The following is a 59,338-nucleotide window of genomic DNA, read 5'->3' as shown; positions in this document are numbered from 1 at the left end:
GCCTCACCAGTGCCTTGTACAGTTGCAGCAAGACCTCCCTGCTTTTATATTCTACCCCCCTCGCGATAAAGGCCAACATTCCATTCGCCGCCTTGATCACCTGCAGACTGAGTTTTTGCAATTCGTGCACAACGACCCCAGGTCCCTCTGCACAGGAGCATGATGTAATTTTTCTCCATTTAAATAATATTCCAATTTACTATTATTTCTTCCAAAGTGGATAACCTCACATTTGCCAACGTTATATTCCATCTGCCAGATCCTCGCCCACTCGCTCAGCCTATCCAAATCTCTCTGCAGACTTTCTGCGTCCTCCACGCAATTCGCTTTCCAACTCATCTTCGTGTCATCAGCAAACTTTGATACCCTACACTCGATCCCCTCCTCCAGATCATCTATGTAAATGGTAAACAGTTGAGGCCCCAGCACCGATCCCTGCGGCATGCCACTGGTCACCAACTGCCAACCAGAAAAGCACCCATTTATTCCAACTCTCTGCTTCCTGTTAGCCAATCCACGTCAACACCTTACCCCCAACTCTGTGTACCCCAATCTTCTGCACCAACCTTTTGTGAGGCACATTATCGAATGCCTTCTGGAAATCTAAAAACACCACATCCACCGGTTCCCCTCTGTCAACCGCACTAGTCACATCTTCATAAAAATCCAGTAAAGTCGTCAAACACGCCTTTCCCTTCATGAATCCATGCTGCGTCTGCTTGATCGAACCATTCTTATCCAGGTGCTCTGCTATTTCCTCTTTAATGATGGACTCCAGCATCTTCCCAACTACGGACGTTAAGCTAACCGGCCTGTAGTTACCCGCCTTTGGTCTACTTCCTTTTTTAAACAGCGGCGTAACAGTAGCTGTTTCCCAATCAGCCGGCACTACCCCAGAGTCCAGCGAATTTTGATAAATAACTACTGACACATCTGCTATTACCTCAGCCATTTCTTACAGTACCCTGGGATGCATTCCATCCGGGCCCGAGGACTTGTCTACCTTCAGTCCCATTAGTCTACCAAGCACTACCTCTTTAGTAACAGTAATTGTATTAAGGACCTCACCTCCCACCAACTCTCGATCTCTAATATTTGGTAAACTATTTGTGTCTTCCACCGTGAAGACCGACACAAAGAATTTATTTAAAGTCTCAGCCATTTCCTCGTTTTCCACTATTAAATCCCCCCTCTCGTCCTCCAAGGGTCCACCATTCACTCTAGCCACTCTATTCCTTTTTATATATTTGTAAAACCTTTTACTATCATTTTTTATATTTTGAGCTAGTTTAGTTTCATAATCTATCTTTCTTAATCGCTTTCTTAGTCGTTCTTTGTTGTTTTTTAAAGCTTTCCCAATCCACTAATTCTCCACTATTTTTGGCCACTCGGTACGCATCCGTTTTTATTTTAATACTCTCCTTTATTTCCTTCATCATCCACGTTTGGTTATCCCTTTTCTCAGTAAGAAGTTTAACAACACCAGGTTAAAGTCCAACAGGTTTATTTGGTAGCAAAAGCCACACAAGCTTTCGGAGCTCCAAGCCCCTTCTTCAGGTGAGTGGGAATTCTGTTCACAAACAGAGCATATAAAGACACAAACTCAATTTACATGAATAATGGTTGGAATGCGACTACTTACAACTAATCAAGTCTTTAAGAAACAAAACAATGTGAGTGGAGAGAGCATCAAGACAGGCTAAAAAGATGTGTATTGTCTCCAGACAAGACAGCCAGTGAAACTCTGCAGGTCTAGGCAACTGTGGGGGTTACAAATAGTGTGACATGAACCCAATATCCCGATGTCACATTTGCACTGAGCCAGGCCACAGCTCCAATGTTCAGCTCCGCATTAACGGCCGCCATCTTAATTGGATGCGATATGCAGCGGTGCACACGCGCAGTGGCCATCTATCGTGGGGCCATGTGCAGCAGTGCGCATATGTGGCTGCCATCTTTGTCCTCCTTTTTGGAAATGGCCACCCTACTCGAGGGGCCAGATGGCCTACTCCTGCTCCTAGTTCTTATGTTAACGTAATCTCCCTCTAGCAATGAAGGACAAAATTTCATTTGCCTTCTTAATTATCTGCAGCACCTGCAAACCAACATCTTGTGATTCATGCACAAGGACGCCCAACTTCCCCTGCATGCTGCAATTTTTTACCATTTAAATAATAGTCCATTTTGCTGTTATTCCTACCAAAATGGATGACCTCACATTTATCAACATTGTACTCCTTCTGGGCCAGTCCCTTGCCCACTCACTTAGATTATCTATATCTTTTGGCAGGCTTTGTGGCCTCTGCTCACTTTGCTCTACCATTCATCCTCATGTCATAGAATGCTACAGTGCCCATCGAGTCTCCACAGACCACAATCCCACCCAGGCCCTATCACTATAACACCATGAATTTACCCTAGCTAGTACCCCTGACACTAAGGGACAATTTAACATAGCCTATCCACCTAACCCGCACATCTTTGGACTGTGGGAGGAAACCAGGGTACCCGGAGGAAACCCACGGAGAATGTGCAAACTCCACACAGACAATGACCCAAGCCGGAATCGAACCCGGTTTCCTGGCACTGTGAGGCAGCAGTGCTAGCCACTGTGCCATCATCTGCGAACTTTGACAAACTACACTTGGTCCCCAACTCCAAATCATCAATGTAAATTATAAACAATTGCGGTCCCAACACTGATCCCGGAGGCACACCACTGGTCACTGATCGCCAGCCAGAAAAACACCCATAATATCCCCACTCTTTGCTTTCTGTTAGTTAACCAATCCTCTACCAATGCTAATACATTTACCTGTAATGCCATGCACCTTTATCTTATGCAGTCGCCTTTTGTGCGGCACCTTGTCAAATGCCTTCTGGAAATCCAGATACACCATGATGGGGGGTAGTATAGAATTCGTTCTGAATGCAGCATGATGGCACAGTGGTAGACCAAATTCTGTTAATACAATGGAACACAGAAAAACAGCTTCTGTTATCTGTTTTTGGATATGCGAAAGGCAAGTTTAAACATGGGCCTGGTATGTAAGGGATATCTAACACTCAGTGCTGCCGTTTTCTTGAGTCAAGTTTCTGTTGCCACCACAATATCATTTTTTCACAGTGCAATCTGTTCCTGTAACTTACCAGTCTTATTTACTATGTGCATTCACATACATTCACTATAACCATGATTTAGATTTCACCCGTCAACATCAATGGTGATGAAGTGGAAATGGTCAACAGTTTCAAGTTTCTAGGTCTCCAGATCACCAACAACCTGACCTGGTCCCTCTATGCTATAGTTAAGAAAGCCCACCAATGCCTCTACTCTCCCAGGAGGCTAAGGAAATTTGGTATTTTCGCTTAGACTTTTAATTTTTACAAATGCACCACAGAAAGCATCCTTTCTAGATGTATCACAGCTTGGTGTAGCTCCTGCTCTGCCCAAGACCACAGGAAACTACAAAGGGTTGTGAACATAGCCCAGTCCATCACGCAAACCAGCCTCCCACCCATCAACTACATTTACACTTCCCGCTGCTTTGGAAAAGCAGCCAGCATAATCGAGGACCCAATGCACCCCACACATGCTGTCTTCCACCTTCTTCCATCAGGAAAAAGATACAAAAGTCTGAGATCACATACCGACTCAAGAACAGCTTCTTCCCTGCTGCCATTAAGACTTTTGAATGGACCTACCTCATATTAAGTTGATCTTTGTCTACACCCTATTAGTGGCTGTAACACTATATTTTGCTTCCTCTCCTTTCCTACTCCCCTATGTACTCTATGAACAATGTTTTGTCTGTGGAGTGTGCAAGTAGTAATACTTTTCACTGTATCCCAATACATGTGACAAATCAAATCATTGCAGGACCTCATTCCCTGTATTACCCAAGTCATTGGTCCCAATGTGGACCATGACCTCAGGCTGTTCACCCTCTCCCAGAAGGATGTCCTGCAGCCACACTGTGGCATCCTGGACCCTGACACCAGGAAGGTAACATACCATCCTGGAGTCACGTCAACAGCCACAGAAATACCTGCCAGTTCCACTAAATAATCCACCATCACTATTGTTTTCTTTATTCCTCTCCTCCTGTACAGCTAAGCTGCTTGTGGTGCCACAAACTGTCTTTGCAGACATAAGTTTATTAGTCACAAGTAGGCTTACATTAAACTGCAATGAAGTTACTGTGAAAATCCCCTAGTTACCACACTCCATCACGGAGAATTTAGCATAGCCAATTCATCTTACGTGCACATCTTTGGACCGTGGGAGGAAACCCACCCATACATGGGGAGAATGCACACTTCAGACAGTGACCCAAGCTGGGAATCAAATCCGGGTCCCTGGTGCTGTGAGGCAGCTGTGCTAACCACTGTGCCACCTGCAGAACATGTATAGAAATTGTGCCATGTTTCATCTGAACAAAATGATAGCCTATTGCTAGTTCATTCCTCAAGGCATTGCTGTGACCAATTTGCTGCATTAACACTTGGCAGTTAACTGTCACCATCAATTAGTACATTCTCCATGGCAACATCTCTATCTATCAGTCCATTTGACAATAAGCACTCCTTTCATTCAATATTAGTTTTTCCCCCCAACCCTGATATGCTTGTGAATTATCCTGATGAGTGCAAAATGAAAAGTTTTTTTAAGCAAGATTAAAAATAGGGAGAAAAATTAAACAATTGTTAGTATGCATTTCAAGCAAACAGTAGAGATAAAATAGTGAAGATATGAAGATAATTCAAACAAATGTGCAAGAAACAAACAAGGTAATATTTACCCATCAATGATCCCAAGATTGACTGAAGGTAATGCAAGTGATCAAAGCAGGGTATAAAAATTTTGTATACAGCTAGGACTTCTTTCTACATTAGTATATTTAGAGTAAAGTACATGAAAAAGGGTGTTTTGGAGGTCTACAATGGATAAATGAATGAAATACAAGGGTAGAGAAAGGGTTTTTGTAAGTACACCTTTCTAACAAAATATCTTTGCAATGATAGTAGAGACAAAGGCATGAATGCATCATGGAATACTTTGCATTGGTTTTTATAATTGAGCTGGAAAACAATGTATGTGCGTGGAAAGAGAATATCAACAATTGAGTTAATTGTATAAAAAGAACAGTTTATTTAAAAAATTGTCAAGCACAAGATAAATAAGCCTTTATTGCATGCATCCTAGGGCTTTTGAAATAAGTCAGTGGCGATAGTAGAAACTTTGGCCATAGATCTTCAATCCTCAAATTACACAAATTATGCCATGGTGACAATATGAAGACAGTAATGTGGAGGTTCAACAAATGGGAAAACAAGACATACAAGGAAAAGATAATGCAGCATTATTCCCTGATATGCAATTACACTGAAGCCCACATTTTAAAGCACACCTTTTCCTGGACAGTCAATCGTGTTATTCCATAATGGATGACAGACACTGTACTCAACAGGATGGATGACTGACTGAAAAGAGAGCAAAGATACAGGCATCATCTTACATATTGAGCTGACAATATTGCAGCTCAAAATATTCTTAGATTTTGCGAGAAAGGTGATAAAGTTGTGGTTATGTCTTCCAAATGTTACAGGGTAATTAGAGAATAGAAGAACCAGGTGGTCTAAATGAATCTGTACACCTCCTCCAACTAAATGAGAAGCTCATGTACCTAGACAACTGGGTGAAGAGAAGTTGTGTGAGATTGATTCATTGAAGAGTGAAGGCCCACCATACAAATCTAATTAAAACTCGGGTATTTTAGCTGATGCTTAGGAGTAAATTTTTAAGACAAGAAGCCAGAACAAAACCATTGAGGTCTCAACAGGATAAATAATCAGTGCCAGACTTCATTACATCCTTTGTCCAAACATTGACATGAGCTTAATTCCAGAGATGAGATGAGGATAGACCAGCTACATAAATACTTTGGTTGCAAGGGAACAGAGGTTTGGACCACAATAAACGTTATGACTTCACAAAATCCATATTCCCCACTTGCCTGAATGAGTGAATATCCATCAACAAGTGAAGCTTGACATTAGCACAAAACAGCTTGCCTAATGGGTTCCCTGTTCACCTTAAACTCCCTCCACCACTAGTACAATATGCTGTAATATGTATCATCTGCACAATGCACTGTAAGCAATTTGCTAAACTCTCAACAGCATGTTCCAATGACATCTATCTCATCTCTGGTTAAATAGGTTACCCTCTCTGAATGATATAATTATGGGAGAAGCTGACATATGCAAACATTTCCCCAAGACTTTAACCCTTTAATTTGTCCAGACAACAGAATCTTATTGCAGAATTTAACTGGAGGCATTACTCATTATTGATCACTATTTGGGGTGTTTCCCCATTGGACAGTTTAGCTCTGTACCATCCATTTACTCAATTTGCCTCATCCTTGTAATAATGCTAGCAGAGAGCACATAATGAATGCACGATGGCTGCTGCTGGATATCGCAGATTCATCTGCATTTCCCAAGAACTATGACCAATTGAATTTTCCAAAATGCTTTGCAGCCAGAGGTCACAAACAGGTGCTGTATAAATGAAAGTATTTTTAATTGGTGATTCTGGATTGTGCTTTCACTTATGTTTGTCAATTTAGAATTTAACTGCTGAAATAAATTTACAATATTAGAGAGTATAAACTTAATATGAATCCTGAGAAGAAAACAAAATTAAAAAGGTTCATTTTTTAATGAAAAATATCACAGCTCAGTCTTTGCACAATTTCATTTTGTAACATGCATATCCAACATGTTGTAGGCAAGTCTTATCAAAAATAAAGAAAATGCAGCATATAATCAGAACTGTGACTCAGCAACAGAGGGATGAAGTTTTATATTCAAGCTAAAATATTTGCTGCAGTAATAGAATAGCATACAAAAAGCTTCAATCAATTACAGTCTTGTAAAAACTGTGACCCCGGTAAACCTCATCACAGCTCCAGACAGTGTAAAACCACTACCTCTTAAATATTTTAAACATTCCATATTTTAATAATTTAAAAACAAAGTTGTACCAAAATGGAATGAGTCAGACATTATTAGATTCTTGGTATATTTATTATCTTTCTCCCTCCACAATAAAGCTTAGCAACTGTACAAATCAGAGAACTGTACAAGTTTTACAGAAAGGACTGCAAGGAAACTTGAGTACTTATTCAAAAAAAATTCTCAATTCTATGTAGAAATCTGGCAAAAATATAGAATGTATTTTGAGCCCAGATAGTCAGAAGAACTTACATATATATATTAATATATATATTAATATATATAGATATATATAAAAAAGACATCACTGATGTCAATGACCAAATTTGTACAAACCAACCCAATTATCAATCAGGTTTCTTTTTTAAAAAAATGCCATTAAGACCAAAACTGGGTTATTACAAATTCTTCAGATTTGTGAAGCATCCAATTCAACAGACATATGGTGCCTCGATGAGTCAGTCAGAACAGCCAAATTCTCAGTGTCTTCAGATTTCAGGTGCAGGCTTGCTTCTGAAATGTTTATACTGTTCTGCTCATTTCCAGAGTCATTATCAGTTTTTGGTCTCTTAGCTGGTCTTTCACACTTTGATCCAGACTCGTCATTATCATTCTGTACATTTAGCAGTTTGACATCACACAAATCATCTTTCTCACAGCCATTGGTGTTCATTTTTGCATGCCCAGAAACTGCAGAATTGACAGGTCCATTGTAGTTCAATCCCTTGATTTCGTCATAATCATGCCACTGATCTGATGTTTCAACTGGACCATTAGCATTTGTCCCTGCATCAGATACAACAAAAAGATTTCAGTTGGCTCTTCAGTCTATTACCTGCAGATATTTTCCAAAAAACAAAACAAAAATTGTTTTAACATTAAATCTCATTGAAACATACAATGTTTCTCAACAGACCATCAATTACATAAACATCACAGATTTATACACTAATTGCCCTGGTTAGACATGAACATCCACATTTATGGGCTAAATCATTTCCCCTTTTCTAAGCATCACTCTCCAGTTCCTACTTCCTCTGAAAACATACTAATAAAGGGGCAGGGACAGAATCATTCATGAAATTCTAAATTTGCTACAAGTTCTGATAAGGTATGAACCTGCCTGTATTTATTTTTCTGATACTACTGGGAGAAATCAGTTTTAAAATATACAACTAAAATAATTAACTGCCTAAAAAAGGTAAAAAAAAGTTTAACAGAATGGAGATAAAACACAATGAAAATGAACTAAATGCCAGAAATCGAACTTTCTTGGAGACAGAGCTCGTTTGCTGACTACACCACCTCAAAAGAAAATAAAATTCACCTTCAATTCCTGCATCATTCCACCTGCAAGGTGATGGTGGCAAACAGCTTTCTTAAACCGCTGTAGTCCATTTGGTGTAGGTACACCTACAGTGCAGTTAGGGAGGGAGTTCCAGTATTTTGACCCAGCGATGGTGAAGGAATGGCAACATACTTCCAAGTCAGGTTGGTAAGTCGCTTGGAGGGAAGCTACCTGGTGGTGGTGTTCCCAAGTATCTGTTGCTGTTGTCCTTCTAGGTCATGGTTGTGGGTTTGAAAGTGCTGTTTAAGGACCCTTGCTGAGTTCTTGCAGTGCATCCTATAGATGGGTACACACTGCTGTGAGTGTGTGTTGGTGGTGGAGGGAGTGAATGTTTGTGGAAGGGACGCCAATAAAACAGTCTGCTTTGTGTCAAGTAGATGGTGGACAGGTATTGAGTTGTCGGGGGTGGGGGGCAAAAGAGTTACTCTCTGCAAAATTCTCAGTTTCTGACCTGCTCTTGTATCCACAGTATTCATATTGCTAGTGTTTCTGGTCAATGACAATCCCCGGCATGTTGATTGTTGGGGATTCAGGATGTAGATACAGAATTTGGGTAGAGAGAGACGATGAGGTTCTTTAGTTTGAAGTAGGGAGAGAGGGATATTGGAGGTATAGGCAAACTTTAAAAAGTAGCTAAATCCCGAGGTCTGGATGATTTGTATCCCAGGCTGCTGTGGGAGACAAGGGAGGAAATTACAGAGGCTCTCACCCAATTTTTTAAATTCTTCTCTGGCCACGGGGAAGTGCCAGAGGATTGGAGGACAGCTAATAAGGTTTCATTTTCAAGAAGGGTGGTAGAGATCACCCACGGAATTTCAGACCAGCGAGTCTCACATCAGTGGTAGGGAAACAATTGGAGAAAATTCTGAAGGCATGGCTTTGTCAGGAGGAGTTTATGACTAACAAATTTGATTTGAGTTTCTCGAGGTGGCGATCTGGTATGTAGATGAGGATAGTGTAGTTGATGTAGCTTGTATGGATTTCAGCAAAGCCTTTGACAAGATCCCACATGGGAAACTAATAACGAATGTAAAAGCACATGGGATCCACTGTAACTTGGCAAGATGGATCCAGAACTGGCTTAGTGTAGGAGACAGTGTGGTGGTAGAAGGCTGTATGTGTGCCACACAACATGATGGAGGATATCCTCAATGTAAAGATGGGACTTTGTCTCCTTAAGGACTAGACTGTGGTCACTCCCACTGATAGTCACGAACAGATGCACCTGCAGCAGGCAGCTTCGTGAGGATGAAGCCAAGTATGTTTTCCCCTCACGACCTGCCACACAAAGTCAGGTCTCAACCAGCTCGGTCAGTAGTGGTGTTATTGAGCTACTCTCGGTGATGGACATTGAAGATTCTCACCCACAGTACATTCTGCACCCATGCCACCCTTAATGCTTCTTCCAAGTGCTGTTCAACATGGAGGAGTACTGATCCATCAGCTGGCAGGAGGGACAGTATGTGGCAATCAGCAGGAAGCTTCCTTATCTATATTTGACCTGATGCCATGAAACTTCATGGGCCCAAATTCAATATTAAGGACTCCTAGAAAAGTTCCCTCCTGGCTGCATCCACTGTGCCGCCACACCTTTGCTGGTCTATCTTGCAGGTGGGACAGGACATACCCAGGGACATTGCAAAGTATGATTCCGTCAGCACAACAGTATCAGGCTGTTGTTTGATATGTCTATGAAACAGCTCTCCAATTTTGGCTCAAACCCCCAGATGTTAGTGAGGACTTGAGTAGACAGGGTTTTTCACCTGCTGATGTCATTTCCAGGGTCTCGATCGATTTTTTATCAACTTCGTAGTAGTTTCATATAACTGAGTGGCTCGTAAGGCCATTTCAGAGGGCAATTAAAAGTCAGCCACATTTCTGTGGGTCTGGAGTCAGACCAGGCTTCCTTTCCTATAGGACATTAGTGAACCAGATGCGTTTTATGACATTCAGAATGGTTTCATGATAATCCATACATTTTATTTAATCCAAATTCCACCACCTGCTGTGAATAGATTCAAACCTGGGTCCAGAACATTACCCTGGGTCTCTAGATTACGAATGCAGCAACATTACTGCGCCACCAGCTTTTGGCATCTTTCTAGGTCGAAGCTTTCAAGGTTGAATATTTATCTTAAAGACTTTAATAGATAAATGAGAGTACTTTGAACAGAAAGGTAGTAGTGCTGCAAACCTTTCATTCTTCTTTACCTACTTTTAATTATATCTGAACAGAATTTTACATAAATGCTCTAGAACTCGGAGGGAAAGGCTGTAAAATCAATTTTTTTTGCAAACACACTGACCAATGAACGTGCATTTAATGTAATCAGTTTTACTCGAACAAATTGTGACAAATTCTGTGACACAGTCAGAAGATCATGCTTTGTGTATAAATTAATTTGTGTTGAATAAATTGAAAAGAGAGGCTGGGGAATGTCATAGATGATGTCTAGTTCTGGTATGTCAAGGTAATGAAGTATATGTTAATCGATCCAAGCCGATAGAACATCCTTCTTCACAACATCATTTAACTTGGAAATGGGATTCAGATGAACTATTACGTAATTGCGTCTATAAAATCAATATACAGCATGTCTAGCTGGAAGCTAACATATATGCTTAAAGGACATTTTAGTCCGTTTGGGGTTGGGTGGGGAAAGAGAAGAAAGAGGCGAGTGTTTGATTGGGTTCCAATTTAGCAAAGGGTCTGACTACATTCGCTGCCGAATAGATCATACATTTAAAAGATTAAACACTTTATTGCTGTCATTGTACATAATCTGTGTTTTTTGGTATACATGGTTAATAAGAGTGCGCTGGAATTAAAGTGCAATAGGCACTAGCACTATGATTGAGAGTATCCTGCAAGGTAGAGCAGAATGGATTCATTTGGGGGGGGGGGGAAAGAGAGAGAGAGAGAGAGAGAGAGAGAGAGAGGGAGGGAGAGAGAGAAAGAGAAAAAGAAAAAGAGAAAGAACAGCAAGGGAAGAGCAGGTAAATGGTCCACTTAGAATTGTGGTGAGATGACTAGAAGATGAAATAATTCCTTAACACAGTCCAAATTACATTCTCAACGAAAGTGACTTGTCCGACAATTCTAGTGAGGGAATAAAAGTTTAATACACTATGCACCAAGGATACTGATCCTCAGGGTACTGCTGTAACATAAAACTAAGACTGCTCCCACACATGATAAAATGTATGCACCTCATCAAACCATCGACTGAAACCAAGTTAATATTTTGCAAAATCATTATTTTCTCATCAAGAATATATAAAATTTCACTACTTGATGTTTACAAAGCTTTAGGTTACTTACCTGATTTAAGAAAAATAACAAAATCCCCAGGATCAAAAGAAAATTCTATCAGACTTCCCTTAACCCATAGAGATCCAGAGCAAGACAGCAAGGACCTTGGTATGCAGGAGCAGCAACAGATTCAGGCAAGAAAGGACAGCACATTGATCGAATAAGCCATCTGTTATCTTCTTTTGTTCATTTACACAATGGTAATTTTTATTAAAGCATTGCACTTTTGAGGATGAGTCAGCTTGCAGGAAAAGCCAAAAAATGCTGTTAAATTAAATATAGGTGATACTAACAGCATGCATAGAGCAATATTTAATGAAAGTTACAAGATTCTAATGAATTTTAAATGGCTGATTACCAAGTTAAAACTGCTGCAAGTTAAAACAACATTTAGTTATCTGTTATGTTCCAATTATTAATAGCTGTCAGGCAAACATATGCACTGATATGCTCTGCCATGTCAAAAAGGTTAGTTTTAAAAATTTTTGCATGTTTAACTGATGATATTTTGTTATTCCTTCCCACTGCATAGTTCTGAGCAGAGACATATATGTGTTAATGGATCCAATCAGTAAACACCCAAATCAATATATACACAGATTCCTCAAAGTCAAATCAGTGCTGCAGACACAGGACCCACACCTCAACCAACCAGGCCTACACCTTGTGCATCCTTTTACTACTGACAAATATCAGGAATCTATCAGTGAGCCAGAGCTCAGGTTTCTCACTGGTTTTACTTTAGACAAAAGAGCTGAGAATATTACACACAAACTGATAAGATATTTAAGATTCTGGAGGTTTTGATGGACTGGTCAGTAAGATGGTAACGAGAGGGCACAAACTAAAGATAATTGCAAAAAGGATTAAATAGGACATTGCCAAGTATTTCTTGGCAGAGTGTGATTAAAATTATGCATACTCTGTCAAGAGTTTTGAAGCGATCCTTTCTAAAAAAATATATAATTAGATACTTGATTGGAAAGAGCTAAGAGATGCAAGCGGGAGAATGGGTTGAGATTAGGCCGCTCCTGTAAAAAACATTAGTATAATCTTGATGGACTGAATATACTGGTTATTGTTGAATTTTCCCTTGATTTTAACATCACAACTAAATGTGATAAAATATATTGCAACCCAGTTGGATGATTTAGGACTGTGACATTCATTCAAATATTTAGAAATAAAAGTACTACATTGGAGTATTATTTAAAAATCAAGATTAAAATTACAACTATATCAATACTATTAGACAATTTGCACTTTTAAATTGCACAAAAGTGAACATCACCACTACTACTAAAACCACTGTTGGTTTTACAAAACAATGAAGATAACATTAGAATATTTCATGTCACTAGACATAAAGCCTGTGTGACTTGCTATTACATCAATGTTATCCCTTAACTGATGTTATGATTTTAATTTGTGGAAACAATATCTTATTTTAGGTCTTAACAGTTAGAATATCTTGAAGCTAGCAAGACAATATAATTCCTGAAAATAGTACCTTAAATCAAAGCAGTAGGGACTTTGGGCTGCACTCAATTTATTTTGTCTACTTTTGACATTTGGTGGAGGAGATCTTTAATATCTCCTCTCAGAAAAACCAACAACTGCCGAGAATATTAGTGTCTAGAGATAAATATCTGAAACTAAATTTTAGTACTGATTTCTACTCAATTTTGTATGCATGCTGTTAAGATTAATATTTTCAAAAGAACTTAAGCACATTCAACCAACTTCACACTGTAGGCCTCAAAACAGTTCACATTTTCTGGTCAATTTATCAAGAGTGGTCTCTTAGGTATCAACACAAATGCAGGTACACTCCAAATCAGAAAAAGATTTTTTTTGGGGTGGCATGGTGGCACAGTGGTTAGCACTGCTGCCTCTCAGCGCCAGGGACCCGGGTTCGATTCCTGGCTTGGGTCAGTGTGTGGAGTCTGCATGTTCTCCTGTGCTTGCATGGGCTTCCTCTGGCTGCTCTGGTTTTCCTCCCACAGTCCAAAGGTGTGCACATTAGGTGGATTGGCCATGCTAAATTCTCCCTCAGTGTACCCAAAGAGGTGCCAGAATGTGGCAACTAGGGGATTTTCACAGTGGCTTCATTGCAGTGTTGGTGTAAGTCTACTTGTGACTAATAAACTTTACAATTAACTTTACTTTAGTAAGGAAGGTAAAACAAAGATAGCTCTTCATCTAGTAATTTTCCAGTCTAGGGAAAGGAGCCCAGAAAATATCAAGTAGCTTGAGACAAACTAAATAAATTAAGATGCACGCTCGGTAAAGGACAATATTGCATATTTTCTCCTACTTGGCTACTGTTGTATAGTATACATACTGAAAATAACAACGAGGCATACTAAAGAGACAGATCCCTTTAAACTTGAGAGCAGTGAAGGGAATAAACATAACAAATGCAAGCAAAACATAACTGATAGTTGTTTTAGTATGCAAGTGTTTTATGATGACAAAGTTAACAGTAAAAGCAATGTATAGCATCTTTATATCCCAATACACAAGCAGAAAGGATAGAGTATTAAAATCAAGATGAGACAAAAAGTTGATTCACAACTCACCATTCATATTACTTCCTATTGCAGCAGTATCTTCCCTCTCTGTCTGGCTACTGCTACTGTTCGAGGTGGTTGGAGGTGGTGAAGGTGCACAACTGGAAGCTGTGCTCTCAGTTTCATCCAGTAGACGGTCCATATAATCCCTAAAACCAAATTTTACATTTATTATACAAATACCTGACTGGCCATTTCAAATTGGCTGCACTTCTGACTTGGTCCACCAGAAATGTAATGTTAAAAGAAACTTTTTTTTGTGCCATGAATTTATTTTTCTGACATACACAGCCCCAATCCCTTTCCTGCCTTGTGAACCCTATCTGCAAAACCTCTTTGCTAGCCACAATAACATTTCTACATAACCAAGCTAAAGCTGATTTATGATTCACTTGGACTCCATGCTCTGCAAGGATGGGGTACTGAATATCCACCATGAGTAGAAACAAACAATGAAATTAAGGATCTTGGCTATAAGTATATTGCTCAGGTCTCCTATTGAAATTATAGTCCTAGAATATTATTTCATTGCAAAGCCTAGGTTTTTCTGCTCTGACTCCTTGTCAGTTTGAGAATGGAATTCAGAACAGATGGGTTTTCAATACTGCTACTCTGCTGGTGGATTATCCACCGGAGAGATTATCTCTGCGTTGATATTACTTACGCAGTGGCAGAGTGTTTAGCACTGCTGCCTCACAGCACCAGGGACCCAAGTTTGATTCTGACTTTGTGGAGTTTGCACATTCTCCCTGTGTCTGCGTGGATTTCCTCCCACAATCCAAAAATGTGCAGATTAAGAGATCTGACCACACTAAATTGCCCCTTAGTATGCAAAGATGTGTAGGTTAGTTGGATTAGCTATGGTAAATGTGCAGGCCTTCAGGGATAGGGCTGAGAAGGGGGGCTAGGTGGGATGCTCTTTCAGAGAGTCGGTGCAGACTTGATGGGCCAAATGGCCTCTTTCTGCACTGCAGGGATTCTATAGCACAATACTGGCCTCCAAATTCAGACAAAGACACAGAAAGTAAATAGTGCTGAATGCCTGACCCCCGTCAGAGAATAAAACAGCAGCAGACCAATATTAAATAATGAGCGGGGCTACTATGCCATTTGTCCTGGGAATATCAGGTCAGTTTTAACAGTACTGGAATAACTACAGAAGGAGCTTAGAAAACCAGCAGCAGGTGAATACAATCGAGCTGAAAAATTATACCTAATATACTACAGCTCCACTTTGTATCCATTTTTCTCTTGAACCAGATTAGAACAAAACCTTTGCTACATTATGCCTACCTTGTATTTAAACTGTTTTATACAGCACGACTGGACTATGGAAGGGGAAAGGGGCATGGCAGTTTAAAACACACACACTGCTGGCCTTTCACAATATATCAATGTAGAACACACTTGCTAATGCAATGCTAGAAAATAAATTGCCACATTATACTGGATAAAAGCAAATTACTGCGGATGCTGGAATCCGAAACCAAAAGAGAAAATGCTGGAAAATCTCAGCAGGTCTGGCAGGATCTGTAAGGAGAGAAAAGAGCTGACGTTTCGAGTCCAGATGACCCTCTGTCAAAGCTCTTTTGGTGCCATATTATACAACTGGGGGCTGGGAGCAGTTAGATAAATGGTTGGTGTGTGGATCAGATTAATGCCAATTGATGGAGTTTGATCTGTTCTGGCTGTGGCGTAGATTCGGGGCCTGCCTTCTCATCCCACCCATGGTAAAAGAACATGGCATTTCCCCACAGTTTGTCGATTAATTGCCAAGGACCTGCCTTCCAGCACAGAACCAAAGATGATTATACAACTACTTACTGTCAGTAATTCAAAAACACTTACGTAACACCTGGATGAAGATTGTATTTCTTTTTTCCGAATCTAGTCTGCTGTGCAAAAAAATCATAACGCTCAGACTTCTTCCACATGTAATAAAATGCTACACAATCCCCTACTGACCGTGTTCTCACCTGAAACACAAAAAAATAATCAGTAATAATTTACCACCTTAAGAAAGTACATAAAAGTTACTTCCTGCAAGGCAAACTTTGTTTGTTTCTGTATTTTACTCCAAATTATTTTGCTGTTTAACTATTAGATATAAAATGTTTTAGTTTATGTATAACTAGATTTATCTTGCACATGAATTGTCTTTATACCATGTCTTCTAATGGACTTTTAAAATATTTTGGTTCAAGACCTGAACATGCCTCATAAGCTAGGCATCAATGAAAACATACACAAGGAAAATGTTGCAGAATCTCTAACCATATTTGCATAGTCTGGGAACATGCAATTTTCAAGAGTTTCCCAGCATGAAGTACTAGGTTGATTTGAAGCAGCTGCATTGCATTTTCATATCCTGGAAAATTTATCTCCTTTTGCTAAATGGCTTTCGAACAAAAACTAGAGACCAAATTCAATATTTAGGCATGGTAAATGTGTGGTGTTATGGACATAAGGCAGGTGGGGTGCTGAGTAACCTTGTTGTATAGTAACTCTAGAAATCATGTTTGCAACTTCCCCAGTGCCACTTTACTTTGAGGAAAACTGTGAAACTATCTTTCAAAGCGAGTTTGGACATGACACAACATGCTAGCTGTATTATGATATAAAATGGGGCCTGCTAATTAGCATTTCAAATTCTGATAACATTTTATATTCAGAATTTTCCAATAAAAGCAAAATTTAATCCGAGAAGTTGAGTTCAGGATTGTAAACGTGGATGAGATTTTATATACCTTGTTAGCCTGGATCAGATGGAAATCTTTTCCATATGCCTTAAGTCCCTGTTCAAAATTCCTACATTCTTCTTCACTCCAAATTGAGAGTTCTTCTACAGTAAATGGGGGGGGAAAAAAGAGCAAATATAGTACACACCTCAGCACAACACAGGTATTAAGTATACAGGTACTGTAATTCAAAGAGTTGAGTAATATTTGCAACAGTGCTTATATATAGCACTTGGCTATTGACAGATAAAAGTCCTAGAAAATTCACCAAATGCGTGATTTTTATTGACAGATTTTGCCAAGTTATGAATTATGAGAATGGTACTTATGATAAATATAACTTTGCACCCTATTTTGGCTTTACAATGCCAGTTTTGACATTATGCGCCATCCATCTTGTATATTTTTGGGTGGCTGACTCTGAATGGGCCCATGGAAGTAGAGAAACCTCCCTCTGATTTTCTGGTTAAACTGTGATCTTACAGCAGAGGTATGGGGACAGAGACAGGCAGGATTATAGATGAACATGGAGTAGTGGAGTGGGAAAGGCAGAGACAATGCTACTGTCTTGGAGGGGTCTGCTTACTTTAGGCAGAAATTACCACCAAGAGCTTGAGAGCACAGTAAATATGCCAACACAGTACTAGGCTCATCTCCTAGCGTGTGTGTGCTTTAATCTATAATTACTTGTTGGCTGACAAATAGCTTCAGAAAAGTTGCTTACCGCAAGTAGAAATACAAAAACTCAGAGGAACTGGACATTGGTTTGTGAACACATGTCACTCATTTTTAACATTTTAAGACTTATAATTGGTTCCTGTAAACTCCATTGTGTTATAAGTCAGGGGACTTCAATTTTGGAGAAACAAGCACTCTGCAAATAGGGGTAGGTATATTATGGATGCAGAGCTTAATTTTATGACCCATAGGAACTAAAATAAAACAATGCTGAAAGATTTCAACCAACATCTTTCAAGTGGAGGAAATAAATTAACTAAAGTATCTGAAGAACAATCCTGAAGTTAGAATTTGGGGCAAAAGATAGGTACTAGGAAAAATGTATATGAAACATTTTATTCAACTAATCTTTACTACAACTAAAGTAATTATTGCAAAGCCAAGTGGAAATGGTAGTGAGTAAGCAAGGCTATAATGCTTTCATCAACTGTAAAGGAAACATCACCACCTAGTGGGAAATTAATATGCTTTTACCTCTGGCTGCCTTCACATTAAATCTCAATCTTCGCAATGCTTCCTCCGTATCAAAGTTGCACTTAACCAACTCATACAATGCCTGAAAAAGATAAAAGAAACTCCTATAGGTGTGGATTTTTCCAGATTAGTAACCAGATGTTATTTTGTAAGATCTTATTGCATGATATTTTGAAGGATTCTCACCAGAAATGATTGGTTTATCAAATTAGATTCATGATTTTTTTTTAAAGACACAATCTATGGTTATTATGGGTATTCATTTGAGTATATTTAATAATTTCAATTCAGCTAATAACATTTTCATTAGATTTGTTTAGCGTAGAGATAACAACATACAACAGGAAAACTACACTTAACATTCAATGGCATTGCCATCGCTTAAGAGAAGAGTTACATTCTCTCGTTAGAGACGTTCCTAGAACTTGTGCAGCATGGTTGTTACAGGCTGCTTATCAGCACGGTTGTTACAGGCTGCTTATCAGCACAAGACTGAATCTTGTGACTGACTACTTTAGTATCTGAGAAGTTCTGAAAGGTGAACACGGAGCAGTCATCAGCAAAGATTCCTATTTCTGACTTCATTGGTGAAGCCTAGGACACACCCTGAGGAACTCCTGCCATGATGTCCTTGGATTGAGATGATTGACATCTAACAACCTCAACCGTCATCCTTTGTCCTCAATACAATTCCAATCATGGAGAATTTTCCCTGATTCCTATCAATCCAGTTTTGCCAGGGCTCCTTGATGTCAACAGCTGTGACTCACCCCCCCGCACTTGCTTTTAGTTCTTTTCTCCATATTTGGACCAAGGCTGCATTGAGATCTGGAGTGGAGCGGCCCTGGTGGAACTCAAAGCTGAGCGTTACTGAGCAGGTTATTACTGTGCAAGTGTCACTTGACAGCATCGGTGATGCCACCTTCCATCATTTTATGATAGAGCAGTAATTGGCCAGGTGTTGGATTTGCCCTGATGCTTTTATTGGACAGGGCATACCTGGGCAACCTTCCACATTGGCGAGTAGATGCCAATGTTGTAGCTGTACTGTAACAGCTTGGCTAGGAGCGTGGTTAGTTCTGGAGCTTGTATCCAGTACAATTATCAGAATGTTGTCAGGGCCCATAGCCTTTGCAGTATCAAGTACCTTTAGCCGTTTCTTGATAACATGTGGAATAAATCAAATTAGCTGAAGACTTGGCACCTGCGATACTGGAAACCTCAGAATAAAGGTGATCATTCACTCAGCACTCCTCACTAAAGATGGTTACAAATGCTTCAGCCTCATCTTTTGCACTGATGTGTTGGGACTCCCCTATCATGGAGAGTGGGGCTATTTGTGAAGCCTCCACCTCTGCTTCACTGTTTAATTGTCCACCACCATTCATGATTGGAAGTGCAGGACTTCAGAGCTTTGACCTGATGTTTGTGAAATCGCTTAGCTCTGTGTGGCATGCTGCTTTAGATGTTTGGCATGCAAGCAGTCCTGTGTTGTATAAAGCTGACACCTCATTTTTAGGTATGCCAGGTGCTGCTCCTCACATACCCTCCTGCACTCCATTAAACCGGGGTTGTTCCTTTTGCTTTATGGTAATAGCAAAGAGGGGAATATGCTGAGCCATGAGGTTACTGATTGTGATAGTATACAGTTCAGATGCAGCTGATAGCCTACCACGCCTCACTGCTGCCCAGTTTTGAGCTGCTAGATCTGTACTGAATCTAGTCCATTTATTAAGGTGGTGGTGCCAAACCCAATGGAAGGCTTATGCTCAGTGAGAAGACACTATTTTACCTCAGCAAGGACTGTAAGGTGGTGACTTGTAGCCATACTGTCATGGACAAATGAATTTGCACAATCGAGATTGGGAAGGACAAGGTCTAATAGTTTTTTTCCCCTTCCCGTTGGTTGCTTCACCACCATCGCAGGCCCACTCTGGCAGATATTCCTCAAGACTCAGCCAGCTCAACCATTTATGTTGCTATCAAATCACTCTTTGGGATGGGCATTTTATCACCCTCAGGAATTGCATTGGTGAGAGTCATCAGGAGATCACTTGCCCATGTTTGACCTGACACCATGAAAATTCATGCGCTCTGCAGACAACATTGAGAGTTATCAAAACAACTCTTCCTGACTGAATACTACTGTGCCACTGTCTCAACAGGGTTGGTGGGGAGAGAGAGAGATAGATAAATTTTGCATCAGAAAAGTTATGTTTTCAGCTAACTACCCTCGTAAGGGATAGGATAGCCATCAGACAATATGATTAATTTGGGATCATGACACATGGGCTAGAGAAAGAGTAGATGTTATGAGAGGACCGGGACGGTGAAGTGAAGGAAAAATGGCATGCATTTATACAATATTTTTCCTGACCACTGGACATCAAAATATTTTAAAGCCAATTAAGTACTTTTGAAGTGCAGTCACAATTGTTGCAATGTAGAAAACATGGCAGCCAATTTGCATACAGCAAATTCCCGCAATGTGAAAATGAACAGAAACTGTTTTTTGTGATGCGAGGGATAAAATAGGTGAGAACAATGGAAATAATTTTTCCTGCGGTTCTTCAAAATAGTGTCACGGGATCTTTTACATCAACCCAAGCAGACAGATGGGACCCCAGTTTAACATCTCATCTGAAAGACAGCACCAAAAGTGCAGCTCTCTCTCAGTTCTGCACTGGAGTGTAGGCCTTGATTTCTTTTGTGCTCAAGCCCTGGAGTGGGGCTTGAATCAGGAACCTTGTAACTCAGGGACAAGAGTGTTAGCAACTGAGCCATAGCTAACACAAAGAGCTGTTGATATAGTAGCCATTATGGAAACATAAAATGATTTGAGATTGTCTGACATAGGAATTGAATACATTTTGAAATTGAATGGTGATTCCCCCAGAAATATTAGTAATTGATAAATGATTTTTTTTGTTTGTGCTGCTGCAATCATTTGAGAATTGAATTTGTTTCACATTTTAAATCAAAGCAAATCATACTATTTTTGAACAATAAAACACATTTTGATGGAGTACGTCTATTAGCAAGAGGAAGTGTTTCAGTAACCAAGTTTTTTAAAAATTGCACTTTCAACTAAAAAATAACATTTTAAATAGGAAATATAACCATTTATGGGATGCTATGCAAGGATGCATATAGTGATTTTACCCAAGGCAAGAGTTTGCCCACAACCTCCTTATGGTTCCATGTGATAGCATTCATTTGTTTGAAACAAACCTATTTTCCCATGCTTGACTGCATGGAGTCAAAAAGAATAGATATACTGTAGTTTGAGCATTGATTTAGAACACTACTCAAAATTCTGATTCCAGTTGCAAGTTGCTCCTCTAACAGATAAAACAGACACTTCCAATTTTAATTTGCACGACAAACCTGTTCATTGTCTTTTATGTGCGAGCCTTCTGGTATTGCATCCAATCCTTTCTCCTCACCCGTGCGCTTACTAGCATCACAAAGAAATTCCACCACTTTATTCTCAGGCAGAAAATCAGGATTCCACAACAACTGGTCTTCATTCTCATATACTAGACATAGATTTTTATAAGATCCATTAGTGCACAGCTTTATCTAGGTCACATACTTGCGTTTATGTCTTTCTTTTCAAACAAAAGGGCAGCATTTTTACAAAAGATACCAAAGATTTTTTTAATAATCTGTAAGGATTTGTCATATCTGAAGGAAACACTAGGCAGATTAAAAACAAACAAGGGAGAGTTAATTTCATTACATTTTTGTTTCCCCCAAGTGACAACTTATTATGGCATAGAATGTCTCAGGTGCTGGAAGAGCTGTGGTAGTTCACCCAAGTGACATCACTTCACGTGCATACCCAAAGAACATCAGCAGGCTATTTCATAGAAGAGGACATCAGTGCCATGTACAAAACCTTTCAACACAGTTTTCAGGAAACTGGATAATGATCAGGGCAGGAACCTACGCTGACTCCCTCCTGGCCCCAAGACACCAAAGTTTATTGTGGTATCACACCACCATCCTGGCAGAGATCAGCTAACACCACAAACCAGAGATCAAACCAAAAGGCTTCTTGGTCACGTGACACCAGGACATAGGTTTAAAACAAAGAACGCGCCCAAGCAGTGGGATTAATTTTGAATTGTGCTAGCACAAATCAAATGAAGCTAGTAGCCTGGAAAACTTTCAATTTTAGCTTTTACGGTTGTCATACATAACTTCCAAGTGTCCAAGTAAAATTTGGTTATATTCTTGCTAAAGATGTCAACTTGATGAGGAATGTATCAACATCAACTGTTATCAGAACTGACCACAGTTGTGATATCTCCACAGTAGAATAGCCTGCCAGTACTCACTATCCAAGTTTGGATAGAATATTCACGGGTTGGTGACAGCTATGGAATCTTGCCTCAGCAGCAGTCATTGGTTAAGGATAGGTGTGCACTTGAATTTTTGGAAATATGTACAAATTCTATGCAAGGTTGGGAGCTGTGTGTGGATCATCATTACAAAGCCACTATGGGCATTAAAGAATACTGATGGCATAAATGGTAGACGTTAGTTTCGTCAAAACAGATGTCACAGTACTGTGTTAATAACACATTGTTAACAATTTTGTAGAAAATAATTCTGAAAATTTTGAAGTTAATCTGAATAGGTTAGGGACTAAATGGCTAATTCAGAATGTTATGGTTCTATTGGGAAATATTTAATCCGGTCGGATCAGGGAGAACATTGCTCAAAGTATTTCAGTCCACTTCGACCAGTGTAATGAATTTCAATTCTAGACGTTATGATAGTTTACATGGTGTGAAACACACAGGGCATAGACAGCATTGTTTCCCACATCAATGCTTAGTGTGAGAAGTCAAATGCTGGGATTACAGGCATATACTTCCTTACAGAATTTAAATATAATTGGTATCCATGAAACCTGGCAAGACAATAACAAGATCTGAAGAGCAGTTGAAAAGTCACAGAAGATTATGCACAGGCTATTTCACAAAACGCAGACTTATTTTAATATCTGTTTTGTATGTGTTAAAATTAGTACAGTCTAAATGTAAAACTTTCTGCTGTCAGTAAATAATATAACTGGAACACAGTATCCAACAGACAACAGTTTCCCTCAGCCAATGCAGACTTACACATTTCATCTTTGCAGAAACAGACTTGAAAATCTTAAAGAGCTTACCTTTTTCATTTTCTTTATATTTATAAAAGCCTATAGGAACTTCAGCCTGGTATTGGGAACCCACCATAATCTCCTGAAAAGCAACAGTAGCCATTTTTATCAGTATGTGAAAACTATTATACTAAGCAATTCCTTTTAAGTTACTGTTATATTGCACTTACAAGGCTGGCAGTCGGTAAGATACAGTAAAATATGGGTCTTCCCGCCTGCTGGCCTTGGAAAATCTGACAAGTTTACTTTGATATTGTTGCTGGCTGCAGGGGACCCATGAGTCAGAAGTCGGTGGCACTAGCACTACACTAGAACAATACAAAAGCACCTGCAATTAGCTCAGAGATTTTGAAAGTCTTAATAGATCACTGATGCTAAACTCAATTTATGTAACATCTATGAACATTTTTACATTTAACTTTACATATCATTTGTGAGAGTGATAACACATTCAATTTTATTTTCCCAATATTAAAACTAAACATATATCACTGCCTCAGAGCAGAGAAGAGGGAGAACACTGACCATTAAAAAGAATCTTGCTTACTGCAAATTGCTAAAACTGTGAAAGTGACCAGGAACAGTGCAAGTTATTAGATGACATAGATTAATTAGGTTATTGAAAAATATTGCTCGTCACTTGTCAACCCAAGGCTAGAGATCATCTAGATCAGTTGAAGATTTGGTTGGACTGTGTCATGGTCAGGAGATGTGAACAGAGCACTGGAATCATCAAATTGAATCTTGGCTTGATGATAGAGGACTGGTAACTGAAGAAACAACTCAAGACAGTTGGCCTGGGATGCTCCCATGAAGCACTGCTGCAGTGACGCTCACAATCACAACCATGTTTGTGTCAGGTATGATCTTAACCAATGGATGTTCTCCCCTTTGACTAGTATTATCGATTTTGCTGAGACTCCCTCTGGTATCAAATGTTGGCTTCATGTTGAGGCCAGGTTATGAAACCTCTCAACTGAAACTCAGTTTGTGTGCCCAAGTTTTGACCAAGGCTATGAGGCAATCTGCAGCCAAGTAGTAATGACAGAACCCTGTACTCTGCTGCCAGCAAGTAGGTTATTGGCAAATAGATGTTATTGAGTAGGAACAACAATGATTTGACACATGAGAATTCGAAGTTGGTAGCAGGGATTGCAGAAGAACTTGCATCAATTTGGTCAGAAATAAATTAACTAGCCAATCTCAGGCCTTCCCTTAGGCAGAATTCCTGCTTGTCTTGTTGCTGTCAGGAACAGTGGTGACTACTGCAGGTAATGCTTGAAGGCCTTCATGTGGACCCAACTGTTGTGTATTCATATTATTTCTAGTGTTTCCTCACTAGCAGACCAAGCACATGATGTCACTAACGACATTACAGGCCATTTGGGCGGGCAAACGGCAGTCTACCGTAGCAGCCTGTAATATTAACATCCTTTCAATAAAGCTCTTTGTTTGTTTGAACCTTCAAGGCCTGCAGCCTTTTTCTTAAAACCACTAAACTGACCATGTTTCCAGCCACGACGAGCTAGATTAAACTCCACCACATATACTTCTAATCTAATCAATTTACTTGAGGCTATAGAACACCAGAAAGTAGATAAAGGTCTCATCAGTACTTGTTTTCTCAGGCACGCAGTTTCTCTTTTTAAAAAGAATATTGAATAAGATTTTAAAATCTCTCCTGATTTTCTCCAAATTGTGAAAAGCCCTTTGGCAAAAATAGCTAGAATGATTCATTCATCCAACTACACTGAAGCATCCTGGAAATTAAGGCACGCTGCACACTCAGACTCCACGATCTAAATTCAGCTCTTAGAATCAGAGCATTAGCAAAAATATTGAGTCTCTTTTGAGAGTTGCTGAACCATTCAAATCAAAAGGTACAAAAGGAATTCAATTGATTAAATTTAAATATGTTTATTGCAAAGTTATTTATTTTCACTATTTTAAAAATACTTAAATCCTTATTTTGGACATCAGAAATTGCAATTACTTAAAATAATAAAAAAGTTGAAAATATTTTCAGAAATAATTATAAACAAATTATATGAACCTGACACTCTCGGTTACTAGCTACTGCATATGATCCAGATTACTACAGTTCAATGTGACCCCTTTAACAATCAAAATGCCCACTATAGCATCACATCCAGGAATAACAGGTACTTAAAAATTTTCAATGATGTAGATGCTTCATACACCAAGTTTAATACACGATAGATAGATGTACTTTGATACCAAAAATCAATGAGTTTGAAGTCACATGCAGATGGAATGCACTACATTTTACAATGTTATCCTAGACAGAATTTAATTTGGACCTTTTGAGATTAGATATAAAATACAGCCATGTAGGAAGACCAATATACATCACATAGCATAACAATATTATTAGTGTAATGGGTGCATCAAGCAGAAACAATGCTGTTCCATGCACATTTTAATAGCCTTGCATTTAGCATTAGTGGAGGCTAGATTGATCAGTTACAGATGACGCGCTGCATAGGACAAGTGGAGAAGAAAACAATTGGGAGAATAAATTTTTATGTCATCAGAAACATACTTCCAATTTAGCAGTGTATTTAGGCCACATAGATATTGAGTATAAACTACTGAAACACAACGGTACCTTTTTCCAGTCTTCTGAGGGCACATAATCTTCATCATCTTCAGATTCCTCTTCCCCTTCATTACCTATGAATGTTAATGTTTTGCCCAGAATCAGTTATGAAATATATCAAGATCTGATTTTTGAACACGTGCTTTTTTTGACACTAGGTACAAACTCATACTTCCTACTTTGTTGCACTTATGCAGGTGCCAGTTTCAATCTACAAATGCACATCCAGGATTTTGCAATTTTAAATGCTCATACATCAGCACTGCACCATGATATATCTTGATGCACCTTGTTCAGGACAGAATTACACCACTTCTTGTGGACACAGATGGATCCTGGCATATTAACCTTTACAATTTTGACTTGATTGGTTTAAAACAAATACTGCCACAAACCAGATTTTTCGGCCAGAGACTAATCAATTTCTAAATTGTTCTGACCACCAATTAGTTTAAAATAAATACAACTTGGATTAATGGGGAAGAAAAGAGGAGTAAAAAGAATGGTTTTATTTGGGTCATTACAATATAAACAAATGGCAATAATGACAAACAGAAATCCAAAACTAGAGATGGGCATCCCAAGAGGGTTTTAGACATACACAGATGATCCCATTTAATTATGAATAATTGATGCCAGTTTATCAGAAGGCAATATAGTAGTTATTAAAGATGCATTAGGACAAAGTACAGAACTACATAGGTGCACTGTGGTTATACGAGGCAATAGCTTGTTTACAATTCAAGTTTATCTATTAACTCTGGTACAAATGCATAAAGGATTTCAAATCAATTTTAAAAACTGATAGCTTACTTGAATGCTACCAAGTTTTCAAACGTGAAAGAAAAGTCAGGGGCACTGAATTCCAAAATGGCAATGATTGCCAAATTCAACTAAATTTAATTGCAACTTTTATATTGAAAATTGTGTAGCCAAAGTGTGTTTTGTAACAATAGGTTAATTAAGCCCTTGAGACAATTGGTTTCCTGAAATAGCAATCTCATTTTCAGTCTAACATTATGGCACTGGTGGTTACAACCCAAATTCAAATGATTGCAAACCTGCTGATATCAATCGCTGAGCAACAAGTGAAAATTATATTCTCACACGCTACTGGTAGGCCAACTACTGCCCATTAATGACACTCCTTAACCAACGAGTAACATCACTTAACTTGCACTTGAGGCAAAGGGTTTATTGGAATGGTTCTCAGCTGTGAAAAAATCTTTGTTACTCCAGGAATAATGGAGACTGAAATAGCTGTTGAGAACATCTTGGATAATTGGAGTAAGTGTTGAAGTTGGCTACCGTCACATACATGCACAAAGAAGTATACCTATGTCTAAGTATTTACATCTGCGTGGACGGATCATCTCTTGTACATCTTGTGAGGTAATCAATGGTGTAAGGTCATCGTTAGAAGACAGAGTTTCATCATCTTGTCCATGTGAGTTTTTTGGTATTTCTTGCTATAGAAACCAAAAGATATCCAAAACACAGTTCAGTCAATTCAGTCTTATGGATAAAAGGAAATAAAAGTTTATAAAGTTCTTGAGCAATATAACTTTGGGCATATGTGATAGAAAAACTGAAAGGCATATGGAAGCATAATTCATTTAAAGTTAACACTGTCCTGACTATAAATGGCAACAACATTTGAAAAGGTGCATCTTATGGCTAGCAGAATTGGAGTCCACAACAGTTACTAGAAGAAAATTCACTGCTCATAAAACAGGAAATTGAACCATTCAGCTTAATTAACAACTGGATAAATAAGTTTCCAACCTGTGCAATTCCAAATTTTTAAAGTTTGATATTGCACTAAGATTTTATAAACACCCTGTATAAATCAAAGTTGAAAATCTACTTGAAAATGACCATAGTTACTCCAAAGGATGAAAGGCTTAGATTGTGGTTCTTTAAAAGAGAGGAGGAAGAAATACAAGGATATGCAACACAGTTCCGAGGAACTACAGCATGTTATCAACTACAGAAACACAAAATAATTACTCTATTTTACTTTTTAATTCTCTTCAGACATATTTCCATATACTTTCATCACTCTTTACAAACAGGCTCATAATGTTCTGCTCAGCTTCTTATTTATAAATATATTTATATAGGAACAAGCAAAGTTCATCATACAAAGGAGAGTTTATCTTTGCCAGAGATCAACTATTTCAATGAGCTTCAGTATCAGGACACCAAGTTAGGTGTAATCGATGGGATTTGAATTGAAACTAAGTTGTGGGCTGAACAGAAGGGAGAGTCTATGCTCAGCCAGAGCAATCAACCAAGATGGAGGAATGGTGCCAGTGACAGGCAAACAACATTTGGGAATAATTTTGTTATGCCCCATGTGCATTTGGAGAAAATCCTGGTCCAGCTATAAGTTATGCAGCTTTGGCAGTCTGATTGCACATTTGTCAAGGCAGGTGCTGAACAAGCAAAGTTGAATATCAATATAGACACAATAGCAGACCCAGTCACTGATGCCAATTAAGGAAAACATATACATTAAGAATGGCAATAAAGGAGCCCAGGATGGATTTTTGAGGAAGTTCAGAGATACCAAACAGAGGGTATGAGAAAATCTGTTCACTTTGATGAGCTATCACAAACAGGATTGAGCCTAAACAAGGGCAGTCCCAGAACTGGACCATGAAGACATGAGAGAATGATGTGATGATGAACATACCAAATAGGAGCAGAAATAGGCCATTTAGCCCCATAAGCCTGCTTAACCATTCAAAAAGACCATGGCTGATCGGTTTCAAATTCCAGTTTCTCATGCAGCTCCAAAACCTTGGCTTCTCTTGCCCAACAAGAATCTATCTCTACCTTAAAAATATTCAATGACCCCACCTTCTGAGGCAGTATTCCAAAGTTGCACAATCCTCAACAAAAATTCTCCTAATCTGTCCTAAAAGCCCCCTAATTTTAAACAGTACCCCTTTATTCTGGACCCACCAAGAGGAAACTTCCTTTCCATGTAAATCTCAAGACCATTCAGGAAATCATATGCTTCAATCAAGTCACCCCTCACTCTTTGAAACTCCAGTGGAAACAAGCCCAATTTGTCGAAGCTTTCCTCATATAGATACCAGGTGTGGTAACTACTACTGGATTTTGCTTATAGTTTAAAATCTATGGGATGTTGTTTGGGGAGGATTAGCCCTGAGGTTTTGAAAGTAGAGGAATTTTGAACAGGATCAACTTAAATGTATTGTGTATAGCCATTAATGTCGTTAAGTGTATGCTTTTAGGTGCTTTGTGTGTTTACTGCTAACAACATTTAATTTGTTTAATTATTAAAATAAGACTGGAACATTCTTTCTTGGTCTTCATATCTTTCCTCACATTATACCAAAATGCAAAAAAAAAAGTAGTTAGGAACCGGGATTTCATGTTTCCCTTCTGGGATTTGGAATACCCTAGCAGTTGTCAGCTAGGTTCTTAATCGTATCAATCAAGTAAAGCTCCTTTGAAACATCTCCAATACATCTATATCCTTCCTTAAGAAAGTAGACAAACTGCACACAGTATTCGAGATCAAAGCCCTATATAAATGAAGCACAATATCCTTACTTTATGTTCAATTCTAACATGCCTGCATATTAACTTTTTATGCTCATACACTACAACTTCTACATCCCTATGCACCTTGGCACTCTGCAGTTGTTTTCCATTAAAGTGATATTCTGCTTTTTAATTCTTCCCAAGTGTACAACTTCACATTTTCCCACATTATAATCCATCTGCCAGATTTCTACCGACTCAACATCCATCTGCAACCTCCTGATGTCCTCCTCATAATCTACTTTCCTATCTTTGTGTCATCTGCAAATTTAACTACACTGCCTTCACTCCCCTCATCTAAGTCATTGACATAAATTGTAAAAAGTTGAAGCCCCGACACATACCACTGCAGGACTCCACTTGTCATCTCTTGCCAATTGGTTAAATATGATTTCCCTACTACAAAACCATGCGGTCTTTTCAATTACCTTGAGTTTCTCTCTCTAAATGCCCAGCCATCTTAGTAATCAATTCTAACACTTTCCTCACAACAGACATCAAGTTAACTGGCCTATAGCTTCCTGCTTTCTGACTCCCTCCCTTCTTGAAAAAGAGGGGTTATATTTCCTACCTTCCAGTTTGACACAAACTTTCCAAAATCTAGTGAATTTTGGAAAATTAATACCAACGCATCTACTATTTATTTCACCAACTCTAAAGATCTTAAGGTAAACCAGCACAACCAGAGATTTGTCAACCTGGAGCTCTGTCAGTTTGCTCAGTACTGCTTTCCTAGTGATTGTAACTTCACTAAATTCTTCTCTTCCTTCCACTTGATTTATTTTGTATCTTCTATAGTGAAGACGGAAACAAAATACTTGTTCATCTCATTATTATCCACTATTAATTCCCCATTGATCCTCGAGAGAGATTCAATTTACTTACTCTTTTCCTTTTTAAATACCTGTAGAAATTCTATCCATTTTCACATTTCTATCCAGCTCTCTCATTCTCAAATTTATTTCTCCTGATTAATCTGTTATTCTCTGCTGTTCTTTATATTCTGACCAATCATTTGACCTGCCACTCATCTTTGCAGTTGCATGCTTTTTCCGCAAGTTTGATGCTTTCATTAACCTCTTTAGTTAATTACAGATAGTGGGTCTTCCCCTTAGAATTCTTTACAGTAGGAAGAGTATTTTGCAATATAAGTTTAAATATTTTATCAATTTATCCTCTAGCCTAGTGTCCCACTTCACTTCAGCTAGCTCAGTTTTCATGCCCATGCAGTTGCCCTTATTTAAAATATTAGTCTTAGATTCACTCTTCTCCCTTTCAAACAGGGTGAGGGCTCTCTTTACTATTAAGTCTTCAGATCTTGAGAGGTTGAAACAGACCAGATACCATACTTGGAGCATAGTTGGTGGCTGACCAAGAAGGGCACCAAATTCAAGGGGTTTGAATAAACTTAGGCAGGTTATACAGCAGATTCAAGGGCCTGAGATATGAAAGGATGAAATGAAGGATTGGCTGAGGGGTGGTGGTGTTGGGGTGAATAATTAAAGATTTAATTCCTGAACAATGCCTTCATTCCACAAATATTTCCCTGTAAGGTGATGGGATCACGGGAGGAGAAACTGGGTCTTAAAGATGAAAAGAATGGAGTGGAAGGTATAGAGGGTGTGTGGCTAGAAAGAGACGGTAAGGGAAAGAGGCACCAGATGAGACAGACATGCCAATCTCAGATAAATAAATTGATCAGATTTTCTTTTTGTTTTGCACTAGATATTAGAAATGCAAGAGGTTTAAAGCAGCAGATTGACAGATAAATTAAGTGGCCATGCTTTATGATTGATGACAACAATTATGCACAAATAACAATTTGGCACAGAGATAAATAAGGTTGCAAGTTCAAGAGCACATCATTGAACCTGTTAGGGAATAGCTTCCCCCTCATTCCCAACTTCCAGAATGCAAGCAGCTACAGAGTTGTGAGTGGCAAACAAAGTTTCAGAGAGACTATAGATTGTGGCATACATGTCAACCTCTGAAGCTTCAAAAAAAATTCTTCCTAAAGCAGGGATCAACTTGCACATTGAGTAGGAAATGTGAACTGCCCGTGTTGGTCTAGGAGCTTGCTATTTTTGAAATTTGAAAAAAAAACTGGTAATTCAAATTAAATCAATGTGATCCATTGTATTGACTGAAGTACATCTACAAAGCTTTCTTTAACCAGTCTCTAAAGACTTTAAAATCCGTCAAATTCATTGTTTTCAGCATCTGATGCAAAGTTCATCAAATTAATTGCTTCATTTTGGCTATTCTGGATCAGATCTGGCACACACAGTTTCAGGATCATTCCTAACAAATCATCTTGCATTCCATTTCACCGAATTGGATATTCTGTATTTTTTGAATGATGAGTTTGTGCACTGCTAAAATTTGAATACAAAACTACAAAGCAGGGCAACACACACATTTCCATTTATTCTGAAAGTATTTTCTTTATAAACCATCCACCTATTCGATTCAGCATAAACATAGTTCATGAATAGTTTGTTGAGGCCCATATCCAAATGGTTGAACTGTGGACCCATTTTTGTTAGTCATTTGTCACATAGGTGCTTCTTCACGTTTGTCTTAAATTCCCGTGCATATTCCTAGCAACATGGTTCATATTGCCTGCTTGATCCCATACACCAAGTTATAAGGAGAATAAAACATGCATTTCTGTGATGAAAAATTGAAGTCGACTCCTAATGCAGATATATAATTTTTAGCAGAAAACAGGATCAGCTTATATGCGGAGTGTAGGACTAAACTGACTTTTGCCTCCGGTCAGCTTGTACACCACAATCTCTCGTATCTGTAATAGTGACTGAAATAGTAAGGTCATTTGAAATAGCCATCAGAAGAGCACGTCTGGGAGCATTTGTAACAAGGATAAAGTTGAGTAATGACCAGAGCAAGGAAATCGGAGACCAGTCGTTATATTCTGACACACACAACCTAAACGTGGAAGGACAAAAATCTGGATTGACATTTCTTGCACATTTTTCACAAATGGTTGAACATTGAAATTTTTTTATCCGTCTTACTCACCATTACATTTTACTGAAGCCCCAGTAACATTGGAACCACAAGTGCTTCAAAAAAATTCCAAGCTCTAAACACCAGAGATAATTTTTAACTAACCTGATTTAGATTTAAGTCAGGTAGATCCTCAGTCTCTGGAACTTCGCTACTTCCACTATTTTCTTCATTATCTCCTTCATCCCCATCATCATCCTCCTCTGCTTCATCATCCTCATCTTCATCATCCTCATCATCTTCCTCATCTGGGAATGGAACATTTTTCCCATAGCCGTACAAATTTAATAAATCTTGGATTGGCATTTCACCTTCCTAAAAAAAAGTAAAGCACAAGATGTCCACTTAAAAGTCATACTATTTTCTAAAAGGTTGACAAAATGCAACCACTAGGTTTCATCAGACACTTCAGCAGCTGCCTACATCTAAAGATTCACTTTAGATGTAGGCAGCCGCTGGAAGCTGTTGGAGGCAAGGAAGCAGGCGTGCTTCCTTGCCTCCAACTCTCCAGCCCTTGACAAAAGTCTCATGAGTGCACTGCCCTTACTTTTCCTGCCTGGCTGTGTCAGAAGGCTGGGAGAGAGTGGAGCAGCTGGATTCCCAGATATGTTGTTACTAGGAATGGAGTGACATGGCAATCCAACTGATTTCCACGCTGCAAAGGTTCAGGCCCCTTGTGATTCCAGAACTATAGTAACATGGCCAATGTTCTACTGTCCTCTGAAATGGTTTTGCAAGCCACTATGTTTGGGGAAAATAGGGATGAGAAATAAATGCTGGCCTTGCCAGTGACACATTTGCCGTGAACAAATAAAACTCAGTCTCTGACCTGCTCGGGGCAGCATGGTGGCAGTGGTTAGCACTGCTGCCTCACAGCACCAGGGACCCGGGTTCGAGTCCCAGCTTGGGTCACTGTCCGTGTGGAGTTAGCACGTTCTCCATGTGTCTGCGTGGGTTTCCTCCGGGTGCTCTGGTTTCCTCCAACAGTCCAAAGATGTGCAGGTTAGGTGAATTTAGCTAAAATTCTCCCTCAGTGTACCTGAACAGGTGCCGGAATGTGGAGACTAGGGGATTTTCACAGTAACTTCATTGCAGTGCGAATATAAGCCTACTTGCAATAAACAAACTTTAACTTTGCTCTTGTAAGCACAGTATACACATATTTTATTCATTCATGGGATGTCAATGTCACTGGCAAGCCCAGCATTTATTGCCCTTTATCTGAGTGGCTTGCTCAGCCATTTCAGAGGGTATTGAAGAGTCAACCACAAAATTGTGGATGTCACATGGAGGCCGGACCAGGTACGGGCATTCGTGAACCAGATGGATTACAACAATCAACCATGTTTCCTGGTCATTAGGCTTTTAATTCCAGTTTTTATTGGATTTAAATTTCATTATCTGCTGTGATGGGGTTTGAACCCAGGTCCCCATAGCATTACTAGCCCAGTGATAATATTACCATGCCACCGCCTCCTCTCAAGTCTCTGGTCAATGTTGACCCCCAGAATGTTGATGGTCGGGGAAGGTGGTTAGACACTGACTGTACATTGTCAGGCATTTAATTGAACAAAAACAACAGTACAGCACAAGAACAGGCCCTTTGGCTCACCAAGTCTGCCGACAGATGTTCCTCTAATATTTTCTTGCCTCTACCTGGTCCATATCCCTCTACTCCCTGCCTATTCATGTATCTATCCAGATGCCTCTTGAATGTTGTTATAGAATCTGCTTCCACTGCCTCCTCCGGCAGCACGTTCCAGGTATTCACCACCCTGCGAGAGAAAAACTTGCCTCTTGCATCTCTCAAACTTTCCCCCTCTCACTTCCACTTATGCCCGAGTAATTGATGCTTCGACCCTGGGTAAAACTTGTCATAATCTTCTAAACCTCTATCAGGTCCCCCTCATGCTCCAATGAAAACAATCCAAGCTCATTCAACCTTTCTTCTTAGCCCACATCCTCCAAACCAGGCAACATCCTGGTAAATCTCTTCTGCACCCTTTCCAATACATCAACATCCTTCCGATAGTGTAGCGACCAGGATTGTACACAATACTGCAAATGCTGCCTAACCAAAGTCTTATACAGCGGCAACATGATTTTCCAATTCCTATACTCAATGCCCCGACCGATGACGGCCAGCATGCAATACGCCTTCTTGACCATCTGAGTTGTCATTTTCAGGAAATTGTGGATCTGCACGCCTAGATCCCTCGGTATGCTAATATTTCTAAGGGCTCTACCATTTACTGTATACTTTCCTTTTGCAGTAGACCTTCTAAATCGCATCACCTCATATTTTTCTGAGTTATATTCCATCTGCCATCTTTTGGCCCAGGTCTCCAACCGATTTATATCCTGCTGCATCATCTGACGATCCTTCTCACTCTCTGCTACTCCCACAGGTAACGGGGCATGGATGGAACTGGCAGAGGATATGAGCAGCAAGAGCATGGTTCTTCCAACTTTGATATCGTGACCGAGAGGATCCAGTACAATAGGGGGGCATGACAGGTAAATGACATAACACTTTCTGGTGACAGTCCCCAGACTATGTCTTGCTTATTATTTTCCTGCATAGCACACTACAGATCAACATGCTCTACAGCTCCACTCATAACCTTTTCCTACTGGCACCTCGCATCCCCAACTGAACAATCAGCACTCAAACTTACCTCAAGCCGTTCCCTCCTACATCCTTGCCTCTTAACAACCTCTTAAAAATGTCGCCTCTCCCTTCGCTGTGTATAGGCCATTACCATTCTTCCCTGCTTCCCTTCTGGCAGAAGAGAGCATAAAACTTGGTGGAGGTGGGATGAGGGAAGCAGGGTTCACCTCCAAGACAAGCACTTTGGCAACACACCCACAAGTTCCACGGAGGTCTTGTTCCAGCACGCTGCAGATGTCTGCAGCTGACCATTTGCCTCCGAATCAATTTTAGGTGTCTCCTCTCCTTCCAGTTGATCTTGGTGTCCATCTTATCTGCCACGTGGAGGGGCACATAGCTGAGAAGGAAGATGGCTTTGCTTCCGCTGATGCATTTGGCAGAGGTGTACCTCGTGTCCTTCACTCTTGATGTGGAGTTGCTGGCATTTGACTGGGGTAGGCACAGTAAGTAGTCTCACAACACCAGGTTAAAGTCCAACAGGTTTATTTGGTAGCACGAGCTTTCGGAGCACTGCCCCTTCATCAAGTGAGTGCAGGATTTGGTTCACAAACAGGGCATATATAGACACAAACTCAATTACAAGATAATGGTTGGAATGCGAGTCTTAACAAGTAATCAAGTCTTTACAGATGCAGACAATGTGAGTGGAGAGAGGGTTAAGCACAGGTTAAAGAGGTGTGAATTGTCTCCAGCCAGGACAGTTAGTAAGATTTTGCAAGCCCAGCCAAATGGTAGGGGTTACATGTAGTGTGATATGAACCCAAGATCCCGGTTGAGGTCGTCTTCGTGTGCGGAACTTGGCTATCAGTTTCTGCTCAGCGATTCTGTGTTGTCATATAGGCTGCCTTTGAGAACGCTTACCCGGAGATCAGAGACTGAATGCCCGTGACTGCTGAAGTGTTCCCTGACAGGAAGGGGACACTCCTGCCTGGTGATTGTCGAGCGGTGTCCATTCATCCGTTGTCGTGGATGGTCTGCATGGTCTCCCAGTATACCATGCTCCGGGACATCCTTTCCTGCAACGTATCAGGTAGACAGTGTTGGCTGAGTCACAAGAGTATATACTGTGTATCTGGCGGATGATGTTCTCACGTGAGATGGCATCCGTGTAGATGATCTGGCAAGTCTTGCAGAGGTTGCTGTGGCAGGGTTGTATGGTGTCGTGGTCACTGTTCTCCTGAAGGCTGGGTAGTTTGCTGCGTACAAATGGTCTGTTTGAGGTTGCGCAGTTGTTTGAAGGCAAGTAGTGGGGGTGTGGGGATGGCCTTGGCGAGATGGTAGTCTTCATCAATGACATGTTGAAGGCTCCGGAAAAGATGTCGTAGCTTCTCCACTCTGGACGACGAAGGGTACTCTGTCCGCCATGTCCCGTGTTTGTTTTCTGAGGAGGTTGGTACAGTTTTTCACTGTGGCGCGTCGGAACTGTCGATCAATGAGTTGAGCGCCATATCCTGTTCTTATGAGGGCGTCTTTCAGTGTCTGAAGGTGTCTGTTGCGATCCTCCTCATCTGAGCAGATCCTATGTATATGGAGGGCTTGTCCGCAGGGGATGGCTTCTTTAACATGTTTAGGGTGGAAGCTGGAGAAGTGGAGCATCGTGATTGTCTACCTGATATGTTGCAGAAAAGGATGTCCCGAGGCATGGTACATTGGCGAGACCATGTAGATGCTACGACGACGGATGAATGGACACCGCTCAACAATCACCAGGCAGGAGTGTTCCCTTCCTGTCGGGGAACACTTCAGCAGTCACGGGCATTCAGTCTCTGATCTTCGGGTAAGCATTCTCCAAGGCGGCCTTCACGACACACAACAATGCAGAATTGCTGAGCAGAAACTGATAGCCAAGTTCCGCACACGAGGACGGCCTCAACTGGGATCTTGGGTTCATGTCACACTATCTGTAACCTCCGCGACTTACAAAATCTCACTAACTGTCCTGGCTGGAGACAATTCACACCTCTTTAACCTGTGCTTAACCCTCTCTCCACTCACATTGTCTGCATCTGTAAAGACTTGATTACCTGTTAAGACTCGCATTCCAACCATTATCTTGTAATTGAGTTTGTGTCTATATATGCCCTGTTTGTGAACCAAATCCTGCACTCACCTGGTGAAGGGGCAACGCTCCGAAAGCTCGTGCTACCAAATAAACCTGTTGGACTTTAACCTGGAGTTGGGAGACTACTTACTGTGCCTTCATTCTTAGAGGTGATGGTGGAGCTACACAAGCTGCTCAGATGCCACGGTGAAGGTGTGGAGCAGGCAAGGGCAGCTGAAAGTGGGTAAAGTGATCAACAGCAGGTACCTTCCAACAAATTGGCAATTGCGAGTTGAACAGTAAAAATACTACTATTTGGAACACCAGGCTCTCATGTGATTATGGTTGGAGCTCTTCAATGTAACGGATCAAAGTCTTCCAGTTGGACAGTTTCATTCAAGAAATTCTTTTGAGGTGTGCATGCCTTCTCCAACCTTCTGAGTTGCAGAAAACAGCTTGCAACTTTCAGAACGGTTGGGAACAAGGGAATCCACGTAAAAATTATTTGCCCTTTAGTTCTTCAATTGGTTTCCCACCAGACCCACAGGCTCTGCTGCTGTCTGCCCCAGAAATTCAGAAGTGGGTAAGCTCAACTTGGGATTCTGCAATTTTCAGAACTCATGCTTTCAAACACACCTCCAATGGCCTGAGAAAATTTCATTCAAGTGTGTTTCTTGCCTATCTGGATAAGTCAGTAATTTTATTTCTACTTTTCTCATCAAGAATTAATCAGCAAGGTTACCAATTATCACTGCTGCCCCATTTTGGGGCCAACAAGAAACTATCTTCTGCTGTTGTTCAAAGGAATATGGTGATCCAGAACTAATGAGCCTTAAATGAATTACAAGTCAGAAATGCATGATCACTAGTTTTACCGGAATAATTTAATGGTTCATAGAATCTCAGGATGCAGTGTTATGCAGACTGGTTTGTTCTTTGGCTCAAATGTATATTTTCCAGCCGTCCTGGTCAGAGAATTTAGCTCCCAAGAATAAATTTTAACGGCAACAGTTTAATATAACTCACCCAAGATGATTCTTGGCAAGTGCAGCACATAGTTTGATTAAAAAGAGTAGGTATAAAACCACGGGCTCAGAATCACCGTTGTTTTAGTCCTAGACATAATTTGAATTTTACCTTTAGGTTTTGATTTTGAAATTGTCTCAAGTTATCTTTAGACATGTAGTTTATTTCCAAATTTCAGCTATATTTATTCTTACAGCCTTGTGTTGCACTCCTTTAATTTTATTGGCAATTTTAGAATTCACAACCTTCCACAAGAGTTCAAACAGTCACAACTCATTTCAATTCTCATACTTACACAAAATCCTGTGAAAAAATAAACTAGTTCAAGTGAATTTAATCTGCTTTAATCTTCACGATCTAATCCAAGTTATAGACTTGTCCCCCTACTTTTAGTCTTTTCCAGTTCAATTTAATTTTGCTAATGAAATGACAACAATTAAATCACTTATTCCCAGTGAAGATAAACAGCTCAATCTGGGTCAGTTGCAACTTGAGACATTCACCACTAGTATAAATGCAGGTCAGTACAGCTCCCATCTCTTCCAGTATGCAGTGTTTGATGAGCAAGATCATTAACTGGGAAGATAATTTGAAACTGTTTACTGGAGCCAAAGATGACCTGAAGTATACATTAACATGTGACCAAATGCATGTAAATCAACATCATCAGTGTGCAGCTTTTGTATTCTTCAGTATTAAAAGTTTGATATTTTATACATATTAGCAAACAAACTAGAGTCAAACTTTCAAAAGAACCCTATGAAAAAGTTTAATGTGGTCTGTGGACTAGAGTAACTAAAATTTCATTGAGAACTAATAATGACAAAACATTTTTTCTCCTAAGCAAAGGATCTGGACTTTAAAAATCACTGAATTAATTCTGCATCACATTTATAAAACACTTGCACAATATTAAACACATAAGAAACCCTAACTTATGTTACGGTCAACTAATGGTACAACTTAGCCATATTGCTATGTTCATTTCATGCGAGTGATAAGGTAACATCAAGGGCATTCAACAGTCAAACATCCAATGCACTGGTATTTGAAAAATGCTTCTGATCACTATAAAAAAACTCTTGCTGGAAAGTGCATGCATAAACATCAATTAAGTATCATGTTGGGTTTGGTTAAGATGCCTGGTGCTATCGATTCTCATGTTCTAGACACATTTGAGACCAAGGAGGATATCTGGCACCCATGGAACTCTCAGAATGAACATTAACATGAGTTCAATGCAACAAGTGGTTAGGACCTGTGTTTTGGCAAACGAGAGGATCACAATAAACCATGACAGGCATGGCAGTATCGTAATATTACTGAACTAGAGGCATGGAACAATTGCCTGAAGACTTATGAAAGCAAGACTTATCTTGGAGTTACCAACCACTGCTCAACTCCACGTCCCAACAGATCTCACTGTTTCTGAGCATGCACATCTCTGCATTTTTAAATTCTTTTGGCCCAACATGCTTTGCATAAAGAAAAACAGCACAAAAATGTATGTGTGACTGGGAGGAGAGCGCCATTGAAGACAAGGGTTCCAGGCAGCAGAGAGAAGTCAGTCAAGCTAAAGAAAGAGGAACAGAGAAAATAGCTTCAAGGAGGAAAAGATGTGCAGCTAGCAAACAAAGTGAAGAGGGTTCAGGAAATCCCTGAAGATCCAAGAATGCAGAAGGTTGGTCACTCCATGCTGAAGACTGTTGAGGCAGTTACCCTTTTGGAGCAGTCGTGTTCTGCTTGATGCAATCAAGAACTGAAGTTGTGCTTGTGAGTTCGTAATTCGGTGCATACTCAGGAATCTTGGGAGATGAAACCAAAACCCACGGCCATCATGGAGACCGTCCGAGTTGGAGCAACTTCAAGAAAGAATTCCCAGGCTAGATTTCCAAAGGGGTAAGACTGGAATACTTCATGAGCAAGAGGGATAGATTTCAGTAAGATTGGCTCACTATTTCCTGACATTTGGGTGGGTTGTTGAGAAATTATTAGACACATCTGCCATTTATTACACAATGTGATGTGTTCCACCACAGTTTGCCTGTTAATTCACATTGCATCTCTATCAGACTTTTGAATGGACCTACCTCGCATTAAGTTGATTTTTCTCTACACTAGCTATGACTATAACACTACATTCTACACTCTCTCGTTTCCTTCTCTATGAACTGTATGCTTTGTCTGTATAGCGTGCAAGAAACAATACTTTTCATTGTAAGTTAATACGTGTGACAATAATAAATCAAATCATATTAACCGTGAATGTCAGAAAGATAAAACAATATCTAGCTTCTACTGACCTAGTGTGGTAAAGTTTATTTTGGTTTGTTCAAAACCCATGAAATTATATAGCTTTATTCTGAAGAAGTGTCTTGAACTTTGTTTACTTCGAACAAAGTTCTTTAGCAGATCTCACCAACAACTTGGGGGTCTGGTCAAAGATCATAACACTTAGATCAAATCCCATGGCAACTGGGGAACCTAAAGCTACTAATCAAGTAAGTCTAGAATAAAAAAGTGTCAGTAATTGTGAAACTACCAAACTGTTATTTAAAAACATCTATTTCACTAACGTCCTTTGTAGAAGGAAATCTGCTGCCCTTACCAAATCTGGCTTCTTTGCAATCCCCAGCCCCACCTCAACAAGCCACTCAGTTATATCAAGCTGTTATGAAAGGTAAATGAGAATAAAACTAGTCGAACAACCTGGCATCAACCGCAGCACTTATCACAAGAAAGGTACATCCAGCTCAATCGACCATGCAAACAAAGTCCTCCTCATTGGGGACCTGATGACAATATCCTGGCATAGAAACATGCAATCACCTTTCAACCAATACCCAAACCTTTTCTATCGCCAGCCACAGTGGTACAGTTATATCCGGTCAAGCAATTGGCATCCTCGAAATTAACTTTGGATCAGTTTCACAGCATTGGATCAAACATGGGCAAGGCAAAATGCAGATTAGAACCTACTTCCATCCCTTAGCTAATGGTTCAGTGCTCCTGCATGTTAAATACTATTTGGAAGAAGTAATGAGGGTAGCAGGAGTGCAGAACATAATTTAGGCAATGAGAATCTGTAACCATGTGGCCCACCATATCCCCACTATTTTTACCATCAAGCCAAAGGATCAATCCTGGTTGTAGAAGAGGAGCAGGAGCAGCAGCAGCTGTAAAAAACAGAAAACGCTACAAACATTCAGCAGGTCTGGGAGCATTTGAGAGAGAAGCATGTTTCAAATTGCTGACCATTCATCAGAACTGTATCTAAAGCGACAACATAGGAACTGCACAATGCCAACCAGCAGAACACAGCATGCTATAGACAGGTGAGACTACAGTTCTTGCCCTTCACATCGAAACAGCATTTAACAGAGTACAGCCCTGGTAAAATTGAAGTCAACGAGAATTAGAGGGAAACTCTTCACTGTCTGAAGTCATATCTACCACAAAGGATGGCATGATCCACCACCATAAACATTTATTCCCTTCACTGCTGGCGCAGTGGTTGCAGAATACACCATCTACAAGATGAAATGCAGCAAATTGTCAAAGCTTCTCGAACAACATTTTTCAAACCTATAACCTCTACTGTCTAGAGGAGTAAGGCTAACAGAAGCATGGGAACACCACCACCTGCATGTTCCCACCAAGTCACACACATCACTGTGCCAAAATCTTGAAACTCCATCTCATTGCACTGGGAGTGAACAAAATCACACAAACTACAACTCTTCAGGAAGATGGCTTGCCACTTTACTATCTATCCCTATTTTCCCTTGAGAAATGTTGGCCATGTCAGCAACATCCGCATCTGGTGAATGAATTTAAAAAAGAAAATTGGAGAAAGAGTGTGAACAGAGATCAGGAATCAAAAAATGAATTGGTGACTATCATTGATTATGCATCTTAGAATGAACGCTGTGTATAGAATATGTATATAGGCATCCTTTGTTAAAGTGCAGAAATACAGTTTTGGTTTGTTTATCAGCATTTAAACAAACTGGTAGAGGAGTATAATAGCATATCGCATGTCCACAAAGGATATTAGCAAACTACTGTAGTATAATTAGGAAGGGGTTGACAAGATTCAACAGGACTCTGACCACTTGAATTGGTACACAGACTGAGAGTGGTCCATTAACACCAATTAAGTCACAGACAAGGGCGGGAATGCAATGCAGAATGTGCTGCAATTAAGAAAATATACAGAATTTGCATAGACCCATCAGAAAACCTGGTTCAATTACAATGCTAAACACTCCAGCAGGTAGGCCAGAGTGTGCTAATGCTGTCGCCAAGGAAAAAACTTGGCTAAACCTGTGCCAAGATGACCAAAAGAGGAAAGCTGAAGTTTTCCCTCAACTGCTGTGGAGATAGCACCATGTCCACTCAGAGGTCAGGCGACATCATAGACCCACAGGCTGACGACATCAGGCTTTTCATGGACTAGATTACGCAGCACTTCATCTACTCTTTTACAGAAAATTGGAAAGGTGTAGAAATATTGATATGCTCTCAATGACTTCTCTAGGAAGCTAGAATAAGCTTATTCACAAGTTAAGCATGAAAATCTTCAGTCCATGCACCAATGTCACACAACTTCAAGGAACCCAAATCAGAGAACCATGAAAGATAACTAACTTTAAGTGTAATAAGGCCATTTCTGTGGCACAGGCATCACTCATGCACTGATCCTATTAAAATAAGCCATATCGTTCCATGTGGATCATCAGAAATTAAAGTTAATGCATATCATGTAATTCACACAAGGGATATCTTGGAGTAGCTAGGGATTTTAAGTATATGACCAGTACCTGACAAAAGGCTAACCAATGATGCTCATTCTTTCCCAACCCAATATATGATACATTGCTTGATGAAAAAAATGCAGGTGTTCTAGTGGCTTTTGGAATTCAGAATGCAAAAGCCATCAGGCTGGAATTTGTTGCCAGTCAAATTGCCTGAGATGGTGTTTGTGTGCTGCCTCTTTCAAAGGTTACAGCTGCATGTGTCCATTTATGGTTAGGGATGAACCTATGATCCTAGCTGTGCAACCCAAGGATTATAAGTCGGGTCCTTTGGCTAGCAGCATGCACCTCTGCCAGGTTGGGAAGTTTCTTCCCATCTGCATGATGACTGAGCCTATTCATTGGCAAAGTTGCAACTGCTTTGCTTGGCCATGTTTGTATATTGCCAACATGGAAAGGATGTTCATCCCATGTCCAGATAAGGATAACTTCCATCTGGGTTTGTCAGAGGACAATTCATAGCCCCTGTTAGTACAGAATCTATCAGCAGTTGCATAGGAACACTATCCTCTGCAAGTCTCTTCCCATCCCTCCCCCCCCCCCGGAAGTCACCATCTCATAAGTGATGAGTCAGCTATGCTTATGAGATTTCTGTCTTGAAACAGGGTACAAGGGTCCTTAAAGTAATGTGACAAAATATAGGATTTTGAAACGTTACAAAGATGGAGGGCAGAGGGGCTGATGGTGGGAGTGAAATTGCATATTCATAAAACAACAGGTCTAAAATTGTCCTTTGAAAGGTCAAAAAGCATTCTAATGGGCTTCCAGTCTAAAAATAAGATCAAAACTATTTCTTGGGTAGAATCTTACGTTAACATACAGAACATATAATTCATTGTGTTTTACACCACAGGTCAAATAGGTCAATCTTTGCGTGAGATTCTCATTCTTTTTATATACCTCTTTGACAAGTAATTTCCTTTGACATTTATTCCCATTTAAAAAGGACTCACGGATTTGCCTTCAACGACAATATGTGACAGGGAATACTATATTCTAAACTTTACTTTTACTTCTTAAGCTTACCTTAAGATTGCTGGGGTTGCGGAGAGTGATGAACATTGTCAGAGAATACAGCAGGATATAGATAGGCTGGAACATTGGGCGGAGAAATGGCAGATGGAATTTAATCCAGATAAATGCGAAGTGATGCATTTTGGTAGATCTAATGTAAGGGGGAGCTATACAATAAATGGCAGGAGTATAGACACACAGAGGGACCTGGGAGTACAAGTCCACAGATCCTTAAAGGTGGCAGCACAGGTGGAGAGGGTGGTCAAGAAGGCATATGGCATGCTTGCCTTTATTGGACGGGGCATAGAATATAAAAGTTGGCATATGATGTTGCGGCTATTTAGAACGTTGGTTAGGCCACATTTGGAATACTGCGTCCAGTTCTGGTCGCCACACTACCAGAAGGACGTGGAGGCTTTGGAGAGAGTACAGAAAAGGTTTACCAGGATGTTGCCTGGTATGGAGGGTCTTAGCTATGAGGGGAGATGGGTAAACTGGGGATGTTCTCCCTGGAAAGACGGAGGATGAGGGGCGACCTCATCGAGGTGTATAAAATTATGAAGGGTATAGATAGGGTGAACAGTGGGAAGCTTTTTCCCAGGTTGGAGGTGACGAACACAAGGGGTCACAGGTTCAAGGTGAGGGGGGCAAGGTTCAACACAAATGTCAGGGGGATGTATTTTACACAGAGGGTGGTGGGTGCCTGGAATACACTCCCAAGCAAGGTGATTGAGGCGGACACGCTGGGATTGTTTAAGACTTATCTAGATAGCCACATGAACAGACTGGGAGTAGAGGGATACAAACGAATGGTCTAGTTAGGCACATGAGCGACGCAGGCTTGGAGGGCCGAAGGGCCTGTTCCTGTGCTGTATTGTTCTTTGCACCTTAAATTGTATTATGTTGACAAACTGAAATAATCTGCCACTATTTATCTGATCACAACCCTGAAGATTTCTATCAGGTCACTCTCATCCTTCTCAGCTTATGTGGAAAAAAACCCAATTTTTCAATCTCTCTTCATAACTGTAATTTTACAGCCGAATAACATCTGATGAATCAAACATAGAAAGCTGAATGAAATGTTTCAAATAATGTAATGCCCAAAATTGAAGATGTTAAACAAATCGAACATTACTTCTACTTGCTTTAATGTTCTTTGCTAATAGTTACAAAATCAAGGATCAGTTTATTTTCTATTTTAACCTGATCTACTTGTACTGCTATTTTTGATGACCTATGTACCTGCATTCATTTTTATTGCTTTGCCACCCCATTTGAAAATCATATCATTATGACCATTAACCTTTCATTTATCTAAATTACACCGCCTGCCACTTATCTATCTTCCTTGTCTCTACTTAATTTTCAGTCTTCACAGCTCAAAACAATTTACCCTAATTTGGTATACGCAGCAAATTTCAAGTTTATTTCTATGATTCTAAATACAGATGTATACACAGTAAAAGTTGCCGAATCATAGTGCCTGATGAACACTGCTCCCCTTATTCCCTCTCCTCCTACCTGCAAAACGATCTCTAATGTTTCATGCAATCACATCTCTTAATTCCATCTACCAGCAACGATGGTAATGGTGACCTTTGAGAGGTGGCTGGGAAGGTATAGCAAAAACTATGCCTGTATGTTTGACAACAAAGACTTCTGCAAGTTAACAAATGTGTGCAAAGCAGCTGTTGTCATTGTACTCCTGTACTGCAACGAGACCCAGACTATGTACCTACAACACAGGTACTAGAGAAATTCCATTAGCAATGCCTCTACCACATCCTAGTTTCAACGGGAGCATCATTGAACAAACATTAGCGCCCTTCTTGAAGTCAGCTCCACAGCATTCAGGCAAAACTCTGCAAGATCAACTTAAACAGACTAGACAGTGTCTGGGTGGTCAAAAAGCATTCCCCCTGCTGGGTCCTCTTTCTCAAGGCTCAAATGGCTAACATTCCACAGAGAAAGAATTAAATGCCTCAAGGACACTCTGACGCGCTGCAGAATTAAAATGATTGGGAGAAGCCCGTTACCAAATCATCCAAAATGACAACAAACTGCATCACAGAGTCACATCTTAATGATGAGGCAAAACAGCAGCAGAGGGGTAGCAAATCCTAAGCTCCATATCCCACCACCTCGTTAGACATCCCGTCACTTGTACCCAACATCTGTGGACCGAGAATTGGTGACCCATGGCGGAAACTTGCAAGTTGGAATCCTTGAATCAACAGCAATCGCTATCAAACAGGCTAGATCACCTCCTCTCTGGACTATGTTACGGTATATTCACTTTGTAAATCTATCAGATAAAAAGCAGATTCCTGGATGCATGTGCTAGAACTACCAAGCAGTACTAGATCGATCCATGAAGAGATGGGCCAGAATGTGGTTGTGCTAGTGGATTCTTACATTAACTCTGCACTCTGTTGCCTATGGAAATAGATTAGTGGATCAAAACTGAGAACGCTTTAGTCAAAGAACTTAATTTGTCAGGAGTATATCCGGCAATAAGTCGCAAAAAACATGCTAGGAGTAAACAGCTGAGGCCTCAAGCAAATACTTCACCCTAATCAAATGCAATCAAAAATTTTCTGAGATATGTATTAATAAACTGCAAATTGAAACTGGTAACAGCTGTGGCTCAGTTGGTAGCATTCTCGCTGACTTAATAAGGAATGGGCTCAAAAGTTCCACTGCAGTGTAGTACAAAAAAGGAGCTTGACATTGTTGGAGTTGCTATCTTTCAGACGAGAAGTTAAATCAAGGCTCCAGATGGATGTAAATGAGATCTCATTTAAAAGGAGAGCAGCGGAGTTGTCCTGATGTGCTGACCAACATTTATCCCTTAATCAACATCACTAAAACTGATCACCTTATTGCTGATTACAAGGCCTTGCGATGCACAAAATGTCTGTTTTTCGTAACATTATACTTCAACACAAGCCTTTTACTTGATTAACTATAGTGTGGCAGCTAAAGGACAAGATCACATCTTTATTCCAAACTGCTGTTCCTCTGGCACCTTAAAGTAGTGATCAAAATTGAAAACGGATCAACAAGAAAAGAGATATATGGATATAGGAAAAGGCGGACACATGGGATTAAGGCAACTGCTCTTGCGGAGGACAATGGTTAAAATGAAATGTCCTGGTTGAACGGTCCATTCTCGCACTATATTGCCATTCCTTCACTATCGCTGGAATTCCCTTCCAGAGGGTGCAGCTCATGTCAGGGACTGTGGTGGCTCAAGAAGGTAGTTCAGTACCACCTTCTGAAGGACATCCAGGGATTGGCAATAAATGCTGGCCTGACTAGCGATGCCCACATCCTGTAAACGAATAATAACTTCTACAGCATTCTATGTTGCGGAACACATGAGCCTGTTAACTCATTTCTTTAGAATCTAATCCATAGATTAAGATATGGATCCGTTTGTAAACCAATGAATATATTCCCTGCATGAATGTTACAACATCACAAACTTTATAAGATCATACATCAGGGATGCTAACCAATAAGTACAGCTCGCATAAGCATCAACAACCAGATGTGAAAACAGATCAACATCAAGGAATCAACACCATAGAGTAATTTACAGCATGCAGTGAAAGGCTTGAATACCTCAACTACATTATGTGTGTGTTTATCATTGCATTACATATTTCCAAAGTCTAGTTAATATAGTGACAATTTGACCATTACACATCACTTTTTCACTTTATAACATGTAATCTTCATTTGGATCAAACAATTTAATGCAGTTCGTAAACAGATTTTAAATGTGGAAGAAATATTAATTTGATTCAATATTTTGAAAAATTTTCATAAGTTTCTGATAATATAATATCCAAAAGAAAACTAAACATTTTCTAGAAAAACTCCAATCATGACCTTTTCCCCAAACTCTTTGTAGCGCTACAACTTCTAATTTATGACAACTTTATGCTTTTCAATAAGTATTATCACAAATATTTAGGACTGCCTTTGTTAAAAGTACCCAATTAGAATAAAGTTATTTATGAAAGTGATTTTTCTACCCACATTAAAAGCAATGGAATAATTTTGCTGAATCCACTGATGTGCACAGTACAAGAGAAAACGGTTATTTTCATGAGAATAAATGACAATGCCAACCATAATAGTTAAAACAGATCAAGTAAAACCATAATTCTCTAGTAAACGTTTAAATTTAGCTGATATCAACTGGAAAGTCTGCCAAAGATCAAACCATTCAATGCAACATAAAGCAAATAAGAAATGGTTAAAATTACAGGCTTTTAAATTCGGAAACAAATTGCGAGCAGGAAATATGGATAGGTCTCACACCATATGGTTGCATGCTATGGCAGGTGAACAACGAGCATATCGCCAAAGGATTTAGGATAAAAAATGTTTTTCCATTCATCATACATGCAAGATTAAGAGAATTACAAAATGGCAAGAGATCAATCAATCTATCCATCAAATCTGCATTCTTACAAATTTAGAGAATTTAGTAGCAAAGTCCATAATTTTAGAAAAAAGTATATTAGTTTTCACTTACCCTTTCAAGATCCTCAATTTCAGAGCTGAAATTGTTGTCACCTTCCATCATTTCCTCCTCCTCAAGTGTCCGTTCATCATCAAAATCATGCACAAGCATATCAGCAGATGGATCAAAATCATGGTCCTCTGAGCCTGCTGAACCCCCTTCAGAAGGCATTTTTGGAGGGGTGGTGTGGGGGGGGGAGAGGGAAGCACAATATATAACTTCTCAGCATAGTTACATGCCACCTTTAACACGAGAATAGGTTCCCTGAATATTTAATACAATTTCAATTTGATTTTAGCATTGCAATATTGATTTGACTCTAAGCCATAATTACACAACGGTCAGAACAAGTACAGAATAAATATGCAGCGAATTCACCAGAGCGAATGCTAAAAGTAAAACAAATCCCTGCTTTTGAAAATGTGTTTTTAGCTTTACGTAGAATCTACCATAAAGTCATGTGCTTAAAGATTTTGCAATTTGCAACACTACTTTTCTCCCCCCACAACTCACTGCAATATAACTAAAAGCTTTAATGTAAATACCGACCTTAAAGAAAGTTTGCATTTACTGTACCTGGGCTCGAGCTTCCAACGGAAGGCTGTAATTTAAAACAGAAAACCTTAAAGATTCAAAATAAATTCACTACTGAAAACATTTCAAAAACAAAAGCAATTTCCTACATCAAGACAATGGCGTTTTATAAATTACGAAAACCACGGAAAACCTACGTGCAGGTTAAGGCAAATACTTTAAACGCATTTACAAACCAACACCACCATCCCCCCGCCCCCCAAAAAAAGTTTCGAAGCAATGATAAATATACAAAGGAAAAAGTTGAGACGCCTGACTGCGATATCACGATTGGGAATGGGGGTGCTGAAAAAGTTTGTTTTTATATGAAGCTGGCGTAATTTCTCATCAGACTTAAAGCTTAGGAATAGCGACTGAAATTTAAAAATAAATGTGGTAAATGCTGCAAGTTTTGTTGGGGTCGGAAATTGTTTGATGAAAAACAGTTCTTTTTCTGTAAAAAAAAGAGGTAAATTCTAGGAGGGAAAAAAATACCCAAATAAGGCCTAGCGGATATGGAGGGAACTTCAACACAGGGGGAAAAAAGCGCGCCGCGAAGCCAGGCTCCGGCACAGCGCCCAATAATATTTCCACAACTTAATAATTTTAAGTCAAAGGGAAAAACGCAGAAAAAGTTTATCACTTGAATGTTTCCTCTTTAAAATTGCATTTCCTTTTTTAAAAAGACACTGATTTGCATTCCGATATGACATAAGATAAAGTTTGGAATCAAGTATTAAAATTAAGATTTGAAAATTAACTTTTTTATTTTTTTTGTGAATAGATAAGTCTCAGTGACGGGTCCGCCTTACCTCCGCCATTTTCTAATCTCGGGTCGCGGATTGAGGTCATAACTTGACCCGGATGTACTCGCCAGCCCCTCCCCCTCCTCTCTGCCCTGCCCCACCTCACCCCGCCACCTAACGAGCTCGTTGATTGGTCCCCGATAACAACCAGCCTCCTGCACCCGTAAAGTGACACCGATCGACCGCCCGCCGTCGATTCCTGGTGACTTTTGGAAAACGGCTTTCGTTTACCTGGCGTCTAGAGTATTTTTGCAAAATGCCTGCTACGGGCTCAAAAGTGGCTCTCCTTCGAACAGCGGCCAATCAAATCCGAGTTTCTTGCGAGATGGGAGTTGGGGAGAGGGGGAAGCGGGGCGGGGCTTTGTAACTGTGGTGACGGCAGCGGCCCCGCGCATGGCAACGACGCGGTCGCTTAGGAACCCAGCAAGCGGCTTGGAGGCAGAGCCGTCGAGCGGTTGGGATTATAGATCCGACCCGTTTATTCAGCATCCTGTTGGAATCGCCTGAAAGCCATAATGAAGAAGGGCAGCCCCTCATTGACGTGAGTTTGCTAAGTTTATGGAGCATTTTACCAACACTGTGGTAAATGAGGAGTATTTCCTCCAATCTCCCGTCCCAGGTGGTGGAAGTCAGTCTCACCCCAGCCTGCTCAGGAGATATTGTTTGCTCCCAGATCCACATTGCAGTTGTACGAGGCCTGCCCCTTTTTTTTCAGTTGTCGTAGGCCGGACTTTCCTTTTGTTTTTGATTTGATTTATTATTGTCATACTGGGATACAGTGAAAAGTATTGTTTCTTGTGCGCCACACAAACAAAGCATGCCGTTCATAGAGTACATAGGGGAAAAGGAAAAGAAGAGAGTGCAGAATACAGCGTTATAGTCATAGCTAGGGTGTAGCGAAAGATCAACTTAATATATAGTGGGTCCTTTCAAACGGCCTTTCAAATAAACCTGTTGGACTTTAACCTGGTGTTGTAAGACTTCTTACTGCCTTTCAAAAGGCAGCAGGGAGGAAGCTGTATCTTGTGTCAGTTGATATGTGATGTGATCTCAGATTTTTGTATCTTCCCTGGGAAATTGAGTCGTGCTCCTCACCCTGAGGCTGTGCAGTTTCGTTTTCAGTGTCACTTTAAGGCACCTACCACCGGCCACCTCAGTAGACTTTCAAAGTTTTAGGGATGATATGTTTATGTCTTTTTCTTGTTGTTATTGTTGCAGTTTTTCATTTCCTTTCGAGATCTTCGCTGTCCTGCGGGTGCCATTCGAAATGCAATGGTGCATAACTAAACACCTCCAGCCTTTTTATATGGAGGAGAATGATACTATGTAGAATTGTTTTGATATTTGAATGAAGAGTGGCATGTATTGACATTTTCCCATCAAATGTCACATTTGTATCCTATTACTTTAAACCATTATTTGGCTCTTGTGATGTTTAGACATTACAAACATGATCTTACCACCTTGTCACACCTGTTGATCAACTTGGCAAGCTGGGAAGATAGCGTGAGATGCTAAAAATCTGGTTTGTGCCCGGTGCCAAACAGTTTGCTATCTTCCCGACCACTTTTATAGAATAGAATTTTGGGCAAGATCAAGTTATTAGCATGAATTTGAATGGATTTCAATATCATTAGCGAGGTCGGCACACTATCATTCCCCCTTCTTGATTGCTTCCCATCTCTCCAGTGTGATGCCACACCAGTGCAAATCACTACTGTGGTTTAAGCACAACAATAGCAAAGGGATCAAAGAGGTAAGTACAACTTGAGTACCAACCACTTGGGGTTGGGAGGTCGCAGCCACTGCCATGGTGCAGAGTGGGGTGGGTGCCTTGCATGAGTGCAGGAGATTGGGGGGGCTTGTGTTAGTCCTCAGATCAGGGATCACCGCTGGCTTGGGGCTTGTGTTGTGCACATTCCTCCTAGTCACTGAGCGACCCCCTAGGGGTTGCTTATGAGGTCAACTCCCAGCCCCAATGATGTCTGCCCCATGGTGTGCAAGCCCTCAACGATAGTCCTCTGAGTCTGGACCAAGCTCTGTATCTTTTCATTGATAGACCTCTGAGTCTGGGTCAAGCTCTGGAGCCTCTCAGCGAATGCTCTCTGAGACTGGGCCATGCTCCTGAAGCCCGCAGCCATGGCCCTCTGTGTCTGAAGCAAGCTACCGGGGCTCTCAGCCATGGTCCTGAGCGACTGGGCCATGCCTTGGACCCTAGCTTCCATGGCGACCATTTCCCGTCCCGGGTTTTACACCACGGTCGCCATCCTTGCAGTGTTGGCCTGGGTGCCACACAATGGCGGCACCACATCCTGCAAATGAAGGCTGTGGGATTCCTCCAAAGAGCCTTGCAGTTGCTACAATGTTGCTGACAGGCCCTCCTGCAATCCCCGGCTCTACTTTTGCATTTCCAGCAGCTTCTGGAGAACTGATTACTGTGGCTCGGTACCTGGCTAGGGGCCAGCTGTTTCCTTGTCTCCAGGTGACCTCTGTGTGCCCGAGCCCTCGGACTTTCCTTCGTCCACATGATATGTGTCCATGATTGCGTGGTGCTCACCAGAAAGTGCCCAGAAACTTCACCACCAACATGTTCCACCAAGGTGACAGTATCTACACAGCTGAATGGTGTATGTGATGTCTGTGTCAACTGTTGGGTGCTTTCCTCGGAGTTGTGATTGGAGACTTTCTTTGAGGCACGATGGTGGTCTCAGCCGGGGCAGCAAGGGGGCCGGGCCTGGCTTCATCAGGGTTGTCTCCTGCAAATAAGACACATGGTTCAGTGCAAGGGAGAGACATGTGTCTGGGCAGATTGCAACTTACTTGAGATATGTCATATGAAGAAGATTTTAGAAACATAGAAAACTACAGGACAAAAACAGGCCCTTCGGCCCCACAAGTTGTGCCGAACATATCCCTACCTTTTAGGGCTACCTATAACCCTCCATCCTATTAAGTCCCACTGGCTCCTCACTTCTGTGGCACATTCTGATTTGGCTGTCGGTCGCAAATCTATTGCCAGATTCCCTTGACAGCTCCATCACACGATCCTCAAACGTGCTGAGGATACGCAGCTCGGGGACCCCATCTCCGGTCTTTGCCCGCTCCCTGCAATAATGGCCATCTTCTCTGATAGCGGCAGGGGGGGATTGAAAGCCTGATGGCTGGAAGAACACAGGGTGTCAGAGGTGGAAATTATTAGGTGGTGTATGTCGGGACTGTGCTTTGGCAGGCAGAGGTTTGTCAAGGGGTGTGCCAGAGGGGTTGGAGGCTGGAAGGCTGCAGGGTTTCAGGGAGTGATGCCAGGATGGGATGGACACTCACCCTTGCTGCTTGAATGAACTATAAACTCATCTTCAAGACTACCTTTGCCAATTTGATTTGTCCAATCTATATGAAGATTAAAATCAGCCACAATTATTTCAGTACCTTTCTTATATTATGTCTTGATTGTACTACAATGCAGATAGTGTTATGGGTCCTATGAACTCCTCCATCCCAGTGATTGCTTTCCCTTGCTATTTCTTACCTCCACCCAAGTGATTCTCCTCTTAATCTTTGGAGCCAAGATAATTTATCAATACTGTACCGATTGCGCCATTTATTAACAGAGCTACCCCATCTCCTTTTCATTTTTTCCTATTTTGAAATGTCAAATACTAATGAATATTCCGTTTCCAGCTTTGGTTACCTTACAAAAATGTCCCCGTAATGGCTGATATCATGCTCATTTATTTCTTTGCTATCAATTCTTCTATCTTATTATGAATCCTTCATGCATTTAGATAAACAGCCTTTTGTTTTACCGTTTTTCTTCCTGTCACATTCTGGTAATCATCACTGGTATTACTACCTTGCCCTCTTTTTAGGGGTAATCATTACTGGTATTACTACCTTGCCCTCTTTTTAGGGATAATCATTACTGGTATTACTACCTTGCGCTATTGCCTTTTTAACTTTGTAAATCTTCCCTATTCAATTCGGCAGGAAGCTGGTCCAAGTGCAATTTAAGTGAAGTCTGTCCAAATGGAACAGCATCCCCTTCCCCAGTAGTGTTTCCAGTGCCCCATGGGTTGAAACCCATTTTTCTCACACCGATCTTTCAACCGCACACCCAACTCTGTGATCTTATTTACCTTACGCTAATTTTTTTGTGGCTCAGGTAGTAGCCCAGGGATTACCACTGCTTTTTAATTTAGCCCCGAGCTGCTCATATTCCCTTAGAGAATCTCTTTTTTGGTCCTACCTAGGTAATTGATAACTCTGTCTATTAACTGGATTCTTCTCCAGATTAGCTCTCCAGACCTTAATCCTAACATAAAAGCAGAAAATGCTGGAAATACTCACAGGTCAAGCTGTTGAAGGTTCATATTCTGGTGAAAGGTCATGGACTTGAACCCAGTGGGAATGGAGCAGAGAACTAAATTAACAGGTGACCAGAGACCTGGGGTCATGCTTGCAGACTGAATGGAAGTGTTCCACAAATCAGTTACCCAATCTGATTTGGTCTCGCAAACACTGAAGAGACCGCATCATGATCAGTACACTAAATTGAAAGTAGTACAAGTAAATCACTGATTCACCTGTAAGAATGGAAGAGAGTTTAAAGCTTTTGTAGGGAGATTAGTACAGGGGCCAGCATCCTGTTTTATCCAAACAGCCTTTTAAAAATAAACATTTTTGGAAGCTGCAAGATGCATGGCATTTCTAAGCCAAATGCTCTGGTAAAATGAATAATTTGCATATATAATAAATGCATATACTAAATTTAGAAATCAAATGAAAAAAGATCAGTTCAGATAGATCTAACTCTGAATTATCACATTTCTTAATTATAACTTTGCCAATAAAATCATCTTTAAAACAAACTTTAATTTAAGGTCGTCTCAATTTTATGCAACTTTTCAGCTAATGATTAAAACATTGCTCCTGATAGCACATTCAGAATCATTTATCATCTCAGTTTTTTTAGAACCAGTAATGGTTGTAACATAAACCTGTTCCACAAGCTAAAAACATTGTCTAAAACTGGTTTAGCTTGGACAACTTGCGTTGATTATTTTAGAACACAATGTTGTCCATTAAAATAATCATTTAAATTGTAAAATACAGCATAATTTTTAGCCTTTTATTTCACAATAAAAATATGGCTCTTAGTTTTCTTGACTTCAATATTTTTAGACCATGGGCAGAATTCTACGACCTCGTTGTGCCCGTTTTGCAATGGGAAAATGTCGTTAAATCGGGTATAAAGCGGCGAGTGGGAATGGCGCTCATTTTCGCACCCATTCCCATTTTACAATAAAAAAACCAGCACGATCGGGAACCCGCCCAAAATGGGCGAGATGTCTATTTACATGTTTTTGCATTCATCATAATGTCATTAGCGAGTTCCATGCCCAATCGTCCCAGCTCACCTGCCTTTACAACCTCGTTTGCTGCAGCCAGATTGGTCTGGAAAACATCTCCCCTATAAAAGTCGGATCCTGGCGCCTAATCAGTGAGGGTGAGTTAGGTGGCAAGTCTCTGTGTTCAAACAGCTCCGTGCTGCTTAGAGGGAGTTGTTTCGTGGCAGACATGTTGCATTTTGGGTAGGGGGGGCCTGCAAGTGTGTGGGAGGGACTGTTGTTGGCAGGAGAGGAGGGAGCGGAGACTCCGGCAATTCCGCATGCGAGCGTCCTTCGAGCAACTGTCGGATATCACGTCCTGCCAATGGCTTTGGCTCCGAAAGGAGACAGTGCGACACCTGTGCCAGTTGTTGCAGGACCTGGCACCGGGGGGGCACCCACTCCCGGTGGCTGTGAAAGTGACAGCCGCCTTTAACTTTTATGCCACCGAGTTCTTTCAGACCGCCAGTGGTATTTTCCAACCATCCATCCATAAGTGTGTCAAGAAGGTCACGGATGTCCTGTGTGCCCTGGCTGTCCAGTATATTACATTTGACCTGGACCAGGCCCAGCAGGAAGCCCAGGCTGCAGGATTTGTGGCCATCACGGGGATGCCAAATGTGTAGGGGGCTATAACAAACAAAGAACAAAGAACAATACAGCACAGGAACAGGCCCTTCGGCCCTCCAAGCCCGCGCCGCTCCCCGGTCCAGGATTGAATCCTGAATCCAGGATCCCTGCCCAATTTTCCAGCCTATCTACATACCAATATCCTATCCACCGAGCTGTCCCTCACAGCTACGATGCTTTGTTCATTACAACCTACTAACTCACCCCCACCCCCCCATTCCAGACCATGTGATCTCCAGGGAGAGGCGAAAACCCAGAGTGAAAAACCCCAGGGCCAATATGGGGAAAAAAAATCTGGGAAATTCCTCTCCGACCCCCTGAGGCGATCGAAACGAGTCCAGGAGATCACAATGGCCCCGATCGGAAAATGCTTCCCAACCCTAGTCATTTCCACTTCCACGAACACCATATGAATTCCCTGCCCCCGAGACAGGTTCCCAACTATCCGCAGTCTCACTCTGTACTGGCACCAGCAAGATGATCATAGAATGAAGCCTTGAAACGAGAAACCAGGAACAATTAGCCCGCGCCACTCCCTGGTCCAAACTAGACCACTCTTTTGTATCCCTCCATTCCCACTCCGTTCATATAGCTGTCTAGATAAGTCTTAAACGTTCCCAGTGTGTCCGCCTCCACCACCTTGCCCGGCAACACATTCCAGGCCCCCACGACCCTCTGTGTGAAATATGTCCTTCTGATATCTGTGTTAAACCTCCCCCCCTTCACCTTGAACCTATGATCCCTCGTGAACGTCACCACCGACCCGGGGAAAAGCTTCCCACCGTTCACCCTATCTATGCCTTTCATAATTTTATACACCTCTATTAAGTCTCCCCTCATCCTCCGTCTTTCCAAGGAGAACAACCCCAGTTTCCCCAATCTCTCTTCATAACCAAGCCCCTCCATACCAGGCAACATCCTGGTAAACCTCCTCTGTACTCTCTCCAAAGCCTCCACGTCCTTCTGGTAGTGTGGCGACCAGAACTGGACGCACCCACGTTGCCCTCAAGGCCCTGGTCAAGAATCCAGGAAGACTCATGTACAGAAAGGGCCTCCATTCAATAAATGTGCAATTGGTGTGTGACCATCAGCTGAACATCATCCACATCTGCACCAGACACCCTGGCAGCGTGCATGACATTTTCATATTGAGGAGTTCAGATATCCTGGAGGTCTTTGAGGAGGGGCCCAGAGTGCAGGGATGGCTCATGGGGGACATGGAGTATCCGCTTTGGACTTGGCTGATGACGCCTGTGCGAAGGCCTGAGACAGAAGCGGAGAGCTGATATAATGAGGCTCACATTGCCACCCGTTCAATAGTGGAGCGGTGCATAGGGTTCCTCAAAATGCTGTTCAAGTGCCTGGACCGCTTTGGCGGGGCCCTTTGATACAGCCCTCTGATATTTTTAAAGTATTTATTAGCCACAAGTAAGGCTTACATTAACACTGCAATGAAATTACTGTGAAATTCCTCCAGTCGCCACACTCAGGCACCTGTTCGGGTCAATGCACCTAACCAGCACGTCTTTCAGACTGGGAGGAAACCAGAGCACCCGGTGGAAACCCACGCAGACACAGAGAGAATGTGCAAACTCCACACAGACAGTGACCCAAGTCGGGAATTGAACCCAGGTCCTGGTGCTGTGAGGCAGCAGTGCTGACCACTGTGCCACCGTGCATCCCACATTGCCGTGGTGTGCCCTACACAACCTGGCACAGCAGCGAGGAGAGCTTCTTGAGAAGGAGGAGGAAGTGGAGGCCGACCAGCCGGGCGTCGCTGAGGAGGAGGCCGCCGCTGAGCAGGAAGAGGAGGAGGAAGAGGGGAACGAAGATGAGCAATACCACCCAGGCGCTGGAGGACTGGCGGCAGCAAGGATCAGGCATGCGAGGGAGGCTCTGATCACCAGGCGCTTTGGTCACTAGGGGCCTGTGTTGCCGCACGTAGGTTCCATTCCACCACCGCCCCCCCCTCCCCTCCCCCCCTCCCCCTCCCCCCTCCCCCTCCCCCCTCCCCCCTCCCCCCCTCCCCCTCCCCCCTCCCCCCCTCCCCCTCCCCCCCCTCCTTCCTCCCCAGAGTCTTACAATCTCCTGCAACATTGTAACATCAGAGTGGTGGGCCTGGGTACGCTGTGTTAGCAAGTTTCTGTGGCAGGCAGGAGGGTGATGATGACTTGCTAAGCACCATTATGATGATGCCTGGGTGCAAACTAGTTTGACTCCTACCTAAGCTGTGTGTGTTCGCTGGCACCTGGGCCCGCATCTGGGTGGTGGGTAGGGGAGCACTAAACCACATTGCAGGGCCCCGAGGGGGGTGGGGGGGGGGGGAGGAATCTCTTGTGGGTTCTGGGTATGTCATGGCAGTTGCTGTAAGTCGCTGCCAATGTATGCCACCCGCTCTAACCAGTGAATTATTTGAGTGCCTTGATTTTCTCAGTAGCAGTGCAGTGAGGGGCCAACTCCACTGACATCAACGTGCAGGATCCCTCCGGCAACCGCCAGGCTAAGTACATTCCTGTTAGAGGCTAATTAGAGACAAGTTAGTCACAGGTGTGGGGTGAAATAACATTTATTGTTGCCAATAATAGTGCTTTCAAAATAAGTGATTATCTAAAATCATTTGAACGTGAGACTTTAAAGTGCCTAAATACTCTATCTACCTAGTGTTGCCCTTCACCCATGCCATCCTAGTGCCCCTACAACTTAACCTTATGTGGCCTACCACTATGTCTCAGTGTCTCCCAAGGATGTACATCGGAGGTGGAGGTGGCCAGCTGCCCACTGCGCCCTGTGGCCTGTGATGCCTTGGCGAGCGTCCTTGGGAGGGCCTGGACCTTGAGGGCCCTGGTCGGCTTCCAAGTGTCTGGACATTTCCATGACGTCCTCTTCATCCCACTGCCTCTGAGATGTCCCGGTGTCAGGAGGGGAGAGTCAGAAGGTGTAGCCACAGCCGCAGCCTCCTGGGTGGAAAGGCCCCAGCACAAGCTCGAGCCCTTCCTCCTCCATTCCTGGAATACTTTTGGTTGTAGCTCTGTCACTGCTAGTAATCAAGACGGGAGCAAATGACAAATCAGGAGTATTGCAATATAAGTATATCAAACATTAAAGTAATTTGACTGAAGTGATTTTTTTTGTATTGTTTATGCTGGTACCAAAATACTGCAGTCTGTTTGAATCTTGAACAACTTCTGTTGATTTTAAATTGTAGGGCTTCCAAAATGGGAGGAAGC

At 41.1% G+C, this 59,338-nt stretch overlaps 1 protein-coding gene across 6 annotated transcripts; it reads right to left on the bottom strand.

Annotated features, from left to right (window-relative positions):
• Nucleotides 1-6,712: 6,712 nt before the first annotated feature.
• LOC144497327 (mesoderm induction early response protein 1-like) lies at nt 6,713-50,186 on the bottom strand. 6 transcript variants are annotated; one of them, XM_078218437.1, is made up of 13 exons: nt 50,104-50,186; nt 49,268-49,319; nt 48,731-48,876; nt 32,715-32,924; nt 27,337-27,469; nt 26,010-26,074; nt 23,390-23,462; nt 21,595-21,746; nt 18,208-18,289; nt 17,005-17,099; nt 16,106-16,233; nt 14,267-14,406; nt 6,713-7,809 (listed from the first exon to the last, which is right to left on the bottom strand). In XM_078218437.1, exons 3-13 carry the CDS (start codon nt 48,827-48,829, stop codon nt 7,433-7,435), a joined length of 1,554 nt encoding a protein of 517 aa, XP_078074563.1. In that variant the 5' UTR covers nt 48,830-48,876; nt 49,268-49,319; nt 50,104-50,186; the 3' UTR covers nt 6,713-7,432. The 6 variants fall into 6 exon arrangements, with proteins under 6 accessions (XP_078074563.1, XP_078074560.1, XP_078074564.1 ...); XM_078218434.1 differs by having other exon boundaries at nt 49,295-49,319; nt 50,104-50,144; XM_078218438.1 differs by having other exon boundaries at nt 16,106-16,149; nt 49,295-49,319; nt 50,104-50,144.
• Between the last annotated feature and the right edge of the window lie 9,152 nt (nt 50,187-59,338).

Source organism: Mustelus asterias, chromosome 8, assembly GCF_964213995.1.
Source record: "Mustelus asterias chromosome 8, sMusAst1.hap1.1, whole genome shotgun sequence".
Taxonomy (NCBI): domain Eukaryota; kingdom Metazoa; phylum Chordata; class Chondrichthyes; order Carcharhiniformes; family Triakidae; genus Mustelus; species Mustelus asterias.
The sequence above is the reverse complement of the archived record's forward strand: the minus strand, read 5'-3'. Positions and strand labels throughout refer to the sequence as shown.

Coding starts and splice junctions, on each gene's coding strand:
- LOC144497327 (XM_078218434.1), bottom strand. Junction 32,925..48,730: donor AAATTGAGGATCTTGAAAGG/GTAAGTGAAAAC, acceptor ACTTTTTTTTAG/GAAGGTGAAATGCCAATCCA. Junction 21,747..23,389: donor ATATAAAGAAAATGAAAAAG/GTAAGCTCTTTA, acceptor ATCTATGTCTAG/TATATGAGAATGAAGACCAG.